Source organism: Lactuca serriola, chromosome 1 (genome assembly GCF_051521515.1).
Source record: "Lactuca serriola cultivar US96UC23 chromosome 1, Lser_US96UC23_V15, whole genome shotgun sequence".
NCBI classification, from domain to species: domain Eukaryota; kingdom Viridiplantae; phylum Streptophyta; class Magnoliopsida; order Asterales; family Asteraceae; genus Lactuca; species Lactuca serriola.
This window is the reverse complement of record NC_136408.1, coordinates 39,973,338-40,045,426: the sequence shown is the minus strand read 5'-3', so window position 1 is coordinate 40,045,426 and position 72,089 is coordinate 39,973,338. Positions and strand designations below refer to the sequence as shown.

General features: G+C 37.1%; 2 protein-coding genes, 1 long non-coding RNA gene and 3 pseudogenes across 5 annotated transcripts; 1 reads left to right on the top strand and 5 right to left on the bottom strand.

Annotated features, from left to right (window-relative positions):
* The first annotated feature begins 31,342 nt into the window (after positions 1 to 31,342).
* On the top strand, positions 31,343 to 34,400 carry LOC145084570 (glycerol kinase-like). Its single transcript, XM_079023455.1, has 4 exons — positions 31,343 to 31,619; positions 31,716 to 31,937; positions 32,940 to 33,906; positions 33,986 to 34,400. The coding sequence occupies exons 1-4, from the start codon at positions 31,486 to 31,488 to the stop codon at positions 34,229 to 34,231; spliced, it is 1,569 nt and encodes a 522-aa protein (XP_078879581.1). The 5' UTR covers positions 31,343 to 31,485; the 3' UTR covers positions 34,232 to 34,400.
* Positions 34,401 to 36,254: 1,854 nt separating this feature from the next.
* LOC145084554 (receptor-like protein 1) lies at positions 36,255 to 44,357 on the bottom strand (annotated as a pseudogene). Its single transcript, XR_013699001.1, has 9 exons — positions 43,831 to 44,357; positions 43,342 to 43,500; positions 43,182 to 43,256; positions 42,625 to 42,732; positions 39,553 to 39,627; positions 39,179 to 39,397; positions 39,013 to 39,108; positions 38,706 to 38,852; positions 36,255 to 38,487 (listed from the first exon to the last, which is right to left on the bottom strand). The product of XR_013699001.1 is annotated as a receptor-like protein 1 (transcript).
* A 4,173-nt stretch (positions 44,358 to 48,530) lies between these two features.
* LOC145084538 (receptor-like protein 14) lies at positions 48,531 to 54,083 on the bottom strand. Its single transcript, XM_079023453.1, has 9 exons — positions 53,446 to 54,083; positions 52,999 to 53,157; positions 52,854 to 52,910; positions 52,627 to 52,773; positions 52,390 to 52,464; positions 52,083 to 52,241; positions 51,874 to 51,948; positions 51,565 to 51,711; positions 48,531 to 51,345 (listed from the first exon to the last, which is right to left on the bottom strand). The coding sequence occupies exons 1-9, from the start codon at positions 53,882 to 53,884 to the stop codon at positions 49,142 to 49,144; spliced, it is 3,462 nt and encodes a 1,153-aa protein (XP_078879579.1). The 5' UTR covers positions 53,885 to 54,083; the 3' UTR covers positions 48,531 to 49,141.
* Positions 54,084 to 55,331: 1,248 nt separating this feature from the next.
* On the bottom strand, positions 55,332 to 61,326 carry LOC145084522 (cuscuta receptor 1-like; annotated as a pseudogene). The gene is made up of 10 exons (XR_013698970.1): positions 60,857 to 61,326; positions 60,382 to 60,552; positions 60,228 to 60,302; positions 59,990 to 60,145; positions 59,756 to 59,827; positions 59,023 to 59,178; positions 58,607 to 58,681; positions 58,098 to 58,454; positions 57,831 to 57,977; positions 55,332 to 57,690 (listed from the first exon to the last, which is right to left on the bottom strand). The product of XR_013698970.1 is annotated as a cuscuta receptor 1-like (transcript).
* A 4,244-nt stretch (positions 61,327 to 65,570) lies between these two features.
* LOC145054001 (cuscuta receptor 1-like) lies at positions 65,571 to 67,611 on the bottom strand (annotated as a pseudogene).
* A 23-nt stretch (positions 67,612 to 67,634) lies between these two features.
* Positions 67,635 to 68,358, bottom strand: LOC145068110 (uncharacterized). Its single transcript, XR_013688930.1, has 3 exons — positions 68,231 to 68,358; positions 67,994 to 68,068; positions 67,635 to 67,851 (listed from the first exon to the last, which is right to left on the bottom strand). It is a non-coding gene; the product is annotated as an uncharacterized LOC145068110 (long non-coding RNA).
* Between the last annotated feature and the right edge of the window lie 3,731 nt (positions 68,359 to 72,089).

The following is a 72,089-nucleotide window of genomic DNA, read 5'->3' as shown; positions in this document are numbered from 1 at the left end:
GTTATACCTCAAGGAAATCACTAAAATAACACCAAGATGTCTAACCTCCTTCTTCTCTTCTTGATCTACTCTCCTTTTCTCTCAAAATCTTCAAGAAAACACACCAAAACACTTCAATCTCACAAGGAACAAGGTTTGGACGATATAGGGAGCTCTGAGGGTGAAGGGGGTGAGCTTGGGGGCGCATAAGATGATTTAAATAGGGTGCAAACCCTTGAAATTAGGGTTTCATCAAACAACGGGGACTCGCCGAGTCCAGAATATGGACTCGCCGAGTCGCCAACTTAAACGTGTTCCATATCCCGTCTCTACTCGACGAGTCGGGCCTACAACTCGCCGAGTCTAAGGCTAAAAATTCAAAACACTTAGATAAATTTTACATACCAGGAACCAGGTGCTACACGATGCCTTGAGTCGGAAGGAATACTCAAGTCGTCGTGTGAAAACTCTCTTGATAACCATCCAATCCCACCTGACCTCGCAAATCAGAATGGCTCAGTCGGATGCCATGAAGGCAGAAAACAAAACAAGTGAAGCGCTACGTGGAATGGAGAAGAACTTGGAGGTGAAGGAAGATGGAGCATACTACTTCATGAACCACATATGGGTCCCTAAACTTGGGGGATTCAAAGACGTAGTCATGAACGAGGCTCACAAGACGCGATACTCCATCCATCCGGGTTCAGACAAGATGTACTTGGATGTTAAGCAACATTATTGGTGGCCAAATATGAAGGCAGAGATTGCCACTTATGTGAGCAAGTGCCTCACTTGTGCTAAAGTGAAGGTTGAATATCAGAAGCCCTATGGATTACTACAGCAGCCAGTAATTACCGAGTGGAAATGGGAAAGAATTACCATGGATTTCGTTACCAAACTACCCAAGTCGTTGGACGGTTTGGACATGATCTGGGTAATAGTTGATAGACTAACGAAATCCGCCCATTTCCTACCTATAAAAGAATCATACAAGATGGAGCGCCTGACAAGAATCTACATCAAAGAAATTGTGAGACTCTATGGAGTACCAGTATCAATCATCTCAGATAGGGATAGTAGATTTACTTCACGCTTTTGGCAATCGCTTCAGAAAGCTATGGGAACACAACTCGATATGAGCACTGCCTACCACCCACAAACGGATGGTCAAAGCGAGTGAACTATTCAAACACTGGAAGATATGCTCCGAGCATGTGTAATAGACTTTGGAAGATCATGGGATACCCACTTGCCTTTGATTGAGTTCTCGTATAACAACAGTTATCACTCGAGTATCAAAGTTGCTCCTTTCGAAGCATTATACGGGCGCAAGTGTAGATCACCGTTGTGTTGGGCTGAAGTAGGAGACACCCAGCTAGCGAGAGGGCAAACGCCAAACAACACTTTAACGGGACCGGAAATCATACGCGAGACGTTCGAGAAGATAATTCAGATCAGAGCACGACTACAATCGTCACGAGACAGACAGAAGAGCTATGCCGATAAACAACGAAAGCCCTTGGAATTCGAAGTCGGAGATAGGGTGTTACTAGAAGTCTCTCCTTGGAAAGGAGTGATTCGTTTTGGGAAACAGGGCAAACTGAACCCTCGATACATTGGACCCTTTGAGGTTCTTGCCTGAATCGGTCCAGTGGCTTATAGATTGCAACTACCCGCCGAGCTCGGCGGTGTACACCCTGTGTTCCACGTCTCCAACTAGAAGAAGTGCTTATCCGACGAGACTCTCGTCATTCCATTAGAGGAAATCAAAATCAATGAGAACCTTCTGTTCATCGAGGAGCCGGTTGAAATCATGGACCGAGAGGTAAAGCGTACCAAGCAGAGCCGCATTCCAATTGTGAAAGTTCGATGGAACGTGAGACGCGGACCAGAATTCACGTGGGAACGCGAAGATCAAATGAAGCAGAAGTACCCTCATCTATTCTCGCATTCTCAAATCTAGCTTTCAAAAGAATTTCGAGACGAAATTCCCTCTAACGGGGGGTGATGTCACAACTAGAAATTTTGGTGCCTTGTAACTACAACACTTATAACAATTATGAATCAATAACATGAAAGCATGCATGATGCTCATTCTATAACAACAAAACTCCATCAAATACTACATTCTAGCCCTACAAGTGGTCAACAAAGAATTGGAAACCTTTGAAATTCCAATTTGAGTTCACTTTGGACTAGGATTTCCTTATTGGGCCTAATGGACTAATAAACTTCCAAATTATCTATCTTGAACCTAGAACTCTCAAATGGGCCCTAATTATACCCATATACATGAAACTTAACATGTTTGGGCCTTATGAACCCAAAATAATTTAGATTAACTTTAATGGGCCTTATTGGACCAAAACAAATTTATATTAACCCTAATAGGTCATAAAAATTATTCTTTGATTTTTATTGGACCAAAAATCACCTAACTTAACCATATAATGGGCTTAAACATACAAGACCCAGTTCTTTCCTTTTCCCCTCTCCATTCTCGACCCAAGCCCACCAAGAGGAAGAGTTGACTTGTGTGGGTGCTACCTCATTTTTACATGGAGGTTTTCCATGCAAAGTCTCATGCTTCCATGCACCTATCTCATCCCCCACTCTCTCTTCTCTCTTCTCTTTCTTCCTCTCAGCCGAACCCAAACACACATACACACATTTCACTCAAAATCTCTCTCAAAGAAACTCTCTCCATCCTTCATAAAAATTTCAAGATTTAGAGCTTGATAAGGAGATTCTTCCAAAAAAATCATCATCCAAGGTACGTTTATGTTTGGATCCATGATCTAGCTACTTCATTTCATCCAAAAATCTCTTCTAAATCCATTCAATCTTGTGATCTTGCACCTTAGAAGCATCTAAGTTCGAGATTTACTAAGAAGACTTGCTAGGATCGAAATCTTCTTCTAGTCTTCTTTAAAACCAAAACTACAACTCAAGGTGAGCTTCATACCCCTCTATTTTTGTTTTTCATATGTTTTATGGGGGAGAATACAAGAAAATGTGTAGATCTATGTGTATGTGTATGCTGTGTGTGATTTTATGCATGTATGTGTGTAATGTTATGTGTTTTTGTGATAAATATGTAACAAAAAGGGATGATAATTCGAGATCTATGACATGAGAAAGGAAACAAACAAAAACTAAGTTCTTATACACTAAACTAGTTAAGAAAAATAGCTTATAAGGTTATGAGGAACATACTTTAACATAAAACCCATTTTAGGACTTAAAATGTTAAAAATACAAAACTTGGGGTAAAAACTGCCAAGTCATGGCTTCTTGAGGGTCAAAAGAGTCAAAACAGTTTTTATAATCATTTTTCTGAATATTAGAATTTTCAAAGGACTTAAAATGCAAAAATTTGAGTTATTGGGCTAAATATGGGCTTTTCGGCCCAACAGGCCCAAAATTGCAAAAATTTAAGTTTTCAAGGGGCTGAATTGTAATATTCCGTAAAACAGGGGACATGAAGTGAAATAAAACTATTTCTAAGGTCAAAAATGCTTTTAAACTCCAAAAAGGATAAAAAATGTAAACTTTTTGTATTTTGGGCCAAAACTGTAAAAATTGCGAAAGTTGGGATTCTAACCGAGAAACACCATTCTGGAAGGGCTAAAACTGTTTACTAAATATAATTTGGGTTAAAAATGTCTTTTCAACAAGTTTATGATACAAAAGTGTCAAGAAAATGTTTTTAAGGACTAAAAATGAAATTCTTTTATAAAAAGGACTAAAAGTGTTATTTTTATAAAAGAAAGGTAGTGAAAAGGGTCAAAGTCATACTTCTAAACAAATTACTTCATTAAGACAAAATACAAGATATCCGGCTAGCGACAAAACGAAAAACAAATACACCTTCAATACCAAATATCGTTATAAACGAATTGATTCGGTCTCGAATCAATACAAAACAACAAACGTTAAATCAAAACACTTCAATAGATACGTGATGACTACAATGAGTAAATCTACAAACATTGGTCTTATGAGTTTCAAATTATGCTTGTTGGGCCTTGCAAGCCCACCAACATGATCTTTGGGCCGAAAGGGACAACGCTTATATGTTATTGGGCCTTCAATGACCCAATATTTTATAAAAGGACTTTCAATAGCTTTGTGTGATAGTGGGCCAAAGTGTCCCACTAGAAAAGTTAGTAAGGTCACATTAATCAAATGCGAGTTGGACCATCATGTCTTTCGTATCCACGACAGCCTAAGGCACTTACAATAGTAGTGGGACATAATACTCCCCTTCGCTTCATTTGTTAAGGCTTACGAGAAATCAAAGTAGATAAAATTAGGACGATATACAATATGGATTAATTCAATATTCATTCGTTAAGACGATAAAAAAAATCAATAATCACGAATACATTTCAGCATCGGGAAACATCGGGTTTTCCGGGGAATTCAATACTACTCGTTCGAAATAATATAACTATAATACAAAATACCCTTTATATATATATATATATATATATATATATATATATATATATATATATATATATATATATATATATGGTTTTAAAATCATTCATGCATCAACTTATGGATCTCACACTTTGATAAACAAAAATCTTTTCGGAAAATATCGGATTTTCTGGGTTTTACAAACTACACAAATCATTTTATCACAATATTGCTTATGATCTCACCAACATTTCATATGTTGACATTTTTCCAAAATAACTTGTATTCTCAAGTAACAGGTAAACGGAAGAGTATTATGAAGTAATGTTAGATGTTATGTTGTTAAAAACACTCGAATTATTTATGTTATGAATGTGTAATGTAAAACAATGTCTTGATGTGAATAAATTCAGTTGTAATATATTGATGCATGGTGATGTTTATGTTATGATTCATGTATATTAATTGTGATGATATTCAATTAAAGTCACGCGAGCCCTCAGACATTTCCGCCATCTGGTTCGGGGGTGTGACACGATATCTCATTATTAGCAGATTGTGGGCGGGGCCCAAGATAGGCAAATCCTCGAGACTAGCAGTTATAGTGTTGTGTTTGATTGTTATGTACTAGCATGATTATATGTTATTTTTTGTATGTGTATAGCGGGCGGGGCTCAGAGATCGACATGGCCTAGTAGAAACAAATATGTATACCGAGCGGGGCTCGATGCTAGGCGGGGCCTGATGTCGGATTCGTCTGATGTCGGGCGGGGACCGAGGTAGCGGGCTAGGCCCAATGTATGTTCTTATGTTCTTACGTGTATGGTATGTGGTAGCTTGTGGAATGTTTTTATGTGCTTACGTGTATGGTATGTGGTAGCTTGCAGAGACTCACTGAGCTTAGTGCTTACAGTTTTTAGTTTTGGTTTCAGGTACTTCCACTAGCAAAGGGAAGAGCTCGAGATGACTACATGGCACACACTACAACTTTTAGCCTGGGATGATTTACTCTGATATTTTGATACATGATTTTTATACAGTATGTTGTTATGATGATTTGAGATACATGACTAATGATCTTTATTGTGATGTTATATGAATTATGGTTTTCTTAAATGATTTTAAAATGAAATTGTTGGACTGTAATTTTAGGAGGTTACAAAGTTGGTATCAGAGTCTTGGTTTTAGGGATTCGGGCACACTCTTGGTTGTGTCTAAACTCAAACAGAGGACTTAGTATGAAAATTTTCAAAATAAATTAATTTTTATAAAAAGAACTTTGAGAAAAAGAAAAGAATTTTGATAAGAGAAAAGAACTTTGAAAATTAGGGAATTTTGGAGATTTTGGACAAGATATCGGTTGTGTTCCGCATCGAGATGGCGACCATGATGGGGGAGCGCACGTTGACATTCAGAGAGTTCAGAGCTTGTGGAGCTCCAGATTACCATGGGGCTCGGGACCCCATTACGAGCACCAGATGGTTGGCGGATGTCGCCAATGCATTAAGCACCAACAAATGTCCCTTAGGGGACAAGTTTCGACTTGTGTCCTGCCTTCTGAAGGACAAAGCGTGTGATTGGTGGGAGGAGGTTGGACACGCTATTAGGGATGATGTTGCATTGGACGCGATGACATGGAGCGACTTCTCAGCTAGGTTCAGGGCCGAGTTTACACCAGTGATTGAGGTGAAACAGTTAGCACGGGAGTTCCAAGACCTACAGCAGACTACAGAGACAGTGGTACATATCACCACCAAGTTCAGGGAGAGAGACCTTTTTGTTCCGCAGTATGTAGCAGACGAGGAGATGAAGAAGGATCGGTACCATGAGATGTCGAGGAACGACATTAGTCAGTCCGTGAGTAGGCCCAGCTACAAGACGCTGGAGGATATGATCGCTCGAGCTAGGGAGAGGGAGATCGACTTAGAAGTGGGCAGGAAAAGGAAGTCGGACGAGGTGCAGACACCCGCGGGATCGGGCTAGAGGCCCAAGACATCAGATTCTAGATCGAGAGGTCATCAGGACCCTAGAAGTTGTTGTAAGTGTAGCAGGACACATGAGGGTGCGTGTAGGAGCGGTAGTGGTGTTGATTATGGTTGCTTCAAGTGCGACCGAATCGTCATTATAACAGGGATTATACAGCTACCACTACCCAGGGATTGGAACTGATCTACTTCCATTGCAGTCATAGGGGCCACAAGAAGGCCCAATATCCAAGTTTAGCTGCAGCAGGACAGGTGATGGCACCTACGCCTGTGACATTGAGGATCACCGACGGTCGTGAGGGTCAGGAAGAGGCGCCTACAGTGAGGAGCAAGGCTTTCCAGTTGGTTACAAAGGAGACGTGAGCAGCTTCCGATGTTGCAGGTGCATAACTTTTGCCTTTCTATCGGTTTTATTTATGATTTTATTTCTATTTTCTCTCATCCATATGAATAGTTGTATATTGGGATTATACTTCCTGCTTATGTTCAAATTATATGCTATCTGCATACCATGGGACTTAGGGTAGTAGTGTGGGGACGTCTCCATATAAAATGAATTCTATGGATACGGTAGTTGTAGCAAGTGTGATTGGAACTCGGGAAGTGTTCCAAAAATCTTCAAGGGTCTTACTGCTTTAGTGTCGATTAGTTTTGGGAACACTAACAGTGGTAAGCGTTGGTTTCCAGCAAGATTGATCACTAGATGATATGAAGGATTGGGGATCTTTCCAGCCAGGTGTGTTGTAAGATGTTAGTTGAACCAAAGTGGGGGAGAGTTCTCCAAGGGTTTAGGAACAGAAGAAAGTGTGGATTTAGGATGAGTTCGCATTCTTGTCAAGAAGGAAGGTAACCCAAGGGACTGATTGGATTGAGGTGTAGATGATGTTAGGAGTTTGGGAAACTTCCTAACATGGGGTTTGCGTCATTTTGGTGTTTGATGGTTGGCTTTGGGGACCAGGTTGATGAAATTCTTGTCAGGACGCGAATTCATCCGGGATGTTAGGTCGTACGCAGTATCAAAGTGGGTAGTGTTGTAAGACAGCGGGATAGCCGTAGCATTCACTAGCATCCAGACATCATGGAAAGTGTTGTAAGATTGTGGGATAGCCACAATATTCATTAGCAGTTATTTAACGGAGTGTGGGAGGGGGCCCGTATCTCCTAGTCAGCAGAGTGTGGGCGAGGCCCATATCTCCTAGTTAGCTCGATCAAAATAAGGAATGGATATGTAGATAGAATTCAAGGGACTTGTACCTCGGTAGCCCTAGATAGGTGATATCTAGGGGCAAGACCACTCAGTAGTATAGTTTGGGTGAGACCCGTGGGCGAGGCCCTTGTGATCGTAGCAAGGCAGGTGGGACCTGGCAGAGACCATGGGGTCGAGATATAGGATCGGGGTTCCAGGATTTATAGAGCCAAGAGTGGCAACATGGATAGAGCAGTTCGATAGCTAAAGTTTTCTTTGGAAGTCTCTGGGAGCGAATGATAGGGTGATCATCGGTTCAGTAACCGGGTGGAATCCGGTATTCCAGATAGTGGACATATAAGTTAGACCTGGGAGGTCCTGGTTCCTTTGGAAGGTAGATGAGAGGCAGTATGATGTTCGGGCAAGAGTAGTGGTTATGAGGGTTCTAGTGCATAGGGTAGCTTGCGGATTAGAAGAGCGAAGACACTTACAATTGGATTGGATAATCTCAGAGCAATTAATTTGACCCTATTGCGCAGCCCTCGTCTGAGTCTAACCGTTTCAGGGATGAATCTTCTACTCGAAGGATTATTTGAGCTTTCTGGCAAGTATAAGTATTCTACAGCTGGTTATAGATAGGAGATTTTGTTCTGATATCAGCATCAACATGATCGGAGGGAGAAGTTTTATGGTTGAAGATTTATTTGAGGAGGTTTTGGCATGGTAGTTTTGGAGCATAGGCGGTCCGTCAGGGAGACAGACCATTATAGATTTCAGATCTATGAAAAAGAGAAGTAGTCCTCTGTATGATAGTAAAGATGATCTTCCATTAGGTTTGGAAGGTTCCGATAGTTGGGTTCAACTTCCTTGGGCAGGTCATTGATTGCGTAGGATGATAGTGGTACTTTTAGGACGGGGAGTGCCAGTGTAACATCCCGAATTTCAGAAGTGCGATTTAAGGGTTTAAGGTGTAATTTCGAAGAAGGATTCGACGAGTACGTACGCTTACTCGCCGAGTCGGAGCGGGTTTGGGTCGCGAATTAAGTGACCAACTTGCTGAGTCGAAAGCTGGACTCGACGATTTGGTGCTGGAATGAGAAAACCCTAATCTTCGGGGTTGCCCCCTATTTAAAGGACTTTATGTCCTTCACCCAGACCCCTAATCCCCCAGAGAGTTCCAGGAACCCTAATATCCGTGAGTGTGAGCTTGGAGAGTGTTTGGAGCTTTGAGAAGTGAACCTTGTGAAGGAGACTCGTAAATCGAGAGGCTAGCATCAAGGATTTCATGTGGATCTAGGATCCACTCTAGCTTGGGCACGTTTTGGGAGGTAATAAGTTGTTACCTTAACCTTTTTCTTCTAGAATCATTCATATATGGAGGCTAGGGCTTTCCTTGGTTAAGGGATTTTGTTATGGAAGCTAGATCTGAAGCTGAAACTTCAGATTTGAACCTCTTTTGAGTCCTAAGTCCATAAAGATTCCAGCTCTTGCAAGGATGAGACTCTCCTAAGGTGTAAAGCTCCATTAGAAACTTAGATTGGTCATTTAGAGCCCCTAGAGCCTTGCATGCACGTAAAGTTTGCAACTTTATGTGATAAACATGCCCTAGAAGCTTGGATCTACTATATGGAGCCGTTGCATGGCTTAGAAAGCCACTGTATGGATTAAGAACTGAAGCGACTCGGCGAGTCACATGGGTGGACTTGGCGAGTTGTATGAAGATGGGCAGGAACTCGACGAGTTGGAAGAACAACTCGGCGAGTCTGTTGAAGATTGCCTTGGACTCGGCGAGTCTGTTATTGGACTCGGCGAGTCAGATCCCAGAACCCCAACCTCTTTTGGTTAAAACCTTGGATTAATGAGTCGGTTGGCGACTCAGTGAGCTGGACAGGTTGGGACTCAGAGATTGTTGGACTCGGTGAGTCTTGGGGCGACTCGGCGAGTTAAGTTGTGTTATGAGAGTTTTCTGGGTAAGGGAACTCGGCAAGTCGACGGGGTGACTCGACGAGTAGAGTCAACCAGGAAGGTTGACTTTAACTTTGACTTTGACTTTGACCAAGAGTTAACCAATTTAACTTCCAAGGGTACTTTGGTAATATTGGTATTTGTGGAATTAGTTCTTTGGTAGTGTTCTGTGGTGAAGATCGTGTCGGTGGTCAGATCAGCTTGGTTTTATCTTTCAGTCGACAGTTGTGAGGTGAGTTATCCTCACTATATTGACAGGGTCTATGGCACGAAGGCCGACCCTTTATCAAATGGGAATCCGGGTATTGTTTTCTATGTGATTGATTTGCTGGATCTGCATCCTAGTATTTAGGATGGTATTATGATAGTGACCTGGTTAAGGTCGGTATCCCGGTATATAGGGTAATGTTATGCTAGTGACTGGTTAGGTCGGAATCCTGGTTAGGATGTTGATATGCTATGTGATCTGTTAGATTGTCTATCTGGTTAAGGATTGTTATGTGATTAATTGTTTTATGTGCACATGGTTGTTTGACTGGGGTTGGGTTGAGGCGGGTCCTGCTTTGTGTTGTAGGCCAACATACCAAAGGTGGACCAGATATCCCGAAGGCCCAGCGAGCGGTCCGGATAGGCTGAAGGCCTTAAGAGGGTGGACCAAACGTGCCGAGGCTCGGAGAGTGGACCAGGCCGACTAAAGGCCCGGTGCGGGTGGACTAGTCATACTTTAGACTCAAAGAGTGGACCAGGTGGATTGAAGGCCCGGTGCGAGCGGACCAATCACACTGTAGATTCAATGTACATGGCTAGACTCGGAGGGTGGACCAGGTGGACTGAAGGCCCAGTGCGGCGGACCAGTCACACAGTAGAACCGATGTGCATGGTTGCTCTGTATTATGATATGATATGAGTATGGTTATATGTGGTTGGTATTTTGGGGGTAACTCACTAAGCTTACGGGCTTACAGTTCTGTGTTTTGTTTCAGGTACTTCAGGAGATCGTGGCAAGGCGAAGGCGTGATCATACCGCTCCTCATGTTTTATGATTTATGTGATATGGTTCTTGGGGAATACTCTGATGTTTAAACTATTATGAGCCTTGGTTTGAGTGAATTGGAGGAACACTCGTGTGAATTCAGTCTCAAATCAAGGAGAATTTCGGAAAATAAGTTTATAAAATGGTTTTCAAAATAAGTAAAAGAGGATGCTAAGCGTACGATCAGCCAGAGCCAGTAAGTAGACCCCAAAATACCATACCGTTATTTGATTATGTGAGTTGTTAGAACAACATGCTAGTACTAGGCTAGGGATCTTCAGGGATTGCATGATAGAATTGCCTAGTTATATGAAATTGACATCATTACTGTAGTTATTTAGTGTATGCACCACAGTCATATATAATTAAGATCTTATAGCCTGAGAATGTTTGATTTGGCCTTATTTTTTGTTCTTGTTTGATTGGGAGCTTAGGGTAGGATTGGATATTTGAAAGTCTATGGGGTCTAGCGTTATGTATGGCTAGCATACACTAGTGCTGCAGGGTTGGTGGAAGTTTCATGGATGGGCGGGTTGCGTGAGACCAGTAGGTCGGGTATGAGATAGTGATGCTCCTCTAGGAGTGGGGATCGAGTGTTCATTATGCATATGCTATTGTTAGGGTGTTGTGGTGATAGTTGATACAAATATGGGTAGGTGTGGAAGGTAGTATGGGCCCGTACTACTGAAAGCACAGGACCCATACGCGTATCAAGGAAGTCACAACCCTTAGGTTTTGTTAGGAGCTAGTCCTCGGGGTTATTATGAGAAATGCCTAATATCTTGTGTTATATTTTCAGTATGGCGATTACGAGACGTTTCAAGGCAGGATCCGGTTCGGGATCGGGATCAGGAGAGAGTGGTCAGGGTGGATCAGTACCACCCGAGGTCATTGGTCAGATGAGTACGGATGAGTTGGATGCCAGGATTCGTGATATCCTGCATGATGAGGTCGCTGCTATGTTCCGGGCGGAGATGCCAGAGATGTTTGGGTCGATCAAGACCACCATGGTTGAATACTTTGATGAGCGCTATGCAGCTCTTGCGGAGGCGGCGGCCGCGACAGCTACAACGGTTGTAACAACGGCAGGGGAGGAGCCGGTCGAGGTTTTCAGTATCGGGACTTCGATAATACGAAGCCCCCTACTTTTGATGGAGTTCAGGATCCGATCGTTGCTATGAGATGGTTGTCAGATGTGGAGGGTTGTTTCTTTACGTGTTCATGCCCTACGGACCAGAGGGTGAGGTGTGCTCTGAACCTATTGAGGCTCGGGGCGAAGGATTGGTGGAGGTTGACTATGGGATCTTATTCTAATGCGCAGCGGGTTGCGGTTTCGTGGGATCAGTTTCGGTAGATGTTCAGTACCCGTTATGTTCCGCAAGTTGAGAGAGAGAGAGAGAGGTTGGCTCAGGAGTTCCTGGGGCTGAAGCAGGATTCAGAGTCGGTGACAGAGATCACCAGGATGTTCACTGAGAGGGCGATGTTTTGCCCGACGTTTGCTTCAGAGCGGGCTCAGATGTCCCGATATCTAAATATGCTCAAGAGGGACATCAGGCAGTTTGTGTCCACGCAGAGGTGTGGTACTTTGTTAGAGCTGCAGGAGGCCGCCAGGCGGCGGGAGTTAGAGATGGAGTTGCAGTTACGAAAGCAGAGGCAGGCCCCGGTGCAGTCGCAACCGGCGCCGAAACGGTCCAAAATCGTTGACTCTAGGGTTGGAGGTCAGAGCAGACACACTTGTGAGAAATGTGGGAAGGGTCATACCGGAGTTTGTAGGTCCGGTGGTGTATGTCGCAAGTGTAGGAGAGAGGGGCATTATGCAAGGGATTTCCGTCAGTCGGCCCCAGCTCGGGATATGAGGATTTGTTATCATTGTCATCAGGTTGGACACTTGAGGGTCAACTGTCCACAGTTTGTTGCAAGACCGGTGCAGGTTCCAGCACTGGCCACATTGAGGATTGCGGGTGGAGGTCAGGGTGGAGCGGAGCCTCCGAGGGCTTAGGGATGTGCTTTCCAGCTTACAACAGAGGAGGTCGGGGCAGAGCCGGATTCAGCTATGGGTATGTTTCCATTTGATATTTTTTTTATCTTGTTGATTATGTGGTATTGTAAATCTGTTCGCCTTTTTTGCATGATTCATGGTATGATTGAGGATCTTAGTAGTTAGGGGTTGTAGTCGGTTAACATCCAAGAGGATAGGTGATTGGAAGAGAGGATATATGATCTCGTTGCTAGGAATAGCAACTGCGATGCGAGAAGTGTTCAGTTGAGATTCGAACTTCCTTGGAGTTCAGAATATGTGATGTCGGGAGAATGTTCTGTGGAGATTGATCAACCTGGAAGGTTTTCGTTCCTGGAGAAGGGAGGACTTTATCAAGTAAGGTCGATCGAGTTGTTCCGGTTTGTCAGCGGAAGTTAGTAGTTGGTACACTAAGTGGCGAGGATTGGAAATTCTCCGGTAAAACAGCAAGTATCCAGGGTTGGTTAGCTGCTTAGAGTTTTCAGTGTTGTTAGCCGAGAGTGTGTCATGATTGGAGCAAGTGATACGCAAGTGGGGAAGGGAACATACCATGGTTTCAAGAAAGGTGATTGGTCAATGTGAGGTCTGGGTTTAGGCCATGGAAAGGATTCCGGGATCGAAACTGGAGTTTGGAACCCCAAGAGGGCTAGAACAGACTGCATGGGAGAGATTCCTGGGAAGAATGGTTCAGGGCGACGTACGATAGTTTTAAGAGGTCCGGATAGACTGAAGGTCGGAAGGCGTACCAGTCAGGCCGAAGGCTCGGGGAACGGTCAAGGCAGGATGAAGGCCCAAAAGGGCGGTCCAGACATGCTGAAGGTTCCGAGAGTGGTCCAGATAGGCTGAAGGCCTAGTAAGGCGGTCCATTCATGTTGAAGACTCTGTATGTGTTAGTGGATTTGTATGCGGGGAATGAGTGAATATGTCGTCATGCAATAGTAATTGATATGGTCTGGCCCCATGTATTTATCATGATGATAGAGTTGGCCGAAGGCCGTGTGTGGCCCTTTTTAGTTATGTGATCGGATTCGGAGTATATGGGAGTTCGAGGATAGCAGTTGCTCTACATGGATAGTGTAGAGTGGAATTTAGCCCAGTGGCACTTATAGGTGTGGTGAGGGTGGTGGAGTAGACTTCCTGGAAAGGAAGGTATGTAGCTCCGGAAGGAGTGTGGGTCCTCGGAAAGGAAGGTAGTAGAGCAAATGGATGATCGAAAGTGTTTCAGTTGTTGGTGATCAGCACTAAGATTGTACCGAATGTGTGGAAGCACATACGGGTTGGATGCCCGTTGAAGTTGTGGGACGGTTAGCACTGACACGGAGTCAGGGGAGATCGAAAGTGATGCACGGGTGGACCCTTGGATCCCGAATTATGGTTATGGTCATGAGCTATGTGTGTAGTGGTGTTTCATCCTAGGGATGGTTGGACCATCGTAGGCGTGCCTGGTTTTCCAGCCCGAGGCTGATTGGTCCAAGTACGATGTGTATGAACATTATAGTTGGTGTTTAGGAGGGTTGCTCGGAAGCTGTGAAATGTTCCATTATCTCAGCACGGTAAGGGATTTGATCCATGGAGGAAACGGGATGAGTTTCCATCGGTGCAAGTTAAGAGAAGTGGCGCAAGATGGGCAAGAGATAGCGGGATGATACTGGGTCAAGACCCGGTGGTTTAGAATGTTATCCAGTTTTCGCAGGTGATGAAGTAATGCGTAAGACGGAAGTAAGGGAGTGTCTTCAGGTGTCACTTAGTTGATGAGTGTTGTCATCAGAGAAAAGAAGTCGGTGGCTGGCTTGAAGCGGTTATCAGGACCCTGCAAGGGAAGAGACAGATTTTAGGGATTCGATAGTAGTGTTTGAAGGAATCTAGGTCGGTTGAGATCAGGGGATGCATTGTGGGAGTATCGTTCGGGAGTTTGTGCTGCCGCAGGCTTCGAGGACGAAGCCTAATTTAAGTGGGGGAGAATTGTAACATCCCGAATTTCAGAAGTGTAATTTAAGGGTTTAAGGTGTAATTTCGAAGAAGGACTCGACGAGTAGGTATGCTTACTCGCCGAGTCGGAGCGGGTTTGGGTCGTGAATTAAGTGACCAACTCGCCGAGTCGGAAGCTAGACTCGACGAGTTAATGCTGGAATGAGAAAACCCTAATCTTCGGGGTTGCCCCCTATTTAAAGGACTTTATGTCCTTCATCCAGAACCCTAATCCCCCAGAGAGTTCCAGGAACCCTAATATCCGTCAGTGTGAGCTTGGAGAGTGTTTGGAGCTTTGAAAAGCGAACCTTGTGAAGGAGACTTGTAGATCGAGAGGCTAGCATCAAGAATTTCGTGTGGCCCCATGATCCACTCCAGCTTGGGCACATTTTGGGAGGTAATAAGTTGTTACCTTAACCTTTTTCTTTTAGAATCATTCATATGTGGAGGCTAGTGTAACATCCGGATTCCTAGGTATATTATTATTTTCTTTTATATTGAATTTTGGAAGAGAAACTCGGCGAGTAGGAGCCCTGACTCGCCGAGTTGGATCGCGATTGGAGTGGTCTGATTAATGAGGGACTCGGCGAGTCCACGCTGTTTAATGAAACCCTAATTTCTCAGGTTTGCGCCTTATTTAAAGGCCCTTATGGCCGTCATTTGTGGCCACCAGTCCATTGAGAGAAACCCTAGAGTGTTGCAGCGTTTTAAGAGAGAAAAGAAGCCATTCTTGACCTTTGTGGTGTTGTTTTGCAAAGGTTCTAGCCAAGGGAAAGCAAAGGAGGTTGCTATTTTGAGGATTTGAAGCTAAGACCATTTCATTTGAGGTATTACTTCGACTCTTCTTCTGTTTTGGGAAGGATATATGGTTTTAGGGTTTCTTGTGCCCTTGTCTAAGTTGATTGGAGGTCCAAATAGTCCCTTCTGATGACGAGACTTTATATCTGGATCCATAGAGGTCCAGAGGGCCTTATTCTTCAAGCTTTATGAAGAACAATGGAGGTCATGACCTTGGGTTAATGTATTTGGGGCTAAATCATCATATATGGCCGTATGGTTGTTGCATGTGCATCAAGATTGAGACTTTACGTGATTATAGTGATTGGGAAGGCTAGATCTATGGATTAGAGGAACAGATCTGACCTCAGAAGGTCGTTTGAGTGTGTGCATGGCATGTACTCGCCGAGTCCATGAGAGGACTCGACGAGTTGAGTCGGGTTGCCCCGCGACTCGCGATTTGTGTTGACCCGTGGAATTTAGGGTTGACTCAGTGAGTCAAGAGAGAACCAGGGGCGAGGGGAACAGGCACGTACTCGCCGAGTCACCTTAGTCCACTCGGCGAGTAGGGTCAGCTGTGATCGTTGACTTTCGTTGACTTTTAGGATTTCGGTCAACAGTTGGACTTTTGAGTCAAGGAGGGGTAAAATGGTCTTTTACCCTTCTGAAGGATCATAGAAGGGGGTTTAATCTAGCCTTTGAGAGCCATTACTTATTGAGGATATTTTGTATGTGATTAGGCGGGGGCTAGACTAGTAGATTCATGTGCGAGATCATCCGAGATACCCGAGGTGAGTCTTCTCACTATACTGTACCTCGAAGGGTACCTATGTGTGACCGGAAGGTCTAGTATGTTATGAGATATATGCATTGTATGCTATGAGTTGCCTGTTTCGTATGCGCTATGTTTGTGATTTGTATGCTATGTTCGATATGGGCCGGAAGGCATTATGTTATGGGCCGGAAGGCATTATGATGTGGACCGGAAGGTCGAGGAGTTATGGACCGGAAGGTCGACAAGAGTAGGACTGGAAGGTTTACCGGGTTGGGACGGAAGTCCCCTGAGACACATGGAGCGGAAGGTTGTGTGGAGTATGGCCTGGAAAGGCGTATATGTGTAAGTGGTATATTGGGGAACTCACTAAGCTTCTTGCTTACAGTATTTATGTGTAATGTGTTTCAGGTACTAGTGAGGGCCGTGGGAAGGCGCCGACATGACTCGGATACATACACACAGGCGGATTTGGATATGATTGATCTTGGGATTGATATGTTTTTGTATTGCGACTATGTTACATTGGATTTTTGGCTTGTCTTGAATGAAATTATGTTTTAAAGAAATGAAAAATTGGTTTAAAATTTTACGTTGTTACAGCTAGGGCTTTCCTTGGTTAAGGGATTTTGTTATGGAAGCTAAATCTGAAGCTGAAACTTCAGATTTGAACCTCTTTTGAGTCATAAGTCCATAAAGTTTCCAGCTCTTGCAAGGATGAGACTCTCCTAAGGTGTAAAGCTCCATTAGAAACTTAGATTGGTCATTAAAGCCCCTAGCACGTAAAGTTTGCAACTTTACGTGATAAACATGCCCTAGAAGCTTGGATCTACTATATGGAGCCGCTGCATGGCTTAGAAACCCACTGTATGGATTAAGAACTGAAGCGACTCGACGAGTCGCATGGGTGGACTCGGCGAGTTGTATGAAGATGGGCAGGAACTCGACGAGTTGGAAGAACAGCTCGACGAGTCTATTCTTGGACTCGGCGAGTCAGATCACAGAAACCCAACCTCTTTTGGTAAAGCCTTGGATTAGTGAGTCGGTTGGCGACTCAGTGAGTTGGACAGGTTGGGACTCAGAGATCGTTGGACTCGGTGAGTCTTGGGGCGACTCAGCGAGTTAAGTTGTGTTATGAGAGTTTTCTGGGTAAGTGAACTCGGCAAGTTGACGGGGTGACTCGGCGAGTAGAGTCAACCAAGAAGGTTGACTTTAACTTTGACTTTGACTTTGACTTTGACCAAGAGTTGACCATTTTAACTTCCAAGGGTACTTTGGTAATATTGGTATTTATGGAATTGGTTCTTTGGTAGTGTTATGTGGTGAAGATCGTGTTGGTGGTCGGAGTAGCTTGATTTTATATTTCAGTCGGCAGCTGTGAGGTGAGTTATCCTCACTATATTGACAGGGTCTACGGCACCAAGGCCGGCCCTTTATCAGATGGGAATCCGAGTATGGTTTGCTATGTTATCGATTCGCTAGATTTGCATCCTGGTATTTAGGATGGTATTATGTTAGTGACCTGGTTAAGGTCGGTATCCCGGTATATAGGGTAATGTTATGCCATTGACCGATTAGGTCGGAATCTTGGTTAGGATGTTGATATGCTATGTGATCTGTTAGACTGTCTGTCTGGTTAAGGATTGTTATGTGATTAATTGTTTTATGTGCACATGGTTGTTTGACTGGGGTTGGGTTGAGGCGGGTCCTGCTTTGTGTTGTAGGCCAACATACCCAAGGTGGACCGGATATCCCGAAGGCCCAGCGAGCGGTCCGGATAGGCTGAAGGCCTTAAGAGGGCGGACCAGACGTGCCGAGGCTCGGAGAGTGGACCAGGCCGACTGAAGGCCCGGTGCGGGTGGACCAGTCATACTGTAGACTCAGAGAGTGGACCAGGTGGATTGAAGGCCCGGTGCAGGCAGACCAATCACACTGTAGACTCGATGTGCATGGCTAGACTAGAAGGGTGGACAAGGTGGATTAAAGGCCCAGTGCGGTGGACCAGTCACACAGTAGACCCGATGTGCATGGCTGCTTTGTATTATATATGATATGAGTATGGTTATATGTGGTTAGTATTTTGAGGGTAACTCACTAAGCTTTCGGGCTTACAGTTCAGTTTTTGTTTCAGGTACTTCGGGAGATCGTGGCAAGGCGAAGACGTGATCGTACCGCTCCTCATGTTTTTTGATTTATGTGATATGGTTCGGGGGGAAAACACTGATGTTTAAACTATTATGAAAACAAATGTATGAACTTAATGGTTTTTTAATGAATTAAAATGTCTTAATTTGGCTCGAATTTTATGGTCGTTACAGCCGGTGGCGGTGGGAAACATCAGTTGGTCTAGGACGGGTAGGAGGAGAGCTGTGGATGTGTCGCATGAGAATACTTGTGGGGTAGGTGACTATAGCGGACTTCGAGGACGAAGTCCAGTTTAAGTGGGGGAGAGTTGTAACACCCAAAAACCAGATGGCTATTTAAGGAAAGATAATAAGCAAATTGAAGGTCTACTCGTCGATTCCAAGGGGGGACAACTCGTCCAAGGGGGACAACTCGACAAGTAGAAATTAGTTTTGGGACGCAGGTTAAGAAACGAACTAGACAAGTTGGGGAGGACCAACTCGAGGAGTTGGTATGGGTTTGGGAAACCCTAAATTCGATGGTTTGCACCCTATTTAAGCATCTTAATCCTCACCTTATGGCCTCATTTCCAACCTCCACTGTCCAATCCCTAGATCTTGAAATCCTAAAGCTTGTGAGCCGTTTTTGAGTGAACATTGTGTGATTTGAAGCTTGTGGAAGAAGAAGGGGCTAGAGGGTTCAAGGAGAAGATTATAGATCCATAGACTTCATCTCATCCTCTTCCTTTTATGGTAATCAAGCATCTAAATTGCCTAGTAGTCTCTTAGTTCTCCTTAGGTTCACTTTATGAGGGTTTTTGGCCAAGAAGCTTAGGCCTTGGGAAATAGACATCCCAAGCAAGGATCCTTTCAGATCTGGGATCTGGAAGGGGTTTCATGGCATAAAGGTGCAAACTTTATGGCCATGGAAGCCCCATGCAAGCTTTAAATTGTTGTTATGGCCTTTTAAGCCCCAAAAGGCCATGCATGGAAGGAATGTCTGAGACTTTATAAGCTCATTTGGTGTCTAGGACCTAGATCTCAGTTTTGATGCTTTGATTTGGAGTATTATGACTTTTAGACAAAGATTTATGTACTAAAGAACTTGGGTTTGAGCTAAACCCATTAGGAAGGATTATTAACGGGTAAAGTTGGAAACTTTACCTTTAAGAAGGCTCTTTTAGTATGTAGAAGAAGTATGGAGTTTTGATCTGGAGAGTAGAGGCTTAATCTGTTAAGTTGGCCCAAACAGACTACGGGACTTGTCAAGTCCATAAAGGAACTCAATGAGTTGAGTCGTTATGTCTCGATCCAGTTTATGGTAGAACTCGACTAGTCTTTGAAGGGACTCAACGAGTTGACTCGTTTTGTCACGACTAAGAGTAGCAAGGGAACTCGGTGAGTCAGGGGGTGACTCGACGAGTTGGATCGCGATTTCAAGGTTCTGATTTATAGGACTCGACGAGTTGGTGGAGCAACTCGGCGAGTTGAGTCAACTCGGGGTGTTTACTTTGACTTTGACCAAGCGTCGACTTTGACTTTAACCAGGGGTAAAATGGTCAATTTACCTTATGAAGGATTATCAGTTCTTGACAAAGTATTATGCTGGTAATGATAGCTCGGGAAGTTGAGAGATCAGCAGTTTAGGGATCTTCCAGCTAGCAATGAGAGGTTTATTCGCAAGATTCTGCAGTCAACTTGTGAATTGAAGTGAGTTTTCTCCATTCGGAACGGGTCGAAGGCACTAATGTCGGCCCGTTTATGTATGTTAGGGTATACCATATTTAGATCCGATGTCGGGGTTTTCCTGATGTAGTTTATATATTTCTGGATTTCAGTCTGATGTCGGTTGAGGCCCGAGGAAGGTTATTATGTATGTTTCCGAACTATGGTTCGATGCTGGGTGGTACCCGAGGAAGAAATGCATGTTTAGTTATACTTGTTGTCTTTTTGATACTTGTATGTTCCTAGTAGGGAGGTGAGTGTGGGTGGGGGCCTGTATTCCATCACTAGCTTAGTGTGGATGGGTTTCCATATCTCATTATTAGCTGAGTAGGGGCGGGGCCCAAGATAGCCGGGGCCTCGAGAATAGTAGTTATAGTGTTGTGTTTGACTGTTATGTACCAACATGATTATATGTTATTGTTTTTATGTGTATAATGAGCGGGGCCTAGAGACAAACGGGGCCTAGTAAAAACATATCTGTATACCGAGCGGGGCTCGATGCTAGGCGGCGCTTGATGCCATATTCATCCGATGTCGGGCGGGGCCCGAGGTAGTGGGCCAGGCCCAATGTATGTTGTTATGTTCTTACGTGTATGGTATGTGGTAGCTTGGGGAGAGTCACTAAACTTCGTGCTTATAGTTTTCAGTTTTGGTTTTAGGTACTTCCACTAGCAAGTGGAAAAGCTCGGGATGACTGCATGGCACACACCACAACTTTTTGCCTGGTATGATTTACTCTGATATTTTGATACATGATTTTTATACAATATTTTGTTAAGATGATTTGATATACATGACTTGTGATCTTTATTGTGATGTTATATTAATTATGGTTTTCTTAAATGATTTTAAAACGAAATTGTTGGACCGTATTTTTGGGATGTTACAAAGTTTCCAAAACCTTGGTTACCTATATCTGAACAAAATTATATGCAATAAAAACCCACACAACTTTGTTCTTTTTTCAAATCCTTGCGTGAATGAGAAATTACCTGATTCTCACTACATACACATGTACTTCCAGCACAAACATTTGTACAATCGAAAAATAAGTACACATGCACACTAAAATCCAATTTCATTCAAACTCCATACCAAGTGTAAATCTTTTATCACCCAAATAATATTTTGTCTCATTCTAAACACCTTTTGCATGTGAATAAACAAGTTAAACACTATCTTTTTAACAAGAACTTCGTCTTCTTCAGCACAAAATAATTTTCTTCATAAAACCAGATTAATAGCAACAAAATGCGTGAATAGTAGCAACATAATTTATATTTTTGAAGCAATATCACCAACCAAAACAGTAACAACTCATAGCAAAATTTCTAGTTGCGAAGACTAAGAAATTCTTCAAGAATCAAGAAAATCTTCAAGATAGTAAACCAGTCGGTATCGATCTCTTGAAATAACTAGCTAGATCTTCAAGATGAGGCTCTGATACAAGTTGTAGGACCCATTTAACAATCGGTTTGGTGCAAATTATAAGTAATCAAGAAGATAATCATGTGAGCAATTATGAACATGAACATGTTAGTAAACTAAAATGTATAGTTAGAGAGATACAAAATATTACATGAAGAACACTCATGTCTGGGGAAAATTCCCCCAACCATCTCTCTCTCTCTCTCTCTCTCTATCTCTCTCTCTAACAAATGTCTACATGGTGCAATCTTATTACAAATGACCACACACGTCCACTTTATATACTAGTGGAGGGAATATGCTTTCTATATAAAGAATATTCTAACATAATAAATCACTCAGTATTGTAGAGCATTTCCTGCTCCAACACGTAGTGTACAGTATGATACCATGTGTGCGGTAGTGGGCTATTAGACAGGTAGAATAGTGTAGAAAATTGCTTGTGTTTATGTGTTTGTTTGATTGCTTGTTTGATCTATATGTCGACATATACGATGGTAGGTTGAGGCGGTCCTGTTGTGTGTTGTAGGCGAAGATACCCGGGGTGGGCCAGTGGTGTGTTGTAGGCCAGGTGCGGATCAACTGTATGTTATGGGAGAGCGGTTCGGGTGTACTATAGGCTTTGTGAGGCGGTCCACTCAGACTGTAGGCTCATGAGAGCGGTCCAGGTTTATTATAGGCCTTGTGAGGCAGTCCAGTCAAACTATAGGCTTAGTATAGTAGCCCATGTATAAGGTAGGCCTTGCAAGATGGTCCAGGTAGACTGAAGGCTCATGTGTGCAAGCATTGTATGTATATTGTGGTGTGTGGTATTTTAGGGGAACTCACTAAGCTTTGGCTTATAGTTGTTTATTAAATGTTTTCAGGTACCATTAGTGATTGTGGGAAGACGAAGGTGTGACTGTACACACTCATTAGCAGCATTGGAGTTCCACATTTATAATATTATGTTTTTCAATTAATTGTATTTAAACAAATAAGTTTTATTAATTATGGTTTTTATGAAAATGATGTTTTACTTTAATTAAAAATGAAAATTTTATTTGTGAAAATGGGACGTTACATACAACATCAAACGTATCGGCCTCCTAGTGCAAGTGAGCTAAAAATTCGGCATCTAATGAGGTTGTATATATGTTAGAGTTGGATGTTTTGGTCCTTTTTAATAATGGGTGAAGGGATTGTTACTTGATCACAGTCTTTGATGAAACAAAAAGTAAAATTTAAAAGCACTAACTAGAAAGGACAAATAAGGGTCAAATTCTACAAGGAGCTCATGGTTAACACTAGTCTACATGAAAACGAATTGGTTTAGAAAACACAAATTACAAGAGGTTTAAATAAGTTTAATTCAATAAATTTGAACATTCCATTGAGTACTAGTAGTTTTGCATTCATTCAGACTACACATACATAGTCATCATATTTGATGTTATAAATTTAGGATCAAACTAAGTGTATCTCTGAACCCTTTGTCCTACGTATCACTTGGGTATTTTGGCATGGTAGGGAAGATCAATATGAAGTTGTCTTGCACTTAATTCAATTAATTAGTTTCATGGTTATTTTATATACTCTAAATATATTGAAATTGATTTTCATTATAAAAAACAATTAAAACATTAAAGAAAGTACATTTAACAAAAATTATATTTTGAATTTCAAAATTACCTATATTTTTTTTTGAAAAATATTCTTAAAATGTAGAAAGATATTTGGATTAAATATGGTTAAATCTTACCTATGTCATCAGACATTAGTATAATTTTTATTAACTAGAGACATGTTAAATTCAACTTTAGCTATAACTTGAAATTGAATGTTCGGAGTCTACACTAAAATAAGCTAATGTGAAGAAGTTTGGGGCAACGCCCTTTGTAAGGTTTCAAGGGGCATCACCCATGGCGAGGTATAGGGATGAAGCCTCAGATCGAAACGAGATCCTTATGTAAACGAATAAAATCCTACAAAAATGTTTAGTTCTGCAGGGAGTGCATACACACACACAAATCATATTGTTACCCTGCCAAATTCTAGTCTCACAAAGCATCATACAAAGCAAGATATTTATGTGTTTGAATATCAGATTTAGCATGAAATTGAGATTTCATTTTTCTTGGATTCCCTAAATTTGGTTGTGTAATAACTAGGGAATAAAGTCCTTGTAACATCTTAAAAATCACACCAAATTTTAACTTTTCAAAAATAACCCAAAACCATAAATGTTTACAAAATCATTATTTTAAAAGTGTATTTTCGCAATCAGAGTATCCCAAAATCCAAATAACATAAAACCAAAGGATGTGTACAATCACTCATTTTCCTTGCCACGGTCATCTAAAGTACCTGAAACAAGAAACTAAAACTGTAAGCCAAAGCTTAGTGAGTTCCCTCAAAGTACCACTATACAAGATAACAACAACAACATGTATACATAGCCTTCAACATGACTAGACCTCCTCACCAACCTTCAGTTTATCTGGACTGCTCTCCGGGACTTCGGCCTGACTGGACCGCCTCACAGGCCTTCAGTCTATCCGGACCACCTTGGGTATCTTGGTCTTCAGTACCAGCTGGTCCACCTCAACCCAGTAAACCATAACAACATATCAATATAAAAATTAGCAATCAATAAACAACAACATAGGTAGTCCTACAGATCTACCAGTCTAATCACATAACCAGTAAACACATATCTCCATATAACAATAAACAACAAACTGGGATATCTAATCCAAAAGGGTCGACCTTGGTGCCTTCGACCCATAAGTACATTGAGGAAAACTCACCTCTCAGTCTGAACAAATAGTTGAATAGGTCTCTGCTCTAAATCTTAGTTCTATCAATCACTTATTCATTAAATAGCGACCATTCTAAAATACCACTCAAAATATCCAAAATACCCTTAGGTCAAACTTGGTCAAAGTCAACTATCAATTTCAAAGTCAACTACAACAGGTCGCCATGCCATGACCATCATTGGCCACGTTGTGGCTACTAAATGAGAATACAGTCAAGGCTTAGCCCAGCCACCACACCATGGGCACTGGGCTCCCAAATATCTTAATGGATTAAGTCGATTTCCTTGATCTTAAGAGCTCCAAAGCCCATATCTGGTCCATTCTAAGGTCCAAGTGGATAAAGTTTCTAACTTTACCCCTTTAGACTCTCTAAGAGATTGAGATCCCTATTTCTAAACTTAAAAGGGAAAGAACAAAGCTTGGGTTAACCCATTAAGCACTTTCTCTTGATGACAACTAGATCCCCATTTCCAGAACGTTTCTAGCATCAAATGACAACATAAAAATCCTTACTTTCTAGTAATGTATGTCTTGGACTCTATTAGGTCAAAATGTGGGGTTTTGGCCAAATCTTCCATGCATGATGGTAAAACTCAATGTTATTTTAGATCCAAAGCATCTAAGGTCCAAAATGACCTGGAGATTCATAAAGTTGCAAGCTTTATGAGATCTCACCACCCAATAATCAAGGACATAAAGATTAAGTCACAGAAACCTAGATCTATTCACTTTAAACGAAAAAGCATGGAAATTGGGGATTTAGAAGAGCCCTGAAGATGCACAAGAAGATGGTGAAAAGAGTTGCTTGCAAAATCAAGGCCTAGAAGTCACCCCTTCTTCTTAAATCCCCAAAAAATCAACACAAAAGGCTTATAAAGAAAAAAAAATGGAGGTTAGGGTTTGCTTGAAGGCTGAGATAGTGTAATTGACGCGGAGGGTGAGCAACCCTAGTCCTCACATTCCCTTAAATATGATGCAAACCCCAAAAATTAGGGTTTCTCATTAAATAACTGCCATGATGTGGCGGCTATTTAAAACCCGCGATACAATGACTATTGCCACGTCGCGGGATTCTTTCACCATGACATGACACTGTCCAAAATTCAAAATATAATAAATTATAATACCTCCAAGAATCCGAATGTTATAGTCCTAGTCATAGATTTTGGAAAATATTTCATACATGGTCTTAAAATTATCCAAGCGCTGATTTGTTTTACCCAAGCTATAACATTCATGAATTTCAAACTTTTGTTTTGTGTAAGATATCCATTTAAATGATATGAAATCACATTTTTAAAGGCCTACATGAAGCGTATGTGTTTCATGATATTTACAATCCTGCCAATGAAGTTTTTTCCATTTGCTAGAGTCTCACTAATAATCGAAGATAATCACAAAAACAAAATCCTACTAACAAATCATAAATTTTAAAAAATGCTTTATTTTTTAACTAAAATCTGAAAAAACAAATGGAACATACGTACGGTACAAAGGCATAAACTCTGGCATTTGGTTAAAAAACATTTGAAATTACATATTCAAAATAATAATTTCAAGAATAAATAGAAGTTTTACATATGATAGAAAGACATAAACCTTGACATATGGTTATGTAACGCCCGATGGTTTCAAGGTATTATTTAATTATTTAATTATTTATTTAATGGACTAATTATGTAAGTTGTGTGGACTTAGTGAATTTGGGCCTTAGTGTGTGTATGAGCTCATTGAGGCCATACATTGGGCGTAAGCCTGGTGTACGACCCAAGTGAAGCGCGGAGGCATGCACGTACACTTAGCGTACATGGTCAGGACCAAAACCTTAATTTTTAGGGTGAAAGCCCTATATAATGTCATTATGTCCCAAGAGGTGGCCTCCTTATTAGCCTTTTATGTCTAGAAACCCTAAGATTGATTCCTACCTTCCATTGTTGAGTATGTGAGCTTTGGTGCTTATCTTGGTGCATTTTGAAGTAGTTGGAGGAGCTTGAGGGTGCTTATCCTAAAGAGGAGGTCTTGGATCCAGAACCTCTACTCATTTTGCAAGAAGTGTGAGGTATCAAGTTCTTATCTTGATTGCTTTATGTTTAGATCTTCTTTTTGGTTAAATAGTTATGTTTTTAGCCATGGTTTGGATGGATGTTGGGATTAGGACGTCCCAAAGGCTTATTCTTTCAGACCTAAGGTCCTTGTGGACTCCTTTGGCATAAAGGTGCCAACTTTGTGGAGTTTAGGGGCCTAATGCATCCATTAAGTCCTTTTTGAGCTTTGGAGCTTCTTAGGGCCATGCATGGACATAAAGTTAGCAACTTTACATGGTATTTTAGCTAAAAGGGGTCAGATCTGCATCCTAGAGCAAAGTCTTAACGGGTTAGGAGCTTAATCTTGTAGTTGGCTGAAATGGTTGAGTACGTTGGGCGTACAAGCCTGTATGCACAACATACTAGCCCTCTATGCAGTACGCTTAGCGTACCAGATGAGTACACCCAACGTACTCAGTCTGTTGGCATTTCATTATTAGACTTTCGGTTTGGGCCTTAGTTTGGGCCTGGGGGGATTATTGTTTGTTGGGACATCTGATTCTAGTAGTTTTTGGGCCAAGTATGTTGTTCGGCCTTGGATTAAGACCCATGAGAAGGATTTGGGCCCAATTGGAAATTAGGCTATATTTTGGGCCTCGATGGATTATTTAGCTTTAGGTCCATTGGATTGTGGTTGTGGATTTAATTCTTGGACCAAGCTAGGGTAGGGGTAAAATAGTATTTTTACCCCAAGTAGAGATTTTTGGTTATAATGTGGATCCCAAATGTTAATTAGTTTTATGTGGCAATTGATAGCTCGGGGAGCTGTAGTACCAGCAACCCGGGATCATTCGTTTCATTCAGCTTTTCGAGGTACCTCATTGGGTTTAGAGGGTAGAAGGCACCAATGCTGACCCATGCTTATGCTATGCTAGTATGCTACCTATCTTCATGACTCTTGCATGTGTATGTGTTTATATGCTTGCTGGGTTAGGGCCCGATGTCGGGCGGGGCCCGATGACTATTTGTATGCTATGTATCTATGTGATTATTGCATGTGTATGTGATTATTTGGTATATGTTACATGTATGCTGGACGGAGTCCGATCTATTAATGAGCAAGGCCCAATACCAGGCGGGGCCCGATGTCGGACGGGGCCCAATGATAGGGCGGGGCCCATTATATGTTTATTGTATGTATGATATGAGGTAGTTTGGAGAACTCATTAAGTTTTGTACTTACGGTTTTTAGTTTATATTTCAGGCAAATCTGGTTCCAAGGGGAAGAGTTCGAGTTGACTAGATCGCAAGCACCATTGGGATTCTGTATTTGATATTTACTCTGATTTTGTTAACATTTGATACATTGATTTTGTTGAGATGTATGTTTAATATTTGAAAATACTATTTTATTGATTATAAAAACAAAATTTTTGGGACCACATTTTTGGATGTTACAGGTTAAAAATACATTGATATTACAGATTTGAAATGACAACTTTAAGAATAAATAGTATGTGTTTTTGAAAAATATTCTAATATAAATAAGAAAAATACACACACACACACACACACACATATATATATATATATATATATATATATATATATATATATATATATATATTAATTACCTTATAAAGCATTTTTGGTCAAATGCTGAATTTTAAGTCGTACAAACATACAATGCATTTGTACAATCAATTTATGCATTACAAAAAGAGTAGAGTACATATGGTCAACAGTTGAAAATGTCAAATCTTTTATCCCCTATTCTTAGGTTATTTTGATCCGGTTCATTCCTTATCTCCGTATTTCCCCAAATCTCGCAATTTCTGTTCACAAATCTTGGATATATATATCGTTGATGTTTCCATTTCTAAGGTTTAATTCATTTTTCAGCATTCAACCACCATTGTCACACCCGTCGCTTGACGTGGGTAAACGACTAGTGTATATATATATATATATATATATATATATATATATATATATATATATATATATATATATATATATTCAATTGAGTCCGTAATAACCATTCAAAAAAAATTGTCATTTCACAACCTGAAAAATGATGATTTCTTTTTTATTTTGTCACTAATTATGAGATCCGTGCATTATATGGGTTGATTAAAAATTGTTAAATATGAAAATGTAAATATTAATCAGTTGTAAAGTATAATTTCGAAATAAATACAACCAAAATTATGCATTATCTTAATCTCCTTCAATTTAGTAAATTTGAAATTAAAATAAAAGTATGTATTATTGAAATTGATATCTATTTGTTATATATAAATACCATGTGGAATTTCATAAAAAAAATCATAAATTAACATGTAAAAAAATATAATTTACAATAATCACAAAACAACCTTTCACAAAATAAATAAAAATATGACATATGACAAATAACTTATTTATTTATTAGAGTAAATTCTATAGTCATATTTATAAATAGCCTTTTTATATTATAATTTTTCTTTATAGTTAATCGTTAATGCATATATCATTTTTGCGTATACGATGGTTTATACTTTTTAAGTGTGATTAAGTTAAATCATATATATATATATATATATATATATATATATATATATATATATATATATATATATATAGAGAGAGAGAGAGAGAGAGAGAGAGAGAGAGAGAGAGAGAGAGGTGGGTTCAATTGAGAAAATATAAAAGGTTGAGAATAGGGGAATCATTCTCAGCCACTCATTTAATCTAAGCATAAAAGACACGGTGACAAACTTGTAAATATTGTAATAACCTTCAATCTTAAATACGTAACTATAGAGAATTCGATAACTGTTCGTTCATCATCAAAATTTTTCCTCCAACCTTCAATAATCATCAAAATTTCTTCAACTAAACCGGAATTTCTTCGCTGTTCATGAAATTGGAATCGGAGTTCTGGACTCGCAGTCACAGTCAGCATTGAGGGACTTAGAATCGGTAATCACAGGTTCCCAATCAGATTTTCGGAAATCAAAATCAAATTGAGAAATCGATCAGAGATAGGATGTCGCATCTGAAGTCGAAATCGGAAGTATATGATGATTTGGAATTGATAACTTGATGTTTTTAACATTTTTAAAATAGTTAACTTGTTTGCACTCCAACTGTTTGATGAAATGCATAAACTAAATTGCCACGTTATATTCACATATGAATATGTTTTCTCACCTGAATCAGTATATGATTATTAAAAACACAAAACAAATATGCAAGTCTGTATGTTATTCGTATGTGAATAACATATAAAAATTATATATATTTGTCAAAATACCTTCAATATTCATAAGTGAATATACCTTGTAATATTCATATGTGAATATACTGTGTAATTTTCATAAGTGAATATATCATCTAATATTCACAAGTGAATATACTCTGTAATATTCACATGTGATATACCATGTAATACTATGTAATATTCACATATGAAATATCATTTAATACTCATAAGTGAATATACCATCTAATATTCACAAGTGAATATACTATGTTAATATTCACAAGTGAATTCATCGTCCAATATTAAAATATGAATATACTATGTTTATTATATGCTATATTCATATATGAATGATACTTAAATTGTAAAAAAAATCATACTTTTTATTCATAAGTGAATAACGAATGTACTGTAATAAAACATGATGCATTGTTATTCATTTATGAATAACGATAGCTGAAAATATAAAAAATATAAATTTTTTATTTTATCTTAAAACTATATCAATATGGATGTCTATTTGTAGAGAATAAAAAATCATGAATTTTGGTATATTTAAAATCATTTTTTGATAAAAATAGCTTATAAAAATTAAAAAAAACGAAAAAAAACCTATGTTTTTGTATATATTAAGGTAATAATTAACATAGTTTAAGAAAATATGTTATGTTGGAAAACACATGTGCATTCGTTTCCCATTTCCGTCGGTACGTTGGAGGCTTTTGCAGCAAAAATAAATGATTAGCTGAGAATGATTCCCCCATTCTCAACATTTTTTTTTCTCAATTGAACCCTCCCCTGTATATATATATATATATATATATATATATATATATATATATATATATATATATATATATATATATATATATATATATATATATATATATATATATATATATATATAGAGAGAGAGAGAGAGAGAGAGAGAGAGAGAGAGAGAGAGAGTCAAGATCAAATAAGAAGAAAAATTTTGGTAGGAAGGTAAGAAGTTTTTTTTCTACATATTTTTTTAGCGAACATACAAAATGAATCATTTGATAATTCAAAGGTAAGATGATTCACAAGAAAAAATTCCCAAAAAAACATCTTCATGATTCATTTTTAAGTAAATTAAGAAAAAATTTCGCTTTTATGACAATTTTAGTGAATAACAACGAAATTATTGTATAAATGAATCATCAGTGTGTTTTTTGAGATATTTTTTTTGGTGAATCATGTTATTTTTGATTCATCTAGTGATTCATTTCTTTTGTTCGTCACAAAAAATATGTAGAAAAAAAACTTCTTACCTTCCTACCAAAAAAAATTTCTTACCGGATCTATATCTTTTATATATATATATATATATATATATATATATATATATATATATATATATATATATATATATATAATTGTGATTTTGTTCTTGAGATATCTACTTTTTCTTTTAACATTACAACAGGTCATGAAAAATACAATTACAATATAAAATATATATATATATATATATATATATATATATATATATATATATATATATATATATATATATATATATATAACATTATAGGTTGAATGTAAAAACCTTGTATTTATATAAAATATGGTTTTTAAATAAAAAAAATATATTTATACTGTTTCTGTATAAAAAAAATATTTATACGGTTGAATGGAACTAAAAAATAATGTTGAATAATTTAAAACAAAAATTTTAAATATCATATCATCAAAACAGCGCAAAATTGAAAAAAATATGATACACTTGAAATAAAAAAAAAAGTATGACGTCATCATTTAACTATCCTAAAATCTTATAAAAAGTTTCAATTTTATCTTATCCGGAAGTCAACGATTTTGACTTTCTTGGGTAGAGGTAGTAGCCGAAAAAATAGGAAGATATTAAACAAAACAAAACAAACCGGAAACCCCAAACTCTCACCCGAAAACTTATAAATTTCTCCTTCATCTCCAATAGACTTTTCAATTAAAATTCTCAGTTTCTTCCAAAATTCAGCTAACTGTTCAACAAGAGAAGAAGATCGATGGCGAAAGAGGAAGTATTTATTGGTTCGATCGATCAAGGAACAACAAGCACCAGATTCATCATCTACGATAAACATGCCCAAGCCATTGGATCTCATCAAGTCGAGTTCACTCAGTTCTGCCCACAAGCAGGGTAATCCACAACTCAATCTTTTATTGTTTTGATCGAATTTTATTTAAAAGAATCATACCCATGAAATCAATTTCGCCCCCTTTTTTTTCATTACAGATGGGTCGAGCATGATCCGATGGAGATTCTTGAAAGTGTGAAGACGTGCATAACGAAGGCCGTTGATAAAGCTACGGCTGATGGGTTTAATGTCGATAATGGTCTTAAAGCCATTGGTATTACTAATCAGAGGGAAACTACTGTTGTTTGGAGCAAGTCTACTGGGGTTGCACTTTATAACGCCATTGTTTGGATGGATAATCGAACAACATCCATTTGCAGGTACATTTACAGAATTCCATCAATCTTTTCCACAATTGCTATTTCTTTATCTAAACTTACTTCGTTTTTCCAAAAAAAAAAAGAAAAATTAGCAACCTTTTTGGTGTTTTGGAATGATTGCTTTCTTGTGATCGGTGGGATTTGGATCAAGATTCTTGAACTAAAGCCAATTTGTTTACATGGAAAAACTGGAAAGCCTTTTGATTTCTACTTTTTTGTTTTTTTTTTTCGGATTTGGATCACGATCCTATATTGATATAATTGAATTCGGGATGTTCACCCGACTTCTAGGAATTAGAGGTGGCATTTTGGGAGGATGGGATCTAATATTGTTTAGAGCAATTTCTTGATCTAACCCACTTTGCTTCATCGAAAAATTGGCAACCTTTTCTAGAGTTTTTGAATGATTGTTCTCTTGTGATTTGGATTAAGATCTGAATTTGTTAAAATTGGGATGATCGCCCAACAATTCTGTCTAAACTCGAAACCCACTTTGTTTTCATCAAAAAATTGAAAATCCTTTCCTGTTTTTTAATGATTTTTTTTCTTCTTGCCGGCGGGATCTGGATCAAAAATATATTTTATTATAATTGGGATTATCATCCCTTTTCTAGGAATTATAGTGTTAAAAGTCAAAAGTGGCTGCTTTTTTAGTATGGGTCAAGGTTGGGTTAGCTTAGTTGGTCTACCATCACTTTTTATTTATTTTATTTCATAAGGAATTCATGTATTAAATGTGAATACAAAAACTTATATCATTTAAGTTTTTATTTACTTTAATAAAGATAGCCATTTTAGTACGTTTGCAAAGTTTTTAAATTTCACCCTTTTGATTCGTTTGAGTGTAAAATATACTAAATTGATTTCTTATTAAGAAAACGAGTGGAATTTGTTAATTGTTATATTGGATTGCTGCTGTTTACACAAAAAAATAATGTTTTTTTTAACCACATTCATCAGAAGTATATTAATTCAACTATCTTTAAACTCATTATTATGTAGGAAATTGGAGAAAGAATTATCAGGGGGAAAATCCCACTTTGTGGAATCATGTGGTTTGCCAATAAGCACATATTTTAGTGCACTGAAGCTCTTATGGTTGCTGGAAAATGTGGATGCTGTGAAAGCAGCAGTTGAAAAAGGTGATGCACTTTTCGGAACCATTGATTCCTGGTTAATCTGGAATTTAACTGGAGGCATTGATAATGGCATACATGTCACTGATGTCTCTAATGCATCAAGAACCATGCTCATGAATCTGAAAACACTTAATTGGGATGAATCGACTTTGAAAACATTAAAGATCCCTAAAGCCATTCTACCAAAAATTGTAAGCAATGCCGAGGTAATCGGTCACGTAGGAAAGGAATGGCTGATTCCCGGAATCCCTATTTCCGGTTGTTTAGGCGATCAACATGCTGCAATGTTAGGTCAATCTTGTAGGAAAGGAGAGGCAAAAAGCACTTATGGGACAGGTGCTTTTATACTTCTTAACACAGGTGAAGAAGTGATTCCATCAAAACATGGTTTGTTAACCACTTTAGCTTTCAAACTCGGGAAAGATGCCCCTGCAAACTATGCTCTAGAGGGCTCAATTGCAATTGCTGGAGCAGCTGTTCAATGGCTGAGGGACAGTCTTGGAATTATACGTTCCGCTAGTGAAATTGAGGAGTTGGCTTCACAGGTTGAGTCAACCGGTGGGGTCTACTTTGTTCCAGCTTTCAATGGGCTTTTTGCACCATGGTGGCGTGATGATGCACGTGGTGTTTGTATTGGGATCACAAGGTTTACAAACAAGTCTCATATTGCTAGAGCTGTTCTTGAAAGTATGTGTTTTCAGGTGAAAGATGTGTTGGATTCAATGCATAAAGATGCTGGTGAGAAAGGTGAAACGAAAAATGAAAAGGGACAGTTTTTACTTAGGGTAGATGGAGGGGCTACTGTGAATAATACCCTTATGCAGATTCAGGTTTGTTCTTGATTTTTACTAATTTTGTGATTAGTTTTTTTTTTTTGGTTAGATTGTGTAATTAAAAGTGAAATTGCAGGCGGATTTATTGGGTAGCCCAGTGGTGAGACCAGCAGATATAGAGACAACAGCACTTGGTGCAGCGTATGCAGCTGGTTTAGCAGTTGGAGTTTGGACAGAAGAAGAGATATTTGCAAATGGGGAGAGAATGAAGAAAGATACCACTTTCAATCCTGTGTTAAATGAGGAGTTAAGGAAGAAGAAGGTGGCCTCATGGTGCAAAGCAGTTGAAAGGACGTTTGATTTGGCTGATTTGTCCCTATAAATTATGAATTTCCTTTTCTTTAAAATCCACTTTCTTTTATTATCTTGTTGGTTCTGTTGTTGGCAATGCGTAGTAGGTTTTTGTTGGTTTTTAATTGTTCAAAGTTATGGATATGTATCTTATGTATTGTTCGAGTCAAGGAAATAAAACCAAGTTAAAGTTATTAGCATATTCTTATCTTTACAAAGAATGGAAGATACTAAGCTAGGCCGATATGGTTATTTTGTTATGCGTTATTCATTCGTGAGTTCATTATAAGTATATTAATTGTTAAAAAAAATGAGTTCTCAAGTAATCTGATATACTAATGGCTTTCCTTATGTATAAAAGTGCACATAGGATTGAAGTATCATTCTATTAGTCTGTAGTGAAATCATTAGAACAAAGTGCACATAGGATTGAAGACAAGTATCATTTTATTAGTCAGTATTCAGTCTAAGGAGAAGGGCTGCAGATGCTTAGACGGGAATGAAAGTCGTTGAAAAGAACCCATGGTAAACCCTTGGTGAAGATATCAGCAAAATTGTATCGAGAAGGAACATGTAGAACACATATCTGGCTGCTGCACTTTGTCTCGAACAAAATAAATGTCAATCTCAATGTGTTTAGTGCGTTGATAATGAACTGAATTACCGGTCATGTAAATAGCACTAATGTTGTCACAGTAGACAATAGAGGTCCGAGACGGATGGGATCCCAATTCAAGAAGAAGGTTCCTGAGCCAACAAATTTCAACGTACAACTACATTGGCTACCCCATGTATCCAGCCTCGACGCTAGATCGAGAGATACTCATCTGTCGTCTCAAGGACCAGGAAATAAGATTATTCCCGAGATAGATGCAGTAGCCGGATATGGAACGCCTGGTGTCAAGGCATCCTGCCCAATTTGCAATCTGTATAAGAGACAAAGGATGAAAGCTGAACGGGGTGCATATGAAGGCTCATAGACAGTGTGCCTTTCACGTATCTAAGGATCTGTTTCAAGGCATTGAGGTGGCCGGATCGTGGGGCATGCATATGCATACAAATTTGTTGAACTGCATATGAAATATCTGGTGTCGTGAAGATTAGGTATTGCAAGACCCGACTAGGTTGCGGTATGAAGTAGGATCATCAATTATGTCCCCGAAATCCGCAGATAGTTTACCAGTTGTTTGAGACGACAAACATGGTTAGGAAACTGACGATTCTTAAAACCAAGAGGCTGATGCATGTAGACAATCTCGGATTAGGTTTTGATTAGTGTTTGAAATACCGAAAAAGCAAGAAAGACATTTGGTTTGTTTGATAAAGGATATGTCCACTAGAAATTAGTATAATCATCCAAAAATAATATATAATAATGATGACCACGTGTGCTAAGCACCAAGGATGTCCATAGGTCCGTGTGCACGATATCGAAAAGAAGAGAAGTACTAGATAAAGAGTCATGAAACGGTAGTTTAACTTGTTTAATACCATAATAGAACGCAAGGCCAAAATCACTTTCCTTCTCATTGATATCAACTATATATAGATACAAATATTATACTCTCTCCGTCCCATATTAATAGTCCATGTTTTCTTTTTGGTTTGTCCCAAAATAATTGTCTACTTCTAAAAATAAATATGTCTTTTACCATAATACCCCTCATTATTAGTTAAATTACCATAAAATTAAATGCAACTACCATAGAATTAAATGCAACTGAAGGGTAAGATTGTCATTTCCTTTAATAAAGTTAATGATAATTAATGTTTTCTTAAACTGTGTGTTTTTTGTCTGTGGACTATTATTTTGGGACGGAGGGAGTAGTTTACCACCTTTCACTTATAGACAAGTACAAATAATATATAAATATATCCTAGTCTAATACAAATGCATACAATATATTGTCTAAGTTGTGGGAAATTGGTGTTATACAAGACAGAAACATAACACACATACATAACTGAAAATGAAGCACAAATATAATAGAAAAGTCATGTGCAGAGCAGAAATATCGATGAACATATATCAAATAGACAAATATACTTACATATGAAACCAAATAGTATTTTATTCACATATTCTTAATATAAAGATCCTATTTACAGAAGGGCATGGAGAACTTGTTTACCAAATCATAAAAGAAGTAATAACATGTAAACATACAAATTTCAACCGAGTGTAGCCACCATGTACGCCACTGAGGATTGATGTAAAGAAGTGCAACAAATCCCAATAAGAACACAAAACACGTCGAACCAGAACTTGCATAAAAGCATGTCATATCGATACCATACCATTTCTCATTGTCTTCTTCTTCATCTGATGGATTGGTCAGCTGTGAATTAGTAGTTGTGCATTTCTTCATGAGTGGTGGTCCACAAAGAAGTGGATTCTCTTCATAGCTTGCCTCTGTGAAGGTACCAAACTGTGCGTTCATTTCTGGGAGTCTGCCTGAGAGATTGTTGTGAGACACATTGAAAGTAGATAGAGAGGAAAGCTTAATGAGTTGTGATGGAACTGTGCCAGTCAAACCATTTGAAGAAAGGTCCAAGCTCTCAATATTTGCAAGATTTGAGAAGTTCACTGGAATAGGTCCAGTCAGGTGATTGTGAGAAAGGTTTAAAGCACGAAGTTGAGTCAACGACCCTAGTTCTTGTGGAATTTCACCTGTAAGTTTGTTACCGGATAAATCCAATCCGGTCATGTAATTAAGGATGTCACCCTTGTAGTGGAGAAGGAGCTTTTTTGTTGTAAACTCAACTTCGACTTGTGTTCTAAATGATCTAACACCGACATTGGTAGAATCCGAATCCTGCAGAATACTCCCATAATGGTAAGAGGAAGAAAGGATAATCTGTAGTAGGGTTGTTTTTAAGAAATCAAAGTAACCTGTGCCAGTCCCGGTGATATTCTGTAGGCAGCTAGGTATTGAACCGGAAAGAGAGTTATATGATAAATCTAACAAACCCACGTCACTTAACTGGCACAACTGCTTGGGAATAGAACCGCTAAAGTTATTTTTTCTCAAAAGAAGAATCCTTAAATCGGATAGTTCGCCAATAAATTTAGGAATCCTACCTGACAAGTCGTTGTCTCCCATGTCTAAAGTCAAAACATTAGTCAAATTACGAAAGAAATTGGGTATCGATCCAGTGAATCTGTTGGAACCCAAATGAAGATGCTTCATATTGTGCAAGTTTAAACAGGATGGGATGGGCCCAAAGAAAGAATTCTGTGAGATATCGAGAAAAGTGAATAAAGTTGGTCCACAAGGAAATCTGCCTTCAAAACTATTATTTCTCACCACAAGTTCAGTCAACCTACTCATGTTGCTTATCCAATCTGGGATCATACCTGTAAACAAGTTATTGCTAATATCCAGACTCGTCAGAGAGTCAAAGTTTTCCTTGCTGCTCTTATTTCCAAATTTCCCTGTGAAATGGTTGCTATCTAAGTAAACCGAATTGAGGCTGCCCCAGGTTAAGTTTCCTGAGAGTACCTGGCCGTGCAATTTGTTCCTTGATAGTTTTAAGATCATCAAAGTAGAAATTTTTGTAAACAATCCGCTTGGTACTTCTCCTGATAACTTATTGTCAGATAAATCCAGTGCCAATAATTTACTAAATTTACCAATTGAGGATGGGATAACACCAGTTAAAGCATTCATGGAAAAATTCAAATTACTTATGTTGGGAAAGAAATTTGGTATATTTTCAGGAATAGTACCTATCATGCGATTTCCAGACATATCCAACCACTTCATATTAGCATGTTGTTCCTTAGAATAAGAACTTCCAGATTCATATTATTTTTAATCAACCAATTTGGAAATTGTCCCTCCAAGGAGTTGTGAGACATGTCTAGTTCCCGTAACTTGTGCTGGTGAAGTAGAAACCCAGGAATAACACGTCCTTTGGTCTTGTTCATATAGCAATTTGATAGCTCAAGAATTTCCAACTGGAACAATGGAATCCAGCCTATAGGCTCTTCTGTTTCCACCTCAAATTTGTCATTGTCGCTTGAAAAGCGAATTACCTCAAGCTTTGAATGATTGGAGAAGGAGCTGAACGAGAATGAACCTTCAAATGTGTTATGACTAAAATCAACGTACTCGAGAGATGTGAGATTAGCAAAGAGTGATGGCACAAGTGTCCCTGTGAATTGATTTGAAGAGATATCCAGGAACCTCAGAGATGATAGATTGTTGAAATATTGAGGCAGAGTTCCATGAAGCATGTTGCCACTAAGATCCAACTCATGGAGGTTCTTCAACTTAGAGAAACCTGCCAAAAAGAAAAGTGTGGTTTATCCTTTAAAATAATATAGTGACTTGCACTTTCATGATCATACGACTTCAAAAAGATTAACTATTGGGGAAAGGCAATTTAACAAAAGGTGTGCACCTATTTAGCCATACTGTAAGTCTGTAAGAACATATTATGTTTGTACATCTAATTTAAACAATCTAAACACTTAATTGTGTATGCTTTAGATAACTTACCATGATTCGGTAATGAGCCGTTGAGCTTATTGCGAGCAAATGAGAGAGCTCTTAGGGAAGATAATGCCTGTATTGCTGATGGGACGCTCCCAACAAACCAGTTGCCACTCAAATCTAAGACCTCCAGATGTTGGAAAGATGCAAAAGCTGGATGAAAACAATGGAGGGTCACTAAGCAAAAACCCCAAGAAAGGATTTGTTAAAAATAATGTATTATTGATGGTTGAAGCTGTGGGGCCTTTCATATCCAGGATGCGTTGAAAACAACAATATTCTTTTGAATTAAGGAACGAAGAAAAGGCGCTACCTTCCATTGGTAGTGTTCCATTGAAACTATTTCCTATCAAGAGGAGTACTTCCAAATCAGGCAATTTGACAAATTCTAAATTAAATAAAGAGATATGTCAAACAATTTAATAAGGCGACTATCAGAAATAATAATAATAATAATAATAATAATAATAATAATAGATAAGATAAAATTTATTCTTTTAGTTTCTTTAATGGTGACTCATTTAGATTAAACATACCTTGGACGGGAAATGAACTTTGCAATGAAGTAATAGACCAGGAAAGATCAAGAATCTTGAGGGATGGAAGGGCAGTTAGGCATGATATGATACTCTTGTTGAATCTGTTGCCGGAAAGATTTATACTCTCGAGCCTTTTCAATCTCGATAAGCTATTACAAGCTACAAAAAGGAAGGTAATTCTTAAAGAAACCATGGTCTTGTAAAGTTTTTGATATTGGAATAATTTAGGATTCATTAGCATTCGAGAACTTTATCATTGAACCATTCACAAGTTACCATAGCTAGGACCTAAGAGAAGCTAAATCTCAGTATACCTTGGATATTGGGTGTGCCCACGAGACTTCTATAGCTTAAATCTAGCTCCTCGAGGTTAGCCAGATGTGATAATGCTGTCATACCAAAGAAAACATATATCATGTACTATATACGCAGGCAAATTTTTAGATGTACATTTTAGCGAAATGCATGTTATAAGAGGATGGAGTTGTTGTTTCTGTCAGTCATTATTGAATGAGGATGAAACAAAGAAGACTCGTTAGATAAGTAAATTTATGGGCTTCTAATATTTTAAAATCATGTTTGTATTTGTAAACCTTATAAGGCTAGATTCTGTAAACTGTTATAGGTGTAATTTTATTACACAAATTTACACATTTTCATGAAGATGAATATGTAAATGTGTAAAAATGCCAGGTTTCTAAAAGGCAAGCCATGACGTCAAGACGTGGTTACGCCGGCTCGAAAACCTTCAGGCAGCGAAGTTAGGCATGGTGCCTGCCAAGGCGGATCAAGGCGCGAGTTTTTTTTTTCAAGGCACGTATTTTTTTTCCTTTTTTTGTTTTACTTTTTTCTACACGGACACGAAATCCATTGAGTTTTTTTTAACTTTTTTTATTAGGTGTTGATATAAATCTTCTAAATATGTAATTTTTTTATGTATACAAAATTGTTGTCTTCAGTCATGAATTGAAAAACACAATGACTCGTTATTATTCATAAAGCTTGAGGCATGACTTTGCTACCACGCCACATATCATGCTATTTAGAACCTTGAAAAATGCTTTATCTATTTTAATGGTATACGGTAGCCAAACTAATTCAGTGGTGGTAGTGGTTGTCGGTTGTTTTAGCAAGGGGTGGTGGTAGGTGGTGGTGGGGGATCTACTTATTCTAATAATCATATTAAATTATTTTCTTTAATTAATAAATAAAAAACAAATAATAAAAAAACTAACAAAGATAAAGATAAAGGGCAAGATAGTCTTTTGGTCAAATTTGCATGTTTCGTCCATATTTTTTTTAATGCGGTCTCTCTCTCTCTCTCTCTCTCTATATATATATATATATATATATATATATATATATATATATATATATATATATAATTAATCGTACCGCACCAATATAGGACACACTAACATATAAGATATACGTGGAGTCCTTAGTTAACTCTCTAGAAAACAATGAGTCAAACATATATAAAGGCATAACGAATCATGCCGTACTAATATGGGATACACTAACATTTTATGCTTGCTTCTTTTCTTCAAGTGAAAAACATGAATCTAAATAGAGAAAAAATTGAGCCATTGTTTTCTACCAGATGAGTTAGAACAACAAACAAAGCTGCCATGATTGGGGATTTTTTAAGCTTTTTTCATGGTAAGAATGGAAGCTTATATCGAAGAGATTGAAATAAAAATGGATAGATAATCATTAATAAACTAAATTTTCGTTTTGATTTTATTGTTATGGTCGCAGGAGATGAGTTTCGATTTGGTCATAGGAACAAGGAAGGGGTAGGGGAGGCGATGAAGGAGAGAGAAGGGTAAGAAGATGTTGTGGTTGGTGTAGGGGTGGGTAGTGAGTGGATTCTTCTCTTTTTTTACATTATTTAGAATTATAAATAAAAAAAAAGAAAAATAAAAAAAATATATTAGAAAGGATATAATAGTCTTTTTACATGGACTGGGGATGGACATTGCGATTTTTTTTTGAAACCAAAAGGCCGCGTTCTGTCAACTTTTTCAAAGGTTGAACCGAACCTACAATTCTAACTAAACCACAAAGACCATTTATGTAATTTACTCTAAATGATAACTACAATCCAATGTTCTAAAAATCTCGTAATGGTTATAAAGTTTGTAGTTGACGCCAAGCTTTAGCAAATTATTGTCTTAAGTCATATATGTATATATCTATGAATAATAATACAAAATACATATAAAAATATTAATTATATACAAACTTTCCGCCTTAAGTCAAGCCTTACAAACGACGCGACTCGCTACAACTCGTAAAATCTTGAGGCTTGATATTGTCGTCAAGTCACACCTAACGTTATTTAGAACCCTGCTACAACCACATACACATTTTACATACAATAAGACATGTATACTAAGTTGGCTGGACTTTGTTGTTCATTCTACAAGAACATAGAGATAGTCTATCGTTCAATTTTTTTTGTGGGTTTTGGAATGGTTATGGTGTTAGTATTATACCCACCCGATCATCCCCAATCATCCGATCCTAATACCCAGTCCCATTTACTCGTCTCCAAAATGAAAATTATATTATAATATTATGTGTGACATTATAAATAGAAAGTTTGTAATGTACTTACTTCTTTTGGGAATGGAAATTATTGATATGGTTTTTAATATTTATTTATGATCTTGATTAGTTTATCATGAAATTCTTATATTAAAAATTTTATATGGTGATGATTATATATATATATATATATATATATATATATATATATATATATATATATATATATATATATATATGTAACATTTTTTGAGCTTAACTTTGTTGATGTTGTTGGAAATTAAAATTATTACAAATTCAAAGTCATTTTTTTTTGGATGCGACTATTATTATGTTTTAGGTAATAAAAATTCCAACAATTTAACCGCAAACCAGATGGGTATTTACTGATCGGGTGATCAAGTTTGGGACACATTTTTATAATCAAGTATGGGATTGGGATCACCAATACTCATCCCATTGCCATCCATATCCTCAATTTCACCTATTGTGTCTCATTGTTAATTTAGTTAATGAAACCAAAACACTTATAATTCTAAATGAATAGAGTTCACGCATAGATATGACAACATCCAACAAACACCATAAGGTTCTTATGCATCAAAAGTACATTGGAACAGGATAAACTTAATTGATTAAGTTCATATGGTCTAATATTGATACTCCAACAACTTTAGAAGTACAACTGTACAAGTACATGTACATATTTGGTCCTTGGTTTACTCTCCAAAAGCGCCCTTATGGAGAGAAGGGGGACTCCAACACATATAAACATTTATGGACCGTGCACACCAATGTGGAATATACTAACAACCTATAGTCACAGCACATACCTTGAGCAGGAAATGGCCATGATAATTGATTGTCGAAAAGATTAAAGCGTCTGCTGGACCCAAGATTTAAAGTTTTCAACTTCGTCAATATGGGAACCCTTTCAGAACCTACATTTAGGAATTGAATCAAATGGATTTGTAAGCTCTAATTTGCTACACAACAAATTTGTTTAGGAGAACACATACAAGTATATACTTATATCCATTTTAATATTGTTATTCATTCATTGAAAAGGTAAGTCCTCCTTACTTTGACCCAAGAAAAGAAAAAAGCCATATTTCAGACTGCAACACATGGAAGATTAATCATTCTCTTATGGTCTTGTAATGTTGCAAAAGAAGGATTTGTGTATGAATCCATGGTGACTAGTGGTTGACGCAAGTATAAGAGAATGGAGGGAGATGCCCCCAACAGATTGAAATTATTTACAAAGAAATAGGATTGAATTTGGATAGATAAAAAAATATTTTTTTTGTGCCACCAACCCATGCGTATCCTGGAACTGCTACTTTAGGTGACTATATGGGCATGATGGGTTTAAGATGATGTTGATTACCTTGAATCTCGAAGGTACCATTGAATTGACAATTGCTTAGATCCAACATCTCCAAGTTCTCTAAAGCTGCAAATTCTGCAATTTGTTTGAAAAGGGTGTAAGTTTCTCTATAATATGCATTTGTGTATATATAATAACCTAAAAAAAGATGAAAACGTGCCACTGATAGGGAGGTTTCCATTCAAGCTAGTGTAGCTAAGATCCAAGATTTTGAGTGAAGTGAGTGTCCTCAATGATGGAAGGATGTCGTTGTCAATATCATCATTGAAACTGAGGTCTAGTTCCTCCAACTTCTTCAAACTCGACAAGCTTTCAAGTCCTGCAAAAGAGAAAAGCTTTTAACGTAGGCATCCTAGTCTTTTGAGGTTAAAAGGGTAACTTTCAGGCTCACTTGATTAATAATAACAAGTTATGGCATGAATTACAGGATCTGAAAGTACAAGTAAAGTCTTGTGTTTGGTTTTTTGTTTATAGAAAAACATTATCCAACTACTAAGTTACCTGACAAGCATCTATGAGTGCATAAATTAGTTGGATGTTGTTCATGAATTTGGAATTTTGGATAGTCGTTTACTGGAATGTCTTGCTCAAAAGTATGATGTTGGGACCATGTGAAATAAATAATACTAAAGCAATAATCACGTTGTACCTGTCTTTATAATTTCTTTATCAAGAAAATTATATGACAAATTGAGACTTGTCAACTCTTTAAAATGAAGAAACAAGGAAACATTCAATGGCCACAACTTGATCCCAAGTTCCATGTTTTCGTCTACCATTCCTCTCAAATTGTACAAAGAAAGCTCTATGACATGCCCGGTGGTTGTGTTGCAGTTGACCCTCTCCCAATCACCACAGTCGCTGCCACCGTCCCCAGGGGTACTACTGCCATAATCAACCCAAGTAGGGAGAAAATTGTCAATTTCAGAATCATATGAATTCATATGGGAGGCTTTGACTTCCAGGAGTGCCTTTCTCTCCTCTTCAATACAATACCCTTGTGTTTGTCCTACCATAAGAATATGTATCATCGTCAACATCAAGGACCGATATACCCATGATTTACTCTTACTCAAAACCCAACGCTCCATTTTTGCAGCTAATGATGGCCTTATAGAGACACTCAATATATTAAACTTCTGGTTTGGGTTGGATTGGTATATGAACAGATATGTAATGAGGCATGGAGAACATTTAATATGAGATGAAATGAATATGTATGATACTTCTCCATAAGTCGTAATTCATCAAGTCCATGGTCAATAATTTACATAGACAAGTCATAAGTCAATGGTCAAAATTCAAACACATGACTCTATTCCATCAATAGTCACCCACTATCTCTTTTGAATTTATTTTTTACATCTCAACAGAAGCTTCTGGCAGTGGGTAATTCTAAATGCACACTTGAATTCCAAATGCACGAATTTTGATTGAGTTGATATATCTCACTGAAAATTTTGACTTTTTTTTAATATATTAAACTAAAAAAATGTTACTTTTCAATTTTCACTAAATGCCCTTATATTTATATCTGATTTTCAAATCATATCTTATGCTTTTTGAAACTTTAGCTTTTATATCTGATTTTCAAAATAAGGAACCAAAAGATAATCGAGATCTGAAACCTTAGCAAAAAACTCGTTGTATATTGAAGAATCACTTGACCAACACAATTCGGAAATCAAATCAATCGTTTGTTTGGCGAGGGGATCGTCTTCCAAAGAAGAAATGGTGGTTATGAGAGGAGAACGAGAATACGAGGATGGAAAGTTTGGAGATTATGGAGGAAAGGAGCTCGTGACAGTAAATGAAAGTGGTTTCCGATGAGGGGATGAGTGAGGCGGAGGGAGATGCAGACAAGAAAATAGAGAAAATAAATGAGTGATTTAAATTTGTTCTCAATTGTTCTCATTCTAAAAAATGTTTTCATTGGAACATACATACATATATATATATATATATATATATATATATATATATATATATATATATATATATATATATATATTGGTGCGACCTGGTCTTCAAGGGTTCTAATCACTTCGGCAAACTTGCAAGCTCACAATAGGGAGTAACCGTTAGCAGTTCTTTGGGAGGGATCCCCTTTGTCAGTTCGTACGAGACAAAGGCGTCAGATCCGACAGGATCGGGCACGTTGATTGGACAATCGTGCTCCTCGTTCTGTCAGAGCTAACGGTTGGTTCATGTGGTAATGCAATGAAGATCCCTCTTGTCGTCTGGAGCTGTTATGATTTGTCGCGGAGCAGAAGGCGTCCCTGGCGGGGTCGAGCCTTCTTTGCGGGCGCCCTGCGCTTGGAATATATAGTAATACTAAAAAATAAAATACAGAGCTTTTTAAAAATATTTATAAGACTAATCGTATAGTTTTTTAAGATATATATATATATATATATATATATATATATATATATATATATATATATATTTAAGAAAATAAACCAATACTAGCTTACATAATAATAAAAGTAAACATTGCAAACCGTATAATTATTAAGATTATTAACATACAATTTCATCTATATATTTGAAATAGATAATGAAATTATTGAAGGGTGTGTTTTGTAATTTGTATCTAAATTAAAGGGAGTAAATTAGAAAAGATATATAAAAACAATTGAAATGTGTGAAGTAAAGATGGGACTGTTTACACAGTAATCAAATCAATATTCTAAGACTTATACACGAATTTATTTGTGCGAATAGCAGGACCCTTTGGCAGTTCGCCTTTTTCATGATCCTTTGTAGCATTTTGACTTCTGAGGGGTTCGCATTCGCAGGTGCGAAGCATCATGTCACTTCCACCAGGTTATCGAAACTCGAAAGGTGTTTCTGTGGGTAAATTACCAGTTTATCTCCGATTTTCAAATTTCCAATGATTTAGGCATAAATTCCAACTCCCGACATGGGCTCTGAGTTGCGTTGGTCTAATTGTTCCAAGATCCAAAACATTAGCCCAATAGCACATCTTCAAAGTATGCTGCTATTTACGTTTAGTTTGACATATGTTTTAAATTTTATTGCTAATTTGGTCCAACTTAAACTTTGTTATGAATATGGTCTAGATTTTTTTTTTTAAACTGGTGTGTATTTTTTTTTACAAATTAACTTTTATACAAACTGTTTTTTAAACATGTTAAAATTTTTTTAAAACACTTCTTAGATGTTTTTAAATTTTTTAAAATTCTTTTACAACATTTTCTTAACTTTCTTCTACAACTTTTTATAATTATTTTACAAACTTCTTTTACTTTTCTTTACAAAAAAAGTTATAAACTTTTTTTTAATACAACGTTTTGAACTTCTATAATTTTTTAATTTTTTTACACATTCATATATCATACAACTTTTTCTTAAAAGAAAGAATTTCTAAATTTTGCAAAAAAAATATAGAAAAGTTGTAATTTTTTTTAACAAAAGTTGTATGTAAAAAATGTTGTAACTTTTTTACAAAATTTATAAAAGTTTAAAGATGTCTTAAAAAGATAATAAAAAACTTGTAAAAACAAATTTTGTGCTGAATTTGTAAATAAAAGTCTTAAAAAATGTTATCTAAACCTAGCAATTCATGTTTCTATGTATACCTGTCAAACACGAATTTACATGACACAAATTTATAAGACATGAAAACGACATGAATTGTAAAACGTTTTTTGTGAGCTATTTCTTTCAAGTAAAATATCAAAAAAAAAAAAAAAAAAACAAGGTACTTTTGTTTTAGTTTTTTCTCAAACATTTCCACCAATCATTTTGACTATTTGTTATTGTTATTGGATAGATTAAGCATTTTTTAACTATTGTAATCAGGCATTCCAAAACGAAAATTATAGTTTTTTTCATAACTACACATGGTTCCAGTAAACCTGCATCAAGCCAACTTTATGCATATTTGTATTGTTATTATTATTTTTATTTGGGATAACTAATGAATTTCATGTCATGAATATATGTATATAATATGGTTATTAATGTTTGTTTCTAATTATATGTAGTTTTTGTAATTAAAGCTTGGTGTAGTTTTTTTTTTGGAAAATGACTTGATAGGGTAAGATACTTTTTGAATATATATATATATATATATATATATATATATATATATATATATATATATATATATATATATATATAGTCCTTATTCTTTTTTACTTGTAAAATAAACACTTATACTTTATTTTTTGTAACAATGCAATCCTTGTGACCGGCTATACCGGTCATATATGAATTTTCTTTTAGGGAAAATGACTTGATAGGGTAAGATACTTTTTGAATTGTACACATTTAGTCCTTATTTATTTATTTATTTATTTTTTTGTAAAATAAACCATTATATTTTATTAATATGTACACATAGGTCCTTTTCACTGGATTCTACAGGTTTTGCTGATGTGGAAGCACAAGTGGCACTAAATAGCAATTAATTAGCTTAGTCACCGGAGGTGGGTGATCCTCCAGCAACAAGAAAAGGCCGGCGACCCTTCTCTTTCTCGTCTCTCTTCCTTCCGGTCGAACAGCAACAACCAAACACCATTTACCTCTTGTGTTTCTCTGATCTGTCTCTCTTTGCCTCCATCTTTGAGATATGTTGCCAGAAAAAGAAGAAAGAATCGACGAGGGGGCTACTAGAGCAGCTCCTCGCCGCCAACTACCGTCTCTACTTCCTCCTGCCTCCCCCTTCGACCTTGTTGTTTTTGCCATCATTCCTCCTTGCTACCAGTGATGTGTAGGAACACACAAAGGAGTCGCCGGAGATCCGGGTTCTCCCTCTTTTTCATGATGAATAAAAGTTGGAAAAATCTCGTTGTGGATATGTGGATGCCACCTGTGTATTTCATTTCAACAAAATAAAAGAAAGGGAAAATGACTTGATAGGGAAAGATATTTTTGAAATATACACATTTAGTCCTTATTCTTTTTTTTTTTTTATGTAAAATAAACCCTTCCACGTCAGCAAAACCTGTAGAATCTGATGAAAAGGGCCTAATGTGTACATATTAATAAAGTATAAGGGTTTATTTTACAAAAAAAAATGACTAAATGTATACATTTCAAAAAGTATCTTACCCTATCAAGTCATTATCCGTTTTTTTAATTAGCATTAAATGGGTGAAGTGGCGAATATTAGCCAATTATATTTTAGGATATTATATTATGTATACCTGTCAAGATTTCCCTGTATTATTTCCTATTCTACCCCACAAGTCTTGGGAATCCGATTGTATTTATCCCTATAGGATTGTTGATCAATACAAAACAGAGATTCAGATCTTATAATCGTTGTTAATACTTTCACGAAGAATGTTGGAGCTGGTTGTTCATTTGGTATATCATCAAAGTTTGGATAGATGGACTTGGTATCTGGGTGATGGTGGTGATTTTACCATGAGAGATACATGTATGTTTATAGATGATTATATCCTTCCTCATGGTTCAATATCTACTTTATGGAATAAGCTCATCCCGATCAAGGTTAATATATTTCGTTGACGGCTTCTTCAGAATTGATTCCGACTAAAGATAATATTGTGGCCAATGGTATTGATGTTCCTAGCTTACTTTGCCCGGTTTATGGTGACTTTGCTGTAGAGGTAAATCATTTTTTTAGATTGTGAAGTGGTGAAAGCGGTGAGCTTATGAAACTTTTAGAATAGTGTCTGTTTGATAATTCTAGACCAAAGAATGAGAGGTTGTTTGATGACATTGTTGCTACTTCTTTTACTTTGGGTTGTTCATAGGAAAAATAAGTATCATACTAATTGGAACTTATGGCTTCAAAACCCAATTTTAAACCCATTGATGTAATTTCGTTTTTCACTAGGTAATTGCTAGTGTTTATATATATAACAAAATTGGGGAAATTGGAAATTGGAGGTCTAAACAACAAAATCCAGCGACCATGGGTGGGCAAGTTTACATTTTCTATCACACACTTTCAGGAGATCCTATTTTAATACGGCCATTGAGAGCTTGCTCACGGAATCATGAATGAAGTAATAAGATGTAAACATACAATCTTCAACCCAGTCTAGCCACGTTCTACGCCAGTGAGGATTGATGCAAAGAAGTGCAACAAATCCCAATAAGAACACAACACATGTCGAAATAGAACATCCATAAAAGTATGTCATATCGATATCATACCATTTCTCCTTTTCTTCTTCTTCAGCTGATGGATGGGTCACCTGTGAATTAGTAGTCGTGCATTTCTTCTCCAGTGGCGATCCACAAAGAAATGGATTCCCTTCATAGCTTGCCTCTGAGAATGTACCGAATTGTGCAGTAAATTGTGGGAGTCTGCCTGAGAGATTGTTGTGAGAAACATTGAAAGTAGATAGAGAGGAAAGCTTAATGAGTTGTGATGGAACTATGCCGGTCAAACCATTTGAAGAAAGGTCCAAGCTCTCTATATTAGCAAGATTTGAAAAGTTCACTGGAATGGGTCCTGTAAGCTGATTGTGAGACAGGTTTAAAGCACGAAGTTGGGTTAAGAATCCCAGTTCTTGTGGGATTTCACCTGTAAGTTTGTTACAGGAAAAATCCAATCCGGCCATGTAATCAAGGATGCCACCCTTGTAGCTGAGAAAGAGCCTTTTTGTTGTAAACTCAACTTCGTCTTGTGTTTCAAACCCTTGGTTATTGACATAGGCAGGCTGCCACCTCTGTAGAACACTATTATAATCGTAAGAGGAAGACATGGGATACCATGATATGGTTCTTTTAAGGAATGCAAGGTAACTTGGTCCGGTTATATTTTTTAGGCAGTTAGGTATTGAACCAGAAAGGGAGTTGTCGGATAAATCCATCAAACTTACATTATATAATTGGCACAAGTGTTTTGGAATAGAACCATGAAACTTATTTTTTCTCATGAGAAGAATCCTTAAGTTAGATAGTTCACCAAGGAATTTAGGAATCCTTCCAGACAAGTCATTGTTACTGATGTCTAAAGTCAAAACATAAGTCAAATTACGAAAGGAATTGGGTATTGATCCAGTAAATCTGTTAGAACCCAAATGAAGATGCTTCACATATTGCAAGTTTAAGCAAGATGAGATTGGACCAGAAAAAGAATTTTTTGAGATATCAAGAAAAGTGAATAAAGTTGGTCCACAAGGAAACCTGCCCTCCAAACTGTTATTTCTCACCACAAGTTCAGACAACTCACTTGTGTTGCTTATCCATCCAGGGATCATACCAGTAAAAAAGTTGTTGCTAATATCTAAAATTATCAGATTATCATATTTTCTGGGCTCATTTGCAATTTTACCTGTGAAACAGTTGCTATCCAAGTGGAGCTCTCGGATTTTACCTAAAATTAAGTTTCCTGAGAGTACCTGGCCATGCAACTTGTTGTTTGATAGTTTCAATACCATCAACTGAGAGAGGTTTATAAACAATCCCTTTGGTACTTCTCCTGATAATTCATTATTAGATAAATCCAGTACTCTTAAATCCCTCAAATCACCAAGTGAAGATGGGATAGCACCACTTAAAGAATTCTTGGACAAATTTAAATGTTGGATGTAGGGAAAGAATTTTTGCATATCATCGGGAATAGTACCTACCATTCCATTTCCAGACATATCCAGTTCCAGCATATTAGCATTTCTATGCAGCAACATACAGGTAAAGGAGTTGTTCCTTAGATTAAGAACTTCAAGATTTGTATTATTTTCAATCAGCCAATTTGGAAATTTTCCCTCCAAGTGGTTGTGAGACATGTCTACTTCTTGTAACTGGTGCTGGTGTAGTAAAAACCCTGGAAGAACACGCCCTTTATACCTATTCATATTACAATTAGATAGCTCAAGAATTTCCAACTGGAACATTGGAATCCAACCTATAGGCTCTTCTGTTTCCACCTCAAATTTGTCATTATCGCCTCTGAATCGAACGACCTCAAGCTTTATATGATTGGATAAGGAGCTGAAGGAGAATGAACCTTCAAATATGTTATGACTAAAATCAATATACTCGAGAGATGTAAGATTAGCAATGAGCGATGGCATAAGTATCCCTGAGAATTGGTTTGAAGAAATATCCAACAACTTAAGAGATGATAGATTTTTCAAACAATCAGGCAGAGTTCCATGGAGCATGTTGCCACTAAGATCCAACTCAAGGAGGTTCTTCAACTCACACAACCCTGTCAAAAGAGAAAGAATGTGGTTTATGACGCCCCTTAACATATATAACAACTTGCACTTGTATGGTCATACGGCACAAGAACGCTTAACTATGTGAAAAAGGTAATGTTACATAAGGCTTGCTCCAATTTATAAGCCATACTATAAAAACATTGCATGTATAAATTTGTCCTAACCAATCCCAAACACAATAATCATGCATGTTTTGAATAACTTACCATGATCTGGTAATGAGCCATTGAGATAATTGTATGCGAATGAGACAACTCTTAGAGAAGATAATGCATGTATATCTGATGTTACACTCCCAACAAAATGGTTCCAACTCAAATCTAAGACCTTGAGTTGGTGGAAAGATGTGAAAGCTAGATGACAACAAGAGAAGATTAGATAAGTAGGTTACTAATTAAATAAAAACCATGAAAAAGGATTTGTTACAAGCCATGTATCATATCATTGATGATTGAAGTTGGATAGGATGTAGGGCCTTTCAATAAGGAATGATTCTTAAAGAAAAAAAAGCCTACCTTCCACTGGTAGTGTTCCACCAAAACCATTTTCTCTCAAGAGGACGACTTCCAAATTAGGCAAATCATGGAATTCTATATTGGATAACGAGACGTTTCAAACAATTTTATAAACAATTAGCAAAAATGGATAATAATAAATAATTGTGCCGATGAAATTTAGTAATTTAGTTTGTGTGATGATCATGAATCATTTAAAATTAACATGCCTTGGATGGGAAATGAGCTTTCCAATGGAAAAGAATGTGAAAGATCAAGAATCTTGAGGGATGGGAGGGCTCTTAGGCATGATACGATGCTTTTGTTGAAATTGTTATTGGAGAGATTTATACTCTCCAACCTTTTCAGTCTCGATAAAATCTTACAAGCTGTAGAAAAAAAAAATGAAATGCTACTGAAACCATGGTGATCTTATACTCTTACATATACAATTTTAATTATGGAAGAATTTAGGATTAATTGGTGTTTAAGAACTTTATCAGGGTTAGGGCTAGGAGAAGCCAATTCTTCATTTACCTTGGATATCTGGTGTGCCATTGAGCTGGGTGAAACTTAAATCCAACTTCTCCAAGTTAGTGAGATGAGCTAATTCTGTCATATACAAAAGAAAAACATAAAACAGATATTATGCACATAGGCTCATTAGACTTTTCACTTCCTTGTAAGTTGTAAGTAGGAAGCCTTAATTATTCAATGTGTACAAGGACACATGCTAGATTATAATAGTACTTTATAGTCATATATAGCATGTACCTTGAGCTGGAAATGGTCCTAAAAAAGGGTTGTTGCTAAGATCCAAGTTTGTCAGTGATGGAAGTGTATTCAAAGATGTTGCAGCGCTTTCATTAAATCTGTTGTACCCAGGATTTAATGATTTCAACTTCTTTAATATTGAAACGCCTACACTTAGAAATTGAAGCAGTCGAATTTATCAGCTTTAGTTTGATATGACAAGTTAGTTTATCAGCGATGAAAGGTACCATTAAAGTTACAGTTGCTTAGATCCAACACCTCCAGGTTTTCTAAAGCTGCAAATTCTGCAATTCATGTAGAAAGGGTGTAAATATCTTTAAAATATGCATTTGTGCATGATAACTTAAAAACAGAGAAAAGGTGAAAACATGCCACTGAGAGGAAAGTTTCCATTCAAGCTAGTGAAGCTAAGATCCAAGATTTTGAGTGAAGTGAGTGTCATCAATGATGGAAGGATGTCATTATCAATATCATCATTGAAACTGAGGTCCAAAACCTCCAACTTCTTCAAAGTCGACAACTTTTCTAGTCCTGCAAAAGAAAAAGAATTTTTTAACATAGGCATCCTTGTCTTTTGATGCAGGCTCAGGTGATAAATAATAATAAGTTATGGCATTAACTGCAGGATCTGAAGTACACATAAAGTCTTGTGTTAGGTCTTTTATATACAAAAATCTTATCCAACTTCTCGGTTATACATTAGCTAGTTGGAGGTTGAGTCCATGAATTTAGATAGAGCCAATTTACTCGAATTAATTTCTTGCTCAAAAAGGATGATATTGGAAAGAAATACTAAAGCATTATTTAATCACGTTGTACCTGTCTTCATAATCTCCTTGTCAAGAAAATCATCTGACAAATTCAGACTCCTCAACTCTTTAAAATGTAGAAACAAGGAAACATTCAACGGCCAAAACTTGCTCCAAAACTTTATGTCATCGTCTGTCCCTCTCAAATAGTACAAAGAAAGCTCTGTCACATGGCCGGTGGTTGTGTTGCAGGTGACCCTCTCCCAATCACAACAGTCGCCGCCACCATCCCCAGGGGTACCACTGCCATAATCAACCCAGGTAGGGAGAAAATGGTCATTTTCAGAATCATATGACTTCATATGGGAAGCTTTGATTTCTAGAAGTGCCTTTCTCTCCTCTTCTATACAATCCCCTTTTGTTTGCCTGACGATAAGAATTTGTATAATCATCAACATCAACGACCAATATAACCATGATTTCCGATTACTCAAACCCCGACACTCCATTTTAGTTGCTACAGTAACAATGACGGCTTCTTAGTCCTTAGATATGTAATGAGACATGGGAAACACTTGATTTGCAATGAAATGAATATGAATTGCATAATTCTGTACCAACCATCAAGTCAATGATTGCATAATTGATAATTCTCCGTAAGTCATCAAGTCAAATGGTGATTCCCACGCATAAGTCTATTCTCCATGCTCACCTGCCCCTTTTGGATTTATGATACACTCCCATAAACTTAACTTATGGCATAGCGACATCTTGTTGACTTTTTCAACAAAGTGAACAAACATTGAAGTTTCAATTTGCATAAAATATCTTTGTACTTTTAAATTCTTTTGAATTATATTTAACCACCGTGTATTTGTTGATTCATGAGAATTGTTAGAATGAATCTTCTCAAATAATCGATGTAAGCCGGTTCGAATTTTATGAATTTTGTAGTGGTTCTGTAAATGAAAATGCTTCTCTAATCTCCGTTGTTAATTGACCACAGCAAGTGCTGGAAAGTGTACATTCCGCATTGTTTGTGGTACTATTATTATTAGGCAGTGCGTTAATTCATTCCCACTTTTAACAAATTACTGAAATGGTCCCATGGTTTGCAAAATATTCAGGTTTGATCCTTATCTTATATTTTGCACACTAAGTTTTTGTAAATCACATGTATCATTTCAGTAAATTATTCTTATAAAATTTTCATAAAAGCACAACAGGGTCGGACTTTTATTTGACATGTCAACCCATACGCTTGTACCCAACGTCCTTATCTTATATATCAATGCATTTCATTCACACGCATATACAACTTTTAAAATTTTAATTGTTCAAATATCACTTATCATTATTTCAATCTATCTATTGATCTATGAATTAGTTATTTTTGTTTAATTCTGCTTTTAGTTATCGAAATAGCAAATAACAAAATATAATTAAAATTACATAGTTAAAATTATACATTGAAACCACACTCTAACTACATTATATAGAAATACTAAAGATTTTAATCACGTTGGGTCAATCTTGTAGGAAAGAAGGTGTTGTTGACCATTTCAGCTTTGAAGCAGAGCAGCTCATGTTCAATTCTTTTTTTTTTTTGTTGACCAATTCAGCTTAGGAGAAAGAGAAAGAGATTAAATGGTGTGATACATTGGGTTATCAACCCATAAACTCCATATCAAACCCCTACCCCATTTTGATCTATTCTTAAGCCATAAAAACGCCATTGTTTTGACATCATGTTTAATGGATCATTAGTTTTGTTAGTGAAATGAGGAGTTGGCTGCACATGTTGACTCAACCAATGGTGATTACTTATCATAAAATACATGACAAGCAAAGTAATCTAAGTCATTTTGGTGCCATAGATCAATGTAAGTTTACTAAATTTAAGAAATACCATAAATCAATGTAAGTTTTGTAAATGCGTCAACTTTGCAACGAACCATTAATTAGTGAAATTCTTTTGCATAAATGAGATGGGGAAACACACTTAACATGACTAGCCTTCAATACATCGTCATACTTATATAAAAACAGACAAATACGAATACATACAAAAACAACTTTGCATTTATTCTATCATGCATTCTTAATGAGGTCATAAGCTTGGAAGATCATAGAGTAGGCTTTCTTACTAAATCATAAAGGAAGTAATAAAATGTAAACATGCAATCTTCAACCCAGTGTAGCCACCTTCTACGCCAGTAAGGATTGGTGTAAAGAAGGGCAACGAATCCCAATAACAACACACCACATGTAGAACCAGAACTTACATAAAACCATGTCATATTGATAGCATACCATTTCTCATTGTCTTCTTCAGCTGGTGAATCGGTCACCTGTGAATCAGTAGAGCATTTCTTCTCCAAAGGCAGTCCACAAAGAAGTGGATTCCCTTCATAGCTTGCCTCTGTGAAGGTACCAAACTGTGCTTTCATTTCTGGGAGTCTGCCTGATAGATTGTTATGAGAAACATTGAAAGTAGATAGAGATGTCAGCTTAATCAGTTCGGATGGAACTTTTCCAGTCAAACCATTTGAAGAAAGGTCCAAGCTCTCTATCTTTGCAAGATTTGAGAAGTTCACTGGAATGGGCCCAGTCAGCTGATTGTGAGACAGGTTCAAAGCACGAATCTGGCTCAACAACCCAAGTTCTTGTGGAATTTCACCTGTAAGTTTGTTACTAGATAGATCCAATCCTGTCATGTAATCAAGGATGTCACCCTTGTAGTGGAGAAAGAGCTTTTTTGTTGTGAACTCAACTTCATCTTGTGTTTCTAACTCTTCTATATGAAAGTAGATATTATACGACCTCCGTATAGCACTCACATAATCATATGAAGAAAACATGTGATACAATGATACGCTTGTTTCTATGAAAGCAAGGTCACTTGGGCCAGTAATGTTTTGTAGGCAGCTGGGTATTGAACCAGAAAGAGAGTTACTGGATAAATCTATCAAACTCACATTACTTAATTGGCACAACTGCTTCGGAATAAACCCACTAAAGTTATTTTTTCTCAAAAGAAGAATCCTTAAAGTGGATAGTTCGCCAAGAAATTCAGGAATCATGCCTGACAAGTTATTGTTGCCTATGTCCAAAGTCAAAACCTTAGTCAAATTACGGAAGTGATCAGGTATCCATCCGGTGAATCTATTGGAACCCAAATGAAGATGCTCCATTTGTTGCAAATTTAAGCAGGATGGGATGGGCCCAGAGAAAGAATTTTGTGAGATATCCAGAAATGAGAATTGAGCTGTTCCACAAGGAAACCGGCCTTCAAAACTATTATTTCTCATCAGAAGTTCAGACAAGTCACTCATGTTGCTTATCCAACCAGGAATCATACCTGTAAAAAAGTTATTGCTAATATCCAGAGCAGTAAGATATTCAGGAATTTCCTTGCCAATTTTCCCTGTGAAATGGTTGTTATCTAAGTGAACCCTGTTGATGTTAAGCAAGCTTAAATTCCCTGAGAGTACCTCGCCATACAATTTGTTGTTTGATAGTTTTAAGATCATCAAACTAGACATGTTTGTAAACAATCCCTTTGGTACTTCTCCAGATAATTCATTATCAGATAAATCCAAAAGTGATAATTCGTTCAAATCACCAACTGAAGACGGGATAGCACCACTTAAAGCATTCATAGACAAATTTAAACGGACTATGTAGGGAGCAAACTTTTGTATATCGTTGGGAATTGTACCTATCATGTGATTTCCAGAAACATCTAACTCCTGCATATTAGCATTTCTATATGAAGATATACTAATAATGCCACCAAAGGAGTTGTTCCTTAGATTAAGAGCTTCCAAATTCGTATTATTTTTAATCAACCAATTTGGAAACACTCCTCTCAAGGAGTTGTGAGACATGTCTACTACCTGTAAGTTGTATTGGTGAAGTAGAAACATAGGAACCACGTGTCCTTTACGCCTGTTAATATTGCAATTAGATAGCTCAAGAAATTTCAACTGGAACATTGGAATCCAACCTATAGGCTCTTCAGTTTCCACCTCAAATGTGTCATTGTCGCTTCCAAATCGAACTACCTCAAGCTTTGGATGATTGGAGAAAGAGCTGAATGAGAATGAACCATCAAATTTGTTATGACTAAAATCGATGTACTCGAGAGATGTAAGATTAGCAATTAGTGATGGCACAAGTATCCCTGTGAATTGATTTGAAGATACATCCAACATCTTAAGAGATGATACACTGTTGAAACATCGAGGCAGAATTCCATTGAGCTTGTTGTAACTAAGATCCAACTCCATAAGGTTCTTCAACCCACAGAACCCTGCCAAAAAATGGGTTCACTGTTTGAAAGTATAATGACTTTCACTCACTTAATTATTAGCCACACTATAACACCGTTGCATTTATACATTTTTTTTAAATGATTCCAATACTTAAGCATACATGATTTAGATAACTTACCATGATCCTCTAATGAGCCGTTAAGATCATTGTATGCGAATGATACAGCTTTTAGGGATGATAATGTGTGTATTGTTGATGGAATGCTCCCAACAAAATGATTGTAACTCAAATCCAAGACCTCAAGATGGTTGAAAGTTGAGAAAGCTAGATGACAACAAGAGATGGTTATATATGTGGTTACTAAACAAAAATCCTGAAAATTGTTTTGTTACAAGTCATCTATTATTAATGGTTGAAAACTAAAGAATGATGAAAAAGCATTACCTTCCATTGGTATTGTTCCATTAAAACCATTTTTTCTCAAGAGTAGGACTTCCAGATCAGGCAAATTACGAAATTCTAGAGTAGTATGTCAAACAATTCAATAAAACAATTAGCAAAAGGGTGCAAATAAATAAATGACAATGAAGATGAAATTTAGTATTTTAGTTTGTTCAATTATGACTCTTTAAGATAACATGCCTTCTGAAGGAAAGGAACTTCCCCATGAAAAAGAATGTGAAAGATCAAGAATCTTGAGGGATGGGAGGGAACTTAAGCATGATATGATGCTCTTGTTGAAACTGTTATATGAAAAATCTATACTCTTCAGCCTTTTCAATCTCGATAAGCTCTTACAAGCTGTAACAAGAAAAAGAATTCTAAGAGAAAATGTGTTGTTATAATATTTGTAGTTATGGAATAATCTTATAAAAGCTGTAACAAGAATGATCTTTTGAAGTTTGAACTATTCACAAGTTACTATAGCTAGGAGAATCAAATTCTTCGTTTACCTTGGATATTTGGTGTGCCATGCAGGCCAGTATCACTTAAATGCAACTCCTCTAGATTAGTAAGATTTGCTAATTCTGTCATACAAAAGAAAAATATAAATCATGTCTTATGAAGGCTATTTCTAGACATACTCTGATGCAAATTTTCACTAGTGTTTCTTCATCATCATCACTAGGTAGTGAATTTCATGTTATAATATGTGATTTACATATTTTAATATATGAGTTCGCAAACAAACATGTACATAGAATTCAAAAACTGTTTATCCTACATATAAAGATCAAAGTTTGTAAAGTTCACACTATCAAGTAAATATCCTATAAGAATCATTATATAGAATCTTAAGTAGCAGGGTAAAACTAAAACAAGGTAAATTTTGTAAGGGACAAATTGTTGCTGGTGTAAGCATGTGTACCTTGAGCTGGAAAAGATCGAGATAGCCAATTGGCTTGAAGATCTAGTGTTTTAAGTGATGGAAGAACACTTAAGGATGCTATAATGCTGTCACTGAATCTATTGTCCCTAAGATATAAAATCTCCAACTTTCTCAATATAGAAACCTTTTCAAAACCTGCATTTAGCATTGGAAGCATGCCATATTACATTAATGTCAGGGTAGATTAGAATACAGATAAATATGTACTTATATTCATTTTAACAATGTTAACAAACTCAATCGGTCATCTTAATTAATAGCCCAGCTGTTAAATATAGGAAAATTGCCATTTTGCCCTCCATCTTCAATTTGAACTCAGACAAAAACATGGAGTAAATTTACTTAGACGACCCGTGGACAAGGTTAAGACTTAAGATAGACTGAAAAAGTGCCAAAAAAAGGTTAAAATATTACTTTTTGGACCATATCCAAAAGAATCATCATAACACAAAGGCAGAAAGTATAACTTTCTCTTCGGTTCATCTCACTAAGAACCCATTGAAGTCACTTGATTGATTGCATTTTATTCCACTTTGAAAAAACTAATTCTAGAGATAACCAAGTAACTTGTATTATGTTGTCTCTACCCCAGCCACATTTATATATATATATATATATATATATATATATATATATATATATATATATATATATATATATATATATATATGTCTCAATAAAAGGTTGAAGATGAATAGATGATGATGATTACCATGTATTTTGAAAGTATCAATTTCACAGCGGGTTAGATCCAACACCTCCAAATTTTCTAAAGCTGCGAATTCTGTACTATATATATAAAAGCAAAGAAAGTGTCATGCATTTGTAGTAGTATGATTTAAAACATTAAGTATATATAATGCTATGGCACAAATATCCTATAAGACCATTTTATAAGTAGCAAGGTAAAACTAAAAGCAAAATTTGCTCATAGAAGTGTGTGTACCTTGAGCTCGAAATGATCGAAATCGCCTATTTCCTTGAAGATCTAGGGCTTTAAGTGATGGCAGAGCACTCAAAGATGCTATAAGGCTGTTATTGAAATCATTGTATGCAAGATTTAAAATCTTCAACTTTCTGAATATAGAAACCCTCTTGAAACCTGTGTCTAGGATCCAAATTTACCATTAAAAAGATGACTGTATTTGTGTGATGGTTTTAAGATAAAATTGAATATTCACTACCATCTATTTGGAATGTTCCGGTAAAGAGGCAGTTTGTTAGATCCAGCATCTCCAGGTTTTCTAAAGCTGCAAATTCTGCAATATATATAAAAGGGATGAGAACATCTTCTGAACTTGCATCCTGGATGATAACTAAAATGCGTGGAAGGAACACTATACAACTTTCCATTAGCAGGGAAGTATCCGCCCAATTTAGTGTAACTCAGATCCAAAATTTTGAGTGAAGTGAGTGCACCCAATGATGGAATGATGCCATTGTCAATATCAAAATTCCTGCTGAGGTCTAGTAGCTCCAGTTTCTTCAAACTTAACAACCTTTCGAGTTCTACAATATAAAAAAGGTTTAAACACCAGTATCCTGTTCTTTAGTTACTAAAGGATTAACTTTTGGGCACAAATACTATATAATAACAAACTGAAGTAAATCTTATGTGTTCATGCCTCTTTATCGTTACAAATATAATACCCAACCCCTAAGCTTCTTTGAGCCCAAAAATTAATTGGATGATGTTGTTCTCTTGAATTTAAATTTACTCATATGTGTTGATTAAACATGTAATATCAATTTCAAAGAAACATTTTCACGTAAGTCGAGATAATACTTAACGTACAATTAAGCATAAGCGTACCTGTATTCATAATTCCACCATCAAGAAAATTACGCGACAAATTGAGACTTCTTAGCTCTTTAAAATGAAGAAAGAGGGAAACATTTAATGGCCACAATTTTTTATCTACATATGATCTTCCATTCAGTGTGCCCAAAGAAATATGTGTGACATGGTGTGTGGTTGTGTTGCATTTGACCCTCTCCCAATCACAACACTCACCCACAAGGGTATTGCCATAATCCATCCAAGTAGGGAGAATATCTTCTGGTTTCAAATCATATGTGTTAATAAGGGAGAATTTGATGTCTAGTAGTGCCCTTCTCTCCTCTTCTCTGCAACCCCCTGCAGTTGGTGGGAACATCACAATAACAACCATCATCAATATCCACCAACTATGCAATGGACAACACTTCATTTTAGTAGCAGCTATGATACACATACTAACATTAATGGTTTCTTAGAGACACTCAAATAATGAATAATTTTTTTATAGAAGCAAATAATGCATAATTGGAGTCACCACATATTTGGGTAGATATAGTGAGGCATACAAGCCACTAATGATGGAGTTAGGCAGACACAGTCCAACTCAGCTACAAGATTAATTATTTTCTGTTGAACAAGTCTTAATGTCAGAAAGTCATTAGTCATTAGTCATTAGTCATAAGTCATAAGTCATGGGTTATAAGTCTTAAGAGTAGGTAGGGAAAATTATATCTATACTAATTTATTAATAGAAATTAGGGAAGATCTCACTGAATAGTAATCAATTTTGATATTCATCTACGTATATCAAACTCTTTTTTTGGTGAGGTTAAACCACTCAGGTTTCATTTTTGTGTAATTGGGTAACTTGTATCTTGTTACCTGTTGCTGGGCCAATGACATGGTCAATACTGTTGCTGATGACGTGGCAAGGTCTAAAATTTTCCATTATAGTAAACATACGGCCATTTCCAGTCTTGCTTTCTCCTCGCCTACACAATACACAGCGCCCATCCATAGATTAAGAATTGGCTACAAGTCAGAAGTGATAGAGGCTAACAAGCTCATTGGAGCTAATGTTGATATAAGATAATCATTATAATTAACAACTATTTTGATCAACAGGAAAGAAGGAAAAAGAAGTTCAAAATCAGCCGATAATAATGGTGGAAAAAGTTGAAATATGGTGTTGCTTTCGTCTTCTATACCTTGAACATTTCACATGAACATAACTTAATGCTACAGAAAACCAAAAAAATGTCCTAAATTAAAGACCATCAGGGTTTTGGACCTGATTAGGGTTAATTCAAAAACACATCCCATTTAACCGTGAATATTTTATATTTTTACTGAAATTTATTAATATATTATCTATTTTTACTATAATTTACTAATTAATTCTCTTCTGTTTACAAGTTTTCATTGTAAAAGTCAAACAAATGCCTAAACAAATGACTAGGAGACTATCATGATCAACTTAGTAATGTCATACTTATATAGAATCTAAAATAGCTGATCTAACAATGTATTCTAATTCCTCTTACAACACTTTTTTATGTTAGGTTTTTATGGGTTTTTAGCCCATGAGTAGATAGCCCAACTTATTTTTAATACATATCTCATTTAGCTCACATATACTATTTTTTACTTGTTGCTTATATAGGAAGCACAAATTCACAACCACTAAATAGAGAGAGTAAGATGCAAAAAGAGAGTTTTTCATTCCTGCTTTTTGAAGATATACCTATAATGATTTTCTGGAGATCCAACGGTCCGTTTTCTTTGATATTCGGACAGCGGCTTTCTAACATCGAAGCCTTCAAATCCAACGGTTTAATTGTCAAGATAAGCTTCAGAGACTCGGTAATTGTCGCTTATGTTTGTTGTTGGAAATCAACAATGTTTTTGTGATCTTCATCCTTTCGCTTTTGCTTATTTGATTTCATATACTTGATGTGATTTAGTTCCAAGTATATGATAGTTATTATATGCCTCTATTATATCTAGGGAATAATTTGTATGGCTCAAATATTGATAGTTGATTTGAAGCGACTCTAGTAGTCTCGTGGTTTTACTCTCATTTCTTGAAAGGTTTCCACGCTAAAATTATGGTGTCTCGTATTAGTTGATTAATTATTCTTCTAGACCGATTATATTGATCATATAACTTGCATTGGGGTTGTTTTGTTGCAAGTGGAAATACCCTGTTTGTTAGTATCGTCAAATGTTCATTTAAGACGGAAAAAGTTTAGTCAAACGAAGTTTTATTCTGCATTGTTATTTACAGTTGTGGCTGTGTTTTTTCCATCATCGTATTCATCCACTAAGTACATAAATTTCCAACACGAAATCGATGTTAAGGTATGTGGATAACATACTAGCATAAAATCAGCATAGGGAAATAAGAACGCGATTGATTGATATTTGATTGAATGCTTACACAAATCAAAGAACAAAGTGCAATGTGCACCTGAAATCGGATAAACTTGAGATCGACATAGTTAGAAGGATAAGCAGATGAATTTAGGGAGAAAGATCGAAATAGAATAGGAGAAAAAAATTCTGCTGAATTTGGGGCTTTGGTTTTGAAGGTAGATGGTAAAAAAAATTTAATTATATGAAAGTGAATAAGAAAAATCTAACTTTATATAAATAAATGGAGCATTGATAGAATTTAAATTGTTAATCTGTTAAAGAGAACCGGGTTGAATGTAGGGGCTACACTACAAAATGGACCTCAGTCTACTGCTCTACGACAGCCTATTTACTTCAGCTCATTCGTATTAGTTAGCCTAAGATCTGATTCATACCCAGTCCTTTTTTTCCTCCATTCTCGAACACACACACACACACACACACACACACACATATATATATATATATATATATATATATATATATATATATATATCAGGCCCGACCTTATATGTAATGAGTTAAGATAGGGCTTAGGGCCCCCAATTGTAAGGGGCCCCGTTTAATTTCAACAAGCTTATCGTTTCCAAAAAATCAGGCTGCAAGATCGAATCAATACACATCCCACTCACCCGACGATTCAACTTCTATTCTTTTCCACCGTTCTCAGCTTCTCTAATCAATTCTACGATTCAACTCATTGTCTCATTCAAGCCTTCAAGGGTTGAGGGTTCAACCGTTCAAGGCAGCAATCAAGCAAGCGATTGCTGATTTGCTGATGTGTTGTCTTCACTCTTCACTCCTCGGTTCTTCTTGCTTCTTCAATCTTAATTATCGCAAACTCGGTTTCTGTTGATGTTGATGATCTGGAGAGTGGCGATCTGGATAATTCTGGACTGCCATTATTTTTCTCAATTCTAATCTGCTCTCACTGAAACAAAGAAACGGTATTATCTCTAAATCTCAATTCTCAATTAGTGTTAAACTGTTTTTTTTAGTTTTGACAATGGAGTGATGGACATTACAATCACATAATACATCCACAATGGACAAGCTGCAAAATGCAAATGAATACATATTAGTTTGCATATTCAAAAATACATGTTTCCTAATTAAAAACTACCATTGAGTTAAGAAGAAATCGAAGGGGCAAATTCGGAATTTTACTCACCTTCCCACAAGAGTCACAGTTCCTCCAACCGTTTTCTTTTGAATGAAATGTTACACAGAATCGTCCCGTATTGTATAAATAGCTATAAGGATTCAAGATACAAATTGGGTTAGAAAAGATTTTACATTTTTAAAGATTATGGTCATCAAATCTTGCATCCCTACATTTACAGTTTAGTGGTTTAAACAACCACAAATTTTTGAATTTTGATTGTAAGTTATTAATCCATGGACCATTTGATTGCATCATAGAATTTTGACTGTTTGACATTGGCACTCTGGCAGACTATATATGAATGATTCTTTTTTCTTAATAAATTAACCTTATAACCTTATTTGCAATCTAATGAATGATTGTTTTTTCATAATAAATTAACATTTGATGGTATTTAACAATGTTTGGTTCTGATTATTGATACAGATTAATGTGGAATTCCATGTGAGATTTCAATTAGATATGTATATAATTGATTTCATTAGAAATATAGCATACAAAATATAAAAAGTTGTGAATTTATATTTTTGGTGTCACATACCGTTAACTCAATTACCTAAAAAGTTTAAGTTATATAATTTGTATTTGAATGAGATTCTTGTTTGACATAATGTTATATAATTTCTTTTGATTAAAACACAATGTTTTATTATTAAGTTATGTAATTTATATTTTAATTGTTTTTGGCTTTCTCCAAATGGCATGAATGATCAAATTTGTTAATCTTTTTAATTTTCTAATTTTTTATTCTAGATTGGAAGATTCCATTGTTCACTGATTCTAGATTGGCTGACTCCATTGTTCACTGATTCCAGATTGACAGATTCCATTGTTTCTGAGCTATCCATTATCTCAGGGGCGGTATAATCTTAATCCATATCTTATATACTTATAGTTCTTATTAATCAAATAATTAATCATCATGTCAAAGAGAAAATACGAATCCGGTGCTTCAAAAAGGAAATGAAAAATACAAGAAGAAGCTTAGAGCTCCCAAGCCCGGATAAAGGAGCAGGGTTTTTTTAACAATAAGTATTATAAATGTCAAAGGGCCCCAAATTTTTGGTTTGCTTAGAGCCCCCAAACTCGTTGAGCCGGCCCTGATATATATATATATATATATATATATATATATATATATATATATATATATATATATATATATAGGGTTAGGTTAATGTGTTTCTCATTGTCTTCTTCTCCATCCGATGGATTGGTCACCTGTGAATTAGTAGTTGTGCATTTCTTCTCCAGTGGAGGTCCACAAAGAAGTGTATTCCCTTCATAGTTTGCCTCCATGAAAGTACCAAACTGTGCTTTCATATTTGGGACTCTGCTTGAGAGATTGTTGTGAGAAACATTGAAAGTAGATAGAGAGGTAAGCTGAATAAGTTGTGATGGAACTTTGTCGGTCAATCCATTTGAAGAAAGGTCCAAGCTCTTTATGTTTGCAAGATTTGAGAAGCTCAGTGGAATGGGTCCAGTGAGCTGATTGTAACATAGGTTTAAAGCACGAAGATGAATTAAGAATCCGAGTTGTTGTGAAATTTCACCGGTTAGCTTGTTACAGGATAAATCCAATCCGGCCATGTAATCAAGGATGTTACCCATGTAGCTGAGAAAAAGCCTTTTTGTTGTAAACTCAACTTCGTCTTGTGTTTCAAACCCTTGGTTATTGACATGGGCAGGCTGCCATCTATGTAGAACACTCTTATAATCGTAAGAGGAAGACATGAGATACCATGATATAGTTCTTTTAAGGAATGCAAGGTAACTTGGCCCAGTAATATTTTTTAGGCAGTTAGGTATTGAACCAGAAAGGGAGTTGTCAGATAAATCCATCAAACTTACATTATATATATAATTGGCACAAGTGTTTCGGAATAGAACCATCAAACTTATTTTTTCTCATAAGAAGAATCCTTAAATTGGATAGTTTGCCAAGGAATTTAGGAATCCTTCCAGAAAAGTCATTGTTACTGATGTCTAAAGTTAGAACATTAGTCAAATTACGAAAGAAACTGGGTATCCATCCAGTGAATCTGTTGGAACCCAAATGGAGATGCCTCACATATTGCAAGTTCAAGCAAGATGCGATTGGACCAGAAAAAGAATTTTGTGAGATATCAAGAAAAGTAAATAAAGTTGGTCCACAAGGAAACCTGCCTTCCAAGCTGTTATTTCTCACCACAAGTTCAGACAACTTACTTGTGTTGCTTATCCATCCAGGGATCATACCTGTAAAAAAGTTGTTGCTAATATCTAAAATCATCAGCTTATTATATTTTCTGGGCTCATTTGCAATTTTACCTATGAAACAGTTGCTATCCAAGTGGAGCTCTCGGATGTAACCCGAACTTAAGTTTCATGAAAGTACATTGCCATACAATTTGTTGTTTGATAGATTTAAGATCATCAAACTAGACATATTTGTAAACAATCCCTTTGATACTTCTCCAAATAATTCATTATTAGATAAATCCAGTACTCTTAAATCCCTCAAATTACCAAGTGAAGATGGGATAGTACAACTTAAAGAATTCTTGGACAAATTCAAATGTTGGATGTAGGAAAAGAATTTTTGCATATCATCGGGAATAGTACCTATCATTTGATTTCCAGACATATCCAGTTCCATCATATTAGCATTCCTATGCAGCAGCATATCGGTAAAGGAGTTGTTCCTTAGATTAAGAACTTCAAGATTTGTATTATTTTCAATAAGCCAATTTGGAAATTTTCCCTCCAGGTGGTTGTGAGACATGTCTACTTCTTGTAACTTGTGCTGGTGTAGTAAAAAACCTGGAAGAACACGCCCTTTATGCCTATTCATATTGCAACTAGATAGCATTACAACTTTCAACTGGAACAATGGAATCCAGCCTATAGGCTCTTCTGTTTCCACTTCAAATTTGTCATTGTTGCTTAAAAAGCAAATTACCTCAAGCTTTGGGTGATTGGATAACGAGCTGAATGAGAATGAACCTTCAAATGTGTTATGACTAAAATCAATGTACTCGAGAGATGTGAGATTAGCAATGAGTGATGGCACAAGTTTCCATGTGAATTGATTTGAAGAAATATGAAACAACTTAACAAATGATAGATTTTTCAAACACTCAGGCAGAGTTCCATGGAGCATGTTGTTGCTAAGATCCAACTCATGGAGGTTCTTCAGCTCACACAACCCTGTCAAAGAGAAAGAATGTGGTTTAATAAATAATTGTGACGATGAACTTTAGTAATTTAGTATGTTTGATGATCATGAATCATTTAAAAATTAACATGCCTTGGATGGGAAATGAGCTTTCCAATGGAAAAGAATGTGAAAGATCAAGAATCTTGAGGGATGGGAGGGCTCTTAGGCATGATACGATGCTTTTGTTGAAATTGTTATTGGAGAGATTTATACTCTCCAACCTTTTCAATCTCGATAACATCTTACAAGCTGTAGAAAAAAAATGAAATGCTACCGAAACGATGGTGATCTTATACTCTTACATAATTTTAATTATGGAAGAATTTAGGATTAATTGGTGTTTAAGAACTTTATCAGGGTTAGGGCTAGGGGAAGCCAATTCTTCATTTACCTTGGATATCTGGTGTGCCATTGAGCTGGGTGAAACTTAAATCCAACTTCTCCAAGTTAGTGAGATGAGCTAATTCTGTCATATACAAAAGAAAAACATAAAACACATATTATGCACATAGGCTCATTAGACTTTTCACTTCCTTGTAAGTTGTAAGTAGGAAGCCTTAATTATTCAATGTGTACAAGGACACATGCTAGATTATAATAGTACTTTATAGTCATATATAGCATGTACCTTGAGCTGGAAATGGTCCTAAAAAAGGGTTGTAGCTAAGATCCAAGTTTGTCAGTGATGAAAGTGTATTCAAAGATGTTGCAGCGCTTTCATTAAATCTGTTGTGCCCATGATTTAATGATTTCAACTTCATTAATATTGAAACGACGACACTTAGAAATTGAAGCAGTCGAATCCTGCGTCCCATCAAACTCTGGTGGCTTCGTGTTGCTAAACTCCCGGAACAGCAACGAGTCACCCCCCCTGAGGTTTAGCAGCAGCCACAGATACAGTCGCTGCAGCAGTCGCAGCCTCAGTAACCGCTGCGTATCTCTTGTCAAACATCTCAATAAAAGTGGTCTTGATAGACCCAAACATCTCCGGTATCTTTGCATGGATAGCCGCAACCACTTCATCGTGGATCATCTGATGAAGCTCCTCGTCACTCACACCGCTGGTCTCTGGTCTGTGGCGTGTCACAAACATGATGTCTCTGAAATACAACATAAAAATATCAGAGACTTTCTCGAGTATACTCACACTCGACAACTCAACCCTACTTGTTCCTTAGTATCCTAAGGATTCTTACTTGGACTGCTCACTGATCCGGTGCTTCCAGTAGTACGGGCCCTATACTACTTTCCACACCGCATCAACATTCGCCCCAAGTCCTCCTCCTAGGATCCCAAATCACAAGTACTCTATCTCTTGCTAGGCATAGGCTACCTTCCAGTAGACCTCTCGTAAGCTCCTTACCGCTACCTACTCACTCCTGAAGTATCTCCTAGTAGTAGTAATCTCCTAGGCTAAGGCATCACAATCAGGCCACTCTAGTCCTAGATATGAATACGTAGCCTACTCTAGCATGCACACTACTCCGTTCTGCCTTTCTAAAAATCTTTTACTCTTTTAGAAAAATTGTTTCTTTTCTGAAAATTTTCCTCAAATTCGCAGTTTGAGTTCAGATGCGCCCGAAGGTGCATCCGAATCCCTTAAACCAAGGCTCTGATACCAAGTTACCAACTTGTGACGACGTAAAAATTAAACAATTTTTCATTTTTCAAAAAACATAAAACTATTTCAATATTCTCAAATCTCATGTTCAACAAATGTCATCATGATAAAAACATATCCCAATATCGTAAAATAAATCCTCTGCCAGTGTGTACGGATCATGCCGACGCCTTCCCGCGATCCTCGCTAGTACCTGAAACACATAACACATAACACTGTAAGCATAAATGCTTAGTGAGTTCCCCAAAATACCACATACAACACATACACCACTCAAGGCCATAACTCTATGGGACCTTCCGGTCCACGTGTCTCAGGGCACTTCCGTCCCAACCCTGGTAGACCTTCCGGTCCTACACGTAATGACCTTCTGGTCCATACCCTTTTGACCTTCCGGTCCATACACTGATGACCTTCCGGTCCATAACATGATGACCTTCCGGTCCAAATACATACTACTCATAACATAACATAACACACACATATCGCAAATCACCTATCAACATATCTCACATACTCTTCACAGCACATAGGACCTTCTGGTCACACATAATTACCACTCTAGGTAACATATAGTGAGAAGACTCACCTCGTATGCTGTCTAGTAACTCACGTGCTCGGTATCCCTAAACCTCGTAACAATGTCCTACCCCCGCCTAAACACATAAGCAATCATCTCAAATCAATAACGGCTCTCCAGGCTAGACTAGTCCCTTCCAATGTTCTCTCAGAAGGCTAAAAGACCATTTTACCCTTCTAATGGTCCAAAAGTCCAAGTGTTGACCAAACCCTAAAAGTCAACGAAAGTCAACTGTAGTCAATGGTCAAACTTTGACCAGACTCGTCGAGTGCACTCGTGTGACTCGGCGAGTCCATGCGTGTCCTTATAATCCTCATAAATCCTCACTCGACTCGTCGAGTTAACCTTTCACTCAACGGGTTACCACTGGTCACGAATCGCGGGGTAACCCCACTCGACTCGTCGAGTCCCCTTATGGACTTGGCGAGTCCCTTCCATGACAATACTCAAATGACCTTCTGAGGTCAGATCTGTTTCTCTAACCTACGAATCTGACTTCCCAAGGCTCAATAACTACGTAAAGGTTCAATCTTTACACCCATGCAACTCATATAAGACTCCTTTTGGTGAAATAGCTTCTAAAATGGAAACCTAGGTTCATATTGATGGGTTTTATACAAACAATCCTATGTGTGCATGCAACCCTAGAGTTGGATCTATGTTTTCACTATTAGATATACAACTTTATGAACACAAAAAGAAACCTGGCATGCTACTATTATTTTCGAAATTCATATATAAAAATAGAATACATACCTTTTGTTGTTATATAGCAATAACAACTAGTTCCTTGAATTTCCTTAACTCTTGAAAGCAAGTACCACAAGTGTAGTACCTCTAATGGCTCACAAACACACTAGGTGAATGGATGAATATGGGAGAGAGGAGAGAAGGGTATCTTGCCCTAGATTTCATCCCTTTTAGGGTTTCCCAAGGCTTAGACGAAATCTTAGTGCCTTAGGGTGCTATTTATACTTAAGGCTAACTAGGGTTTCAAGGTGTAAACCTTAATCCTTTAGCTTAGGGCCTAAGCAAGTCCCTAGACTCCTTTCCTTAAGCCCTTGGACGAAAACTCCTAGATCCTTCTAGGATTTTCGTTCAAACCTTAATAAAGGTGATCCAATGGCCCAAAGCCTCAACTATTGAATAATTACAAAATAGCCCCTGCACTTTCAGTCAGTTCCTTTAATCCCAAAATTAATTCTAAATTAATTTCTGATTAAATACTAATTAATAATATGATGCCAAATTAATATATTATTCATATAATATATTAACAAATCATATTTATACCCTAATTTATTATTCTTAACAATAAACCAACCTCTCTCCTCAACAATCATCATGTCTAGTCACCAGTGTGAAGGCAACCCAAAAGGACCATGCACAATCGGTTCAAGTACATACCAAAATAGTTATGGACTTAAACACTAATCCAACATATATCTCTAGTGGAACAGCATAAAGCAGAGAGGTTGGGGATCTCTAGACCTCTCAAGGTCCATATCCAGAGTTTAACACTCAAAGGGACATCATAAGCATCATATCCAATCCAATAAAGGGTAGAGAAAACCCTAGATTCAAGGGTTCTACACCAAAACAGAAGAATGATCGATTTAATACCTCAAAGATGGAGTTCCTTGCTTGAAACCATAGAATAGCAACCCCCTTGACCTTCTTTTGCTGGAATCTCCTTCTTTTTTGCAAAAACCACACCAACAAGGATCAAAATAGCCCTTCTTCTCACACCACACGTTGAAGCTCACTAGGGTTTCTCTCTCTGGACTGGTAGCCGCAAATGAGGGCCATAAGGTCCCTTAAATAGGGCACATGCCCGAGGATTTAGGGTTTCTACCCACAGCGCAGACTCGTCGAGTCCACCCATCGACTCCTCGAGTATGTTCATTAATCTAGTCAGCAAATCGCAATCCTACTCGATGAGTCTAGGCGTCAACTCATCGAGTCCCTCCTCATAACTCAAAATAAACAATTTATATGGTACCTGGAAATCTGGATGTTACATCTTCTCCCATGACAATCCACAAAGAAGTGGATTCCCTTCATAGCTTGCCTCTGTGAAGGTACCAAACTGTGCTTTCATTTCTGGGAGTCTGCCTGAGAGATTGTTGTGAGAAACATTGAAAGTAGATAGAGATGTAAGATTAATCAGTTCGGATGGAACTTTTCTAGTCAAGCCATTTGAAGAAAGGTCCAAGCTCTTTATCTTTGCAAGATTTAAGAAGTTCATTGGAATGGGCCTAGTCAGCTGATTGTGAGACAGGTTCA

Excerpts from the sequence above, each read along its gene's own strand:
- LOC145084570 (XM_079023455.1), top strand. The coding sequence starts at position 31,486 with ATGGCGAAAGAGGAAGTATTTATTGGTTCGATCGATCAAGGAACAACA. Across the intron at positions 31,620-31,715 it reads CAGTTCTGCCCACAAGCAGG|ATGGGTCGAGCATGATCCGA; the intron begins GTAATCCACAAC and ends TTTTCATTACAG. Across the intron at positions 33,907-33,985 it reads ATACCCTTATGCAGATTCAG|GCGGATTTATTGGGTAGCCC; the intron begins GTTTGTTCTTGA and ends GTGAAATTGCAG.
- LOC145084538 (XM_079023453.1), bottom strand. The coding sequence starts at position 53,884 with ATGGAGTGTCGGGGTTTGAGTAATCGGAAATCATGGTTATATTGGTCG. Across the intron at positions 52,911-52,998 it reads TGGAAACTTTCCTCTCAGTG|AATTTGCAGCTTTAGAAAAC; the intron begins GCATGTTTTCAC and ends CATGAATTGCAG. Across the intron at positions 51,712-51,873 it reads TGGAACACTACCAGTGGAAG|CTTTCACATCTTTCCACCAA; the intron begins GTAGGCTTTTTT and ends GTTGTCATCTAG.